Source organism: Micropterus salmoides, unplaced genomic scaffold (genome assembly GCF_014851395.1).
Source record: "Micropterus salmoides isolate LMB-PRFRI ecotype aquatic unplaced genomic scaffold, ASM1485139v1 Ms_hic_scaffold_16, whole genome shotgun sequence".
NCBI lineage: Eukaryota > Metazoa > Chordata > Actinopteri > Centrarchiformes > Centrarchidae > Micropterus > Micropterus salmoides.
The window spans coordinates 7,556,802-7,628,890 of record NW_024040707.1 but is presented as its reverse complement, the minus strand read 5'-3'; the positions used below and the strand labels follow the sequence as shown (position 1 = coordinate 7,628,890).

General features: G+C 39.6%; 3 protein-coding genes and 2 non-coding genes across 8 annotated transcripts; 4 read left to right on the top strand and 1 right to left on the bottom strand.

The window, feature by feature from the left end:
• The first annotated feature begins 38,900 nt into the window (after positions 1 to 38,900).
• klhl21 (kelch-like family member 21) lies at positions 38,901 to 51,087 on the top strand. 2 transcript variants are annotated; one of them, XM_038723467.1, is made up of 5 exons: positions 38,901 to 39,057; positions 45,893 to 46,977; positions 48,466 to 48,871; positions 49,771 to 49,843; positions 50,527 to 51,087. In XM_038723467.1, the coding sequence occupies exons 2-5, from the start codon at positions 45,951 to 45,953 to the stop codon at positions 50,854 to 50,856; spliced, it is 1,836 nt and encodes a 611-aa protein (XP_038579395.1). In that variant the 5' UTR covers positions 38,901 to 39,057; positions 45,893 to 45,950; the 3' UTR covers positions 50,857 to 51,087. The 2 variants fall into 2 exon arrangements, with proteins under 2 accessions (XP_038579395.1, XP_038579396.1); XM_038723468.1 differs by lacking the exon at positions 38,901 to 39,057 and adding an exon at positions 44,894 to 45,064.
• A 3,745-nt stretch (positions 51,088 to 54,832) lies between these two features.
• Positions 54,833 to 62,016, bottom strand: zbtb48 (zinc finger and BTB domain containing 48). The gene is made up of 11 exons (XM_038721878.1): positions 61,878 to 62,016; positions 60,344 to 61,063; positions 59,897 to 60,204; positions 59,721 to 59,826; positions 59,498 to 59,590; positions 59,322 to 59,408; positions 59,039 to 59,193; positions 58,749 to 58,885; positions 58,343 to 58,507; positions 58,112 to 58,200; positions 54,833 to 56,739 (listed from the first exon to the last, which is right to left on the bottom strand). Exons 2-11 carry the CDS (start codon positions 61,040 to 61,042, stop codon positions 56,320 to 56,322), a joined length of 2,259 nt encoding a protein of 752 aa, XP_038577806.1. The 5' UTR covers positions 61,043 to 61,063; positions 61,878 to 62,016; the 3' UTR covers positions 54,833 to 56,319.
• trnar-ccu lies at positions 56,869 to 56,941 on the top strand. The gene has a single exon. It is a non-coding gene; the product is annotated as a tRNA-Arg (tRNA).
• Positions 57,660 to 57,732, top strand: trnar-ccu. The gene has a single exon. It is a non-coding gene; the product is annotated as a tRNA-Arg (tRNA).
• On the top strand, positions 61,874 to 71,496 carry nol9 (nucleolar protein 9). 3 transcript variants are annotated; one of them, XM_038721881.1, is made up of 13 exons: positions 61,874 to 61,990; positions 62,849 to 63,352; positions 63,440 to 63,650; positions 63,825 to 63,955; positions 64,104 to 64,239; positions 64,518 to 64,614; positions 64,947 to 65,044; positions 65,462 to 65,629; positions 65,736 to 65,988; positions 66,077 to 66,191; positions 69,301 to 69,475; positions 70,680 to 70,813; positions 70,954 to 71,496. In XM_038721881.1, exons 2-13 carry the CDS (start codon positions 62,882 to 62,884, stop codon positions 71,068 to 71,070), a joined length of 2,106 nt encoding a protein of 701 aa, XP_038577809.1. In that variant the 5' UTR covers positions 61,874 to 61,990; positions 62,849 to 62,881; the 3' UTR covers positions 71,071 to 71,496. The 3 variants fall into 3 exon arrangements, with proteins under 3 accessions (XP_038577809.1, XP_038577808.1, XP_038577807.1); XM_038721880.1 differs by lacking the exon at positions 61,874 to 61,990 and adding an exon at positions 62,139 to 62,304; XM_038721879.1 differs by lacking the exon at positions 61,874 to 61,990 and adding an exon at positions 62,311 to 62,449.
• Positions 71,497 to 72,089: the final 593 nt, after the last annotated feature.

Genomic DNA, 72,089 nt, shown 5'->3' with positions numbered 1-72,089 from the left:
TAATTTAGAAAACACATAATGAAATTTATACACCATACATTATTGTTAAAACCAGTGGTTATTTTTGGGGCGGCGGATCAAGTCCAGCACGAACCAATACCGAACCCCCGGAGCAAGGCCCTGAATCCCGAACTGCTTTCCGGGCGCCGGCCTACTTAGGAGGGGTTAAATGCAGAAAACAAATGTCCCCTTACCCTTCCATTGAAGGGGCGGAAGTAGCTCAGTAAGGACTTGGCTGAAAACCGTAGGGTCGCTGGTTGGAGTCCGGCTCGAACCAGAGATATGGATTGTGGACTGGTAGCTGAACAGGTGCCAGTTCAACTCCTGGGCACTACCGAAGGTGGCCTTAAGCAAGGCCAAGCCCAACTGCTCAGGGCACTGCTCTGTGTGTATAATATTAACATTAATAGAGTGAAAATTTTATTTTTCAGCTGCAGAAAAGATACTACGATTAATTAAGTATGTCTTCTTTTTCCTCTTCTTTTCAGATTATGACCTCTAATAAAAAGCAGTGTCTAGTAGGGCTCCTTTGACATATGTGAGATGTCTGAGTTGTTAGTAGTGGCCTCATTTCAATAGCTGTTTGAGGTCAAAAGACCAATATATATATATATATATATATATATATATATATATATATATATATATATAACCAAACAACATAGATTAGAGAATAGTCCAAAATACAAAAATAGATTTGTACAGAAAAACCTTTTCTTCTGTCCTCACCCATTAATCTACTCACAACCCCTCAGATTTATCTTGTAACCCTTAAGAGGGACCAAAACCCTAGATTGGGTACCCCTGAACTGAACTACCAAACAGTATACCGTTGTTGAAACTATCTCAAACAGCTGCAACAGAAAATAGCTGCTTACACATTGATGCATCTGTGTAAACTGTCTAATAATTAGTATAATAATATATAAGTGGGAATTTGAATGCAGGACATTTATTTTTGAGTATTTTTTCACTACCTACCTGCCTGATGGATTGACTGAAACCGTGTGCAGAAGATTAACAGATTAAACGATTAAAGAGATATCCTGATGATGAGGACACTTGGGGGCATTATGTCGGAATTCAAAAATCTTTGCTGCTAAAATCTCTTGACCTATGCCTGTGCAAATTGATCTTATCCCGTCTTAAACGTTGCCTCAAGCCATCAGTAAGAAAGAAGGTGGTACAATGTATTACTGCAAATGGTTTATTTCACTTCACGATTGCTCTAATTGCAGAAAAGAACAAAGTGCTGCTTACCCAGGGGGGGCGGAGGTAAGCTTATTTCATGGTCATGTCAGACCACCATTTTTGGAGGTAGTACATGAATCAAAGAAAACCTTTGACATGAAGGAGAAACCTGCCTCACAAAGTCTTCACTGCATAGTCAAACTAAAGTCTTCACTGCATGCTGATTGACAGAGTGAATATTTAATGCGTGACAGAAATTCTGAAAGCGGCAGCTGAAAAACATGTAAAAAACAAATGTTACACACATTATTGACAGAATACAAAGTCTGCCCCACTGACCAGATGACATTATATTTTATTTTATAAACTTGAACACTGACTTGATCATTACTGCCATGTCGTTTATCAGGATGTTTCCAGAATTTCCCTTCCCACTCTTTCTATGTCAATCAACCTCAGCTCTGCTCTAACCTCTCCTTGCTAAGAACATATTGTCCACTTCTAGGGGAAAAAAAGTTCAATCTTATGTTTTAACATTTATTTTCAGATTGTTTCGGTTGGAGTCCAGGATGCTTAAAGGAAAAGAAACACTTTTTTGGGTGTGATTTTGATTGGTGCAATTGCCCTGAAGGAGTACATTGCAGCCGCTGGCTAAAGCCATCTACTGGAAGGATTCCAAAACCCACTGATGACTTTGACATGATGTGTGAAAATAGCACTCTGGTTACCCTTTAATGCACAAATCCATTCATCTAATTTTACCGGAAACTTACGCACAGTTGTAGCCACTAACGATCTGAATAACAACAACTGTTTTAGAAAATCTTTTTAAAATCCTGAATCCGCCAGCACAAAATGGTCTGCAATCTCTGGCTAGCTGTTGATAGTAGTTTTTATTTAGGCTCATGCTAGAGCTTTGGTTTAAAGAATACATTATGTGTTACACAACAGTATGGTCTATTAGGCGAGTTGTCTCCATTTACCTGATACCCCTGACTTTTTATTTAACCTTAAAGTAATTTTACTTTTCTAGTGAAGGCAATACATACTGTAGGCAATGGTCTTCCCTGGAAAAGAAGAACAGTTTTCCACTCCCAAGATGGTTTAATTTCAGATTTTCACTCATCACAGTTTCTCAAGGACATACAGTAGCTTAAATATTCTCTTGAGGGAAGCACTTGTGGCTCAAGTGTTTCTTATCTTTCTCTTCATCATGCCATGGCACAGTGGGCTTTTTAAGAGGAGAAAGAAATGATTGGATTGGTTCTAAAATGTATTTCTAAGCCCACTGAGTTGTAGCTTTTTACCCCAAAATGATTTTACAATTATTTCTTTAAGGATGGTTGATTTGGTCCCTTGCTGTCAGTGAATGTGGAGAAAGCAATGGCACGAATACATATATTACTTCAAAAAATACACATCCAACAGGGTCAATCCTCACTGGGGATGCACTCAGCACAATTCACCTTTATAATGAACCATACATCAGGAGCCTCCTGTCCTCTTAGGCCTCAACAACACATTGGATCTGCTTATGGCCGGTGGCCCAGCGAGAAAATCTAAGTAGAGTTGAAAGGGAACTGATCTCATGCTGGAGGACTGTGTTCCCCGGGGACTGATGCTTCGAGAATAAAAATCTAAATCAAAATCCACTCAGGTATTCGCCTGAGGAGATTTAATACAGCCCACTGAAATCCTTCAATGCATCAGCCAGACTGAATTGTAACTGTGCGTTACCTTGGAAAGGATAGGTTAAAGGAAGTAAGGCTTGAATCTGCAGGCATGAGAGCAAGTTCAGGGAATGGAGGGCATCTTCTGCTGCTTTAATGAACAAACAAAAATGGCTTAAGGCTTTATTCTTTTTCTCTCTGGTATCACATCAACTCTATTTTATTTATAACTCTAAAATACACTAATTTCATATGAGTCTGCAAAACATGGAAATAACTGCTAGTTCAGCATTTCTAGGTCTTCTCATGATTGTTCCCTGTGATGTCTTCCAGTTACAAGGCTTCTTGAGAAGAGCTATAAACAAAGTGGCAACCTAAATTTCTCAACAGTGTCATGTATATTCACACATGAGATAATAGATTTGTGTGTGTGTGTGTGTGTGTGTGTGTGTGTGTGTGTGTGTGTGTCTTAAAGAGAAAAGTGGCCTTGCTTACAGGAGTCATTTTCAGTTTCAGCTTGCCAAAGGCAGTCACTTTGTATACGTGCTGAATAAACTGATTTGGTAATGAAAAATAACTTTGTCTTTATCAACTTACCATTCGCTAAACCCCTCCTCCAAATAAGGATTGTCCAGTCATAGCAACCACGGCTGGTATAAGGAATGAGAGTAAACAGTGTGTTTGCAGCCTACATTAGAGCAGACAATCATACTAGCTTACTATCTACTGTTGTAAATAAGAGCTACTTCCAAGACCAAGGAGCATTTCATACTACAGTATTTTACTGATTTTACATTTTTCCTACAATACTGAGATTAACCACTTCTACACTGAAATACATGAACAATGCTTTTTTTATTTTCATATCCTCCACATGGATCATTAACTGGTGAGGTTGCTGACTTTATGGGACTCTCTTTCGGGGGTTCATGTTTTAAAACGCATCAGCTGGGAATATTAACATATCAGCTGAAGACAGCATTTTATACCAACCTGCAGTGGTGGAAGACATACTCACATTCTCTTGTAGCAATACACAGTGTACAAATACTCAAATTTTTTCTTAAGTAAAATTAACTAAGGGGGGTGGGGTTTTCAAATGGTCAGTTAAGTTTAAAACTCAAGGATGGAGAGTGATTGAGTATTTTTTTAGTATTTATCCTGACAATTCTTAAGCACAGAAGCTCTTCGCTGAGCCGCAGAGGGATATATCAGTTCCTGATCAAGTCAGACAGAGGCCGGATATTACAGTTCTTCTCCTTTTAGTAGTTTTGAGCAGTCCAGGGAGAGTGTTTCCATTTGCTCTATCAGACCAACCTGCTCTACTCTGAATGCAGTACAACCCTCCAATGCTGACATATTCTCTTGGCCAAATGCCACATGGGCCATGGCTGTGAGAACACCTTCCTATCAAATGCATTCTAACTTGGATTGTATAGGTTGTAGACAGACTCATTATGTAGAACATATTAATATGCAGAGCCCACTCAACAAAGTGGGTATTTTTAGAGTGCAGTGGGTCCACAGTGGATTTACGTGAAGGGTATCCTTGAAAGGGGACCATGGGAAAACAAAATACTGAAAGGCAACTATTTAAAGCTGCAAATATCTTGCTTGCAAATATGTTACTTGTAGTGACACACTCCTGTGCTCTGTAAAGCATTTAATGTGTTTCATTTCATTCAACTTTACAGTTTTGGTTCCCTCCTACTGCTCTCATCAGGCCACTTTCCAGCAGAAGAAGGCAGCTTCCCAGCACCAAAGGGCATTGCCAGACCAGAAGAAGTAGAAATGAGACGCGATCATTCTTAAACCTGCAATAACTGATTTGGCCACTTGGGGGCAGCAGAAACAAGTTGTGAACACAACATTGACATATCATCACCTTTTAAATTGACGTATCAGACTTGTTAGCAAACAGTATGTAGCAACGTTATTATTCATTTGAAGTAGTGATTCTGGCAGCGAAATTCCACCATGTTCCCCAGGTAACTGTGTCTGTCTGATGTTTGGTGCTGAACAGGTAGTGTACAATGGGTTTTTAGAGCTTTTTCTCTGAAATCAGCTGCGGATCGAACAACTAAACAATGAGCTGAAACTCATTCTAAAGGTCTGTAAAGCCAAGGGGAGATTCAGGTGATAATTCTCTGTAGGTTCATTAGTACGCGCAACCTCTTTCACATTGTCAATAGAGATGTTATAATAAAAATATCAGTTATAGCCGCTTTAATTATAGTGTGCATGTATTTTAGTTATTATACACCTAAACATCAAACAAATAAATGTAGGAAATTAACCAAAACAACATACATACATTGTGTGATCACCTTAATTCTTAGAATACGGCTGTGGTTTAATCTATCAGTCACAGTGAAAAGGTAGATGAGAAGCTATTCATCAAAATATTGTAATGATGCACAGTAAGTAGAGTCTCAGTAATAAATCATATGGTATGTGTGCCATTTCTGCTGAAGTGGTATGCTAATCTTATGCGGACGAAACATTCTGTGCATGGACGTGTTTGTCAGAGGTAAAAATGTTATAATGATGAGCCGTTCATCACTTAGTAATGCATCTCTTCTATGTCTTCATCTGAACCTAGCTTATCAAATGCATTAGTGACTGTATTTGGTCAGTAACAGCAAGTGACTGGTGATTGGTTTCCACACCGATGGCACAGATCGCTGCTTCACTGTCATGTCACATGCATTGCATTCCCAGTATACCCACCCGACTTTGTTCTTAATTACACGCTTGGTTGGGGATTAGCTTGTCAAGGAGGGGGCTATGATCTACCAGGGGATGAATTACCATCTGTAAAATTTATTTACATAGAGAGATTTCCATAAATGACCCCCTAGGTCAGTACTGATAGCTTGTAAATTAGGGTGGCTCATTCCTGTCCCTCTCCCAACACGTTTCACCTGTTGCAATGTTAATGCCACACGGGTATGCCTAATTGTCATGTAAGTGAATCTGATTAATATTAAAATCATAATCTGTTGTGTGCAGATCAGCTACATGGAAAGTCCACAGTATGATGCTGTTCAGTAACACTTTATTTCACAGGTTTGTTATGTTGTGTCGTAATAAATTCTGATAACTTATTATTATTATTATTATTAAGTTTCCTGAACATAACTATGTAGGCTCTAATTTCAGCATGTCCTCACCAAAAAAGCGGCCATATAGGTCAATTGTCCAAGCAGCTTATTATTATGACCCATATTTACGTTTTTGGTCGGCTGCGACCTCTATAGTGGCTGTAGTTAGTATGATGGGAGCAAATTAAGTCAGGTGACATAGTATAGAGAGTGAGACAGTCTGTATAATTCCTGGTGCACATTAGATGATTTTCAAATCAAAACTGATTTTAAAAACTTGCCTGATCAAATGTGACTTCAGACATAAACAAACTTTGAAGCAGACTGCCCTCATCAGCTAGTTGCACTTGTGTGTGCTATGTTTTGCACAGAAAAACAAAAATTAACTGGTGAACTCATGGCTGAGAAGAGGGAATCAGCATGGTTTATACATTTTACAGCATGAGGAAATACACAACACGTTGGTGACGTCTCTCTGTCAACTCGCTGCCATTGGCTGTTGTGGTGTTTCTGATTGGAGTCACCTTGTTTTGAATCAAAAATACAATATTTAGGACTTGAAACTGAGGAGCGTGGAGAGTTTGGTGGTGACTGTAACCATAAAAGTGCTCCAACTGTGAGTCATTGAGTCACATTGTGAGAAAAATTAACTTGGAATGAATGACCTTCAACCTCACAACTGTACAGAATTTGAAAGGGTGCGTTTTATTGCTAATCATTTCTATTTTTCATAAGCAGATTTATTGCCTTAAGGCTTGACTTTGACTTTAACTTTTTACACTAATTTTATACTAATTTATTTTTAAGATTTATTTCAGTTAACTTTCTATACATCCAGCAGAAACTTTAAAAAAAAAAATGTAACTCACCAGTCTGGAACTCACCTGCTTGTGAAGCTGTTGAATCTGAATTATTTATATTGTTCAGAAACGTTCCACTTACTACTATTTGAATTTCCTAGCATTTCTTGTCACACTGTTTTCTGGGGGAAAAACTTCCACCTCTGCCTCAGAATTAATGATGTTTCAAGTAATTTTGTCATGGAACATGATCCATATCTGGATATTTATTACAGCATCTAACAGATAAATGAAATATGCAAATGTGATGGATGCATCTGTTGATGAATAATGGAATATTGCACCCTGAGCATGTGTTTATACGGTGATTATTACTACTTGTTGTCTGTGGTTATGTCAAAAATTCTATTGTATATTTTACAATATTGCACGTAGGAAGCTTTTTTATGTAGGTTTAAGAGTTTTTTCCAAGAACTCTTTACTTGTCTGATCTCCTGTGCCACAGTCTTGTTCCACTGATGTAATATTAGTGATAAAAATGCAACAGGGTTACGTGGCTGTTCATCTCCACTGTTTCACAGTAAAACAATGGAGCAATTTTCTGCTGGTGGACAAGCTGTAAGGTCATTCCATCAATTCTTGTCAGCTTAGGTAACATCATTTCAGATCAGGCAGTGCCTGCTTTGCAGAGGGCACTAATATAATCAGAGGATGAATGTCACAACAAACCTCAAATTGCACCTCTATTTTCCTATCCTGTGCAATGATGGAGAAAAGCAAAAATCTAATTCTGCCTTTAGCTTTAATGAAACATGATCACCACATTGTTAAAAAGCCTTGTGTTCTATCAACTCCATGACCCTACTAATACACAAAATTCGACATGCTCGCAAATGTAGTTCACACACACGTAGACGCACTTTTGTTTGCCTCCTAGTCTTTTGTCACAATGTTGTTATTCAATTTGTCCTTCCCCCCACTTCTTGCGGGTCATGTTTCCTTAGGGGATTGTTAATGGCAGTATAAGTGAAAACACAAAATATAGGAAGCAGCAGAGATTCCAGGAAATGGGAATTATATAGTCGGAGCGGATGGAGGGCCTAAGGCAGCACATGTTCTAGGTGCACTGTGACTAACATATTTTCTGGCAGCTCACGAACATTGGATTTATAGGCAGACACAAAAGAGTACTGTCTACAACCCAAAAAATACAATACACATTGTATAATGGACTAATAAATAAATTGCTGCTCTTCCCCTTTGGCTGAACCTTAAAATAATTGAAGAAAAACATCTTCAATCACTGTCATAATACATGATTGCAGAATTCAGTAGTCTGTTGGCATCATAGAATGAAACAATATAGTGTTGCATACATATTACACCCTTGGTTTGTCCCATTGTTATTTGTATTTAATTTAGCCTTTCATGTGTCTCTATCTAATTAGTGACTAAAGTTTTAATATAGTAGATCGCCTCCTCGTTATCTTGTCGTAGCCTGTGGTTAGTTACAGTTTTAGTAGATAGAAAATCTCACACCCTTCACCCAGAGGCAGCAGATAAAACACCTCACACTCTTGTGTTGACTGGACTTCTTATGGTCAAGTATGACATGTGTGTTATTTTCACACATGCCTGTGTGAGAATAACAACACTATTTCACATCGCTTTACTTATAGGAGATGCATGTACGCATGGTTAAATCAAAACTAATCATTCCTGGAAATTTATGGTAGGATGTTTTGTTGGTATTGAAAAACTGGATTAGATATTTCAGTAATGTGAGTTAAATGAAATAGAAAATGAAAAAGCATTTTTATATTGTTTTATATAATGATCTAATAAAGAAATTGTTAAGTAAAACCAAATAACGATTTTGCTGGATGATGCTCAAATATTGAAAGGGCTTCATGATACTAACACGTTGAGTTTTCGGCATATTGGAAAATGCATGATCATAGCTTTTATATTGTGTTTATAATCTATTGTGTTTCTGTATAACATGTTAACTTTCTTGTCTTTGGTTCAGGAGCCATGTGCAGTCTGTGGTTTGCAGCAAGATGTAGCATTATCATATACCATGGACTGTGTATGACAGGAAAATAAAGAATTCATTCATTCATTCATATTCTTTACAGTTTCAACTATTTTGACACACACTTTTATATTTATTCTTTGAACACCTTGCAACTGCTTTGTTATTTAAACCAGCATTCATTGATTTTTGGCCACTTAGCAGCGCAACAATCTGTGAACACAACATTAACATAACCATTCATTTGGAGTCATGTTTCTGGCCACCTGGTGTATCTAAGACCCATATTCACTTTTCATTTAGCTCACTCCGCAAATTCCTTATCGATCGATCAATTAATCTATCAATCTTTACTTGCGTAGCACTTTTCATACAACAGCCATGTAACACAAAGTGCTTTACACTGTAAAAACAAAGACAATGACTGACGCTAACCCCACCCCCTCCACACACAACACACACACACACACACACAAAGATTTAAAGTAAAAGACAACAAAAACATGAGGTGAGTAAACACTATCATGAATGGCCACTACCAGCATAAAACTCAAATTTGCAATGAGGAAACAATAAAGGCAGAGTAAGGTATTAAAAGAAAAGTAAAATTAAGATATATAATAACAATAAAATGAAAAAATATAATACTAAAAATAAGAGAATAAAAAATAGGGGAACAATAAATAATTAAAAATGTAAGAAAACAGGAGAATAAATTTTAATAAAACAATGTATCAGTAAAACAGACCACAATGTGATTATGTAGATAAATAAACAGATAAATAAATAAATGAATAAACATAAGTTAATAATATAAAATAAATACAATTCAACTAAAAGCCTGGTTAGTTTGTTTTAAAAATGATGAACATTCTTTGCTGCCCTCAGGACCTCAGGAAAGCTGTTCCACAGACGTGGGTCATAATAATATAAGGATGCCTCAGAGTTTCCGGAATTTAGGGATAATTAAAAGGCCTGTACCAGAGGAACTGAGGTTTCTGGAAGGTTCATAAGATAAAAGCAGATATGATAAATAATGTTATGGTAAATGTCTGTCTCATTAGCTGCTAAATGCTCCACTATGTTCACTATGTGAGCAAACCTATGAAGAGCTGCAGAACTGTCAAAACGTGACTAGGGATCATTCTAGGGATAATCGTGTAATTTTCTGACTGTTATGGACTCAAATTAGAGAAGGAATTTGAAAATGTCACAATGGGCTCTGGGAAATTATAATGGACATTTGTCACTATTCACTAAACGAGTGTTAGTTATATATTTACAGAGCTCAGTTCTGATTGTGTTCTTTACTGGAACAATGCAGTATATTTTGTGTACAACCATTTAGTGATATTTCCCTGTACGACTGCATATTAATTTGTGTGATGAAGTGTACAGGCTCCACGTCTCATTCAACACCATCAAGCCCGTGAGCGTGACAGGAGTGTCGGCCCCAGAGGCCTAAAGCTTTCACCGTGACAGACAGCTCAACAGCCATTATGACAAAACAGCAACATGAACTGAACCAGCCAGAGAAACTCTTGAGACAGAAGAGGTACAGGGGGCTTCGTTAGAAAAGAGGAGAAAGAGAAGAACTTGACATCAGTGACATGAGGGAGTCAAATGAGGTAAAACAGGACCACTTTCATTTCTTCTTCTCAGCTGCTACCCAAAATTGGAAAATCCCAAAATACAGCAAAGCAATCTGCAATTGACCATTTACCAAATCCTGCCCATGAACAGAGACTGTTAAATCATAGCTTAGCAACCGTTAAGTAGGCAGGACTGGCCTTTCAAGCTTTGGACTGTGTGTATAGGTAAGATAAGAGCGATTTTAAGGATATATTAAGTTTGGAGAGGTTCTTTTTATTATTTCCAAAGGCAAAAAACACAAGTAACAGTGGAAAAATGGATTAAATTTTGTGTTTGCATCCTCTATATTTAGGCTGAAAATGTTAGCATGTCCGGCTAACTAGCTTGGTATTAACCTAACCCATTGAGGTAAGTGGTGGGAAAGCTGGTTCTGGATTAGGCCTGAACGATTTTGAAAGAATATGTAATTGCGATTACTTTGACTGATATAGAAATGGTGATATGATTTACAATATTAGAGGGATTGATCATTTTTTCATTTTCATTGAAAAAGATATTAAAAATAATTATGGTGTGATTTTTGCAAATAAAGATGTTTTCTTAAATCTGTAGAATATGATGTGTAGACCATCTCTGCAGCACAACAATATTTGATTTGTTTTTTGCCTCAAATTCTCCTGCGATTTGAAAATTGGAGGAGGCCATTTTGTGATTTTGATAACATTTTGATTTGATTCCTATCCTGGATGCTACTAAATCAGAATTAAGGCTAATCTTAGCGGCTCTGTCCTTCTCTTTATTGGATTTGGGTTTAGTTTACTGTCCAACACCCCAGCCAACATGTTGTGTCTTTATTTCCATATCCTCTAAATGAATCATCAGCTAGTGATGATGTTGACTTTTAGCCTTGCAGCTTTTTAGCCTCAGTCATTTAGCACAATATAATGTATGTCGCCATCAGGGCATATTTAAGACACTTTTATAGAACTCTCGTTTGAAAACAAATCAGTCTCAGTTGAGACATTAAACCTGCAGTAACTGATTTTTTTGGCCACTTGGGGGCAGCGGAAACCAATTGTGAAAACAACAATGACATATCGTTACCTTATAAGTTGACACACATCCAGCAGTTACAGAGCAACATTATTTGTGTTTCTGGCTAAGTGGCAAATGAAAGTCATATGTAAGTCCAATATTATGTTTTGGCTCAGTTTTGGTCTCCACCAACCACTGAGGGACATTTCTGGCTCTTTAGCTGCTAAATACTCCACTATGTTTTTCACATTGTCATTTGATACAATGGTATGGTAAAATAAGACTCCTTACAGGTTTCAAGTCTGCTTGAAACGTCCATGAGCTGGTGATGGCATTTTTTACCAACTCATGGAATGATCTTAGTTTAATTAGCGACCTACAGCTGACAAAATCTGCTATCCATCCATCCATCCATCCATCCATCGTCAACCGCTTATCCTGCGTACAGGGTCATTTTTGGAGACACCAATTAACCTAGCCTGCATGTATTTGGATGGTCGGAGGAAGCCGGAGCACCCGGAGAAAACCCACATGGACACGGGGAGAACATGCACACTCCACACAGAAAGGCCGGGGCAAAATCTGCTAGCGACAGTTAAATAAGCTGACTAAATTGACTGTTGCTGGAAAAATTAGATACTTGTTTTTGATCATGGACCCATTGTTGTTTAAAAATTTACTATGAATTTCAAGTGATACATCCCTCCGCTTCTGGTTTCATTGTCAACTGCATATGTGCTGTGCTATACAGAAAGCTTGACATGTGTAGCAGGAGTAACCACGGGGAGTGTGCCATAGCAAATGGTCAATTGTTGCATGTCAGTAACAAATTGTAGTATAATGTCATGCTCCAGTGAAGCAAAGAGAATTATTTTCTCATGCTCTGTTATGTTCCTTTTCATTCTGCATGTGAGGGTCTCACCACTCTGCTTGCTTGGTGCCTGATTCTTTAATCAATAAACCAATGTTACTGCTCAATAGCTCAGCAGAGGCCTTGCCCAGTGCGCTGGCCTCAGTAACACGCAGCAGGATTCTACATTACTCATCCTGCTAACACTTTTGTCATTAATGACACTGATGCATTTTGTAGGAGAAAACCAATGCAGAAGGCACTGTCTCAAGGTACTACAATATAGTGTGGCATCGTCTCTGCCGCTGAGTCCAGTACGATGGATTTTTTTATTATTTATTCATGGAGATGGATTCACAGGTGGAGAAGAGACAACATCACTAGAAATTAGCACCATCGGGGACGTCCCAGTTGCCATTGAGCTTCAAAATTAAAATGTGGGGGAGGAAACACCGGAGAAGCCTTCAGAGAAAGAGAGATGAAGGCGTTCCCCTTTAACGTGCTGTTCACAGGCTTACAGAAGTGCTGATTGGTATTCAAGCCATTGTTTGGCTATTTTCTGAAACACATTCATTTTAATGAAAAATATGTTCCACTTGGGTGGCCATTATTTCCTCCCCCAATGAAATGGCTCACTGACCCTACTCCGTATCTGTTTGATTTTAACCCCTGGTGTCATCAAAACACTCTTACATTTAATAATCTTACACCTCCCTGCTTGTGTTAAGGTGCAGAAAGCATAAAACGCTGGCTTAATAGATACGACCGTATAAACCTTCCTAATGATTTGTTTTGGATCTATTTCCCTGCCAACCTTACTTGAATGACTGCTATAAAAAAGTACAAAAATGTGTTTTATTATTCTAATGATTACACAAATAATGGCACAGGCCTTTGAGGACTGGCGTTTGCTCTTTTCATGACAGCTGAAACAGACATTTTTTCGCACGTTATCGTCCGCAACAGGAGCAGGCAGTGTCTTCAGTGTTCTTTTGTGGTCTACCCTGAAATGTTGTATCAATAAAATACAGAGACAGTAGACAGTGGCTATGAATTATTGAAAAGCACAGTGGTTCGGATGGGGTTCTAATCTCCACAGTGCAGTTAATTTGATGTTCTTGTTTTTCTGTTTTTGGATTCAACCTGCAATGCACCATCTGCAAATACCTCGAACAGAGAGGAGCAGACCAGTGGGAACTAAATGAATGATCCACTGATGCTAATGACCTCTGCCAGCCAAGGTCTTGTTTAATAAACCTCAAGATGAGATGGGCGTGCGAGAAAGAATGTGATCAAAAATAAGCCTTGTCAATTCTAGCCCACACACCTGAAGCTGCAGCTGATAATGAGAGTGGAATGTAAAATGAGGGTGGTGTGTGTGTGTGTGTGTGTGTGTGTGTGTTTGTGTTTGGATGAGTGATTTGTAAGTATATCCCACCATTCAGGAGCTACACAGGCTTTAAGGGGTATGTTTTGTAACCTGTATCAATGCTCTGGAGTGATTATCAATATCTAAAGCAGGCAGTTGATCAGTGGGAAATGTTCGCTCAGCAGAGTTGGAGACGTTGATCCGACTTCTCATTTATCTCACTGAAAATGTCTTGTGTTTCGTTTCACACGCACAGCAGGTGGGTCCGGCGCAGTGACATGCTGAGCCTTGATTGGAATACAATCAGCCAGCTCAAGATTCAACAAATTGGTTGATAAAGACAATGGGTTATTATCTCCCAGCCGCATCAGGACAGGGGAATTAAAGTCCCAGGCTTTCCAATTAGTCGTTCTTATTTTATCATAATCGATTTGAAACTAGCGAGGGGATACTCAGCCAACAGTAGGGAGTTCGGAGGGAAATTTGCACTGGTGAAATTGCACTGCTGCTGTGAGCCTAATAGCTGCAGATATATGCAAACAGCTGTATGTTCGCAAACCTAATGTGCTCTTTTGCACTCTCACAGAGGAGAAAATGGGGCAAAAGATGGAGTTAGTGTTTTTTTTTTGTTTGTTTGTTTTATAGTTTTTCATCAAGCTCATAGCGTCTGCAATCAACTGTTGTGTGTGATTTAAGAGGTATACTCAATTTTTAAACATTTGCTGTTGACTGCCTTTTTTTATATTTCACTCACAAAGCTGAAGTTAGCAAGCTAAGTAAACTAGCTTCCACTCAGAAAGCAGAAGTTTGTAAAGCTATATTTTCCCTCCAGAAAAGCTGTGGGATACCCGCAAATGTTTTGAGTCAATTTGCACAGACATGTTTTCACATAATCGAGTCACAGAGAAGCAAACAAACTAAGTAACGGATAACAATGTCTTCCTTCATATGTTAACTCCATATGCCTATAGACACTATTTACTTTTTTTTTTATCTAATATCATTATTCATTAAATATTTCTGTTTTTAGAGGCCTTTATCAAAAGTCATTTCCCATAAGCCGTAGACCACTGTTTGTTTTTAAACATCACAGCTCATCGCAGATCAGAGAGCGAGCCACAAAGCCTCTGTTAGTTCAGACATGTCTGTAAATAACAGCACACGTTTTTCGACCACAGCTCTAGATTACAGCTAAAAAGTAAAATAAATGACATTAGAAGAGAGTGCTGGTAGATATTATGTTTATAGAGAAAAAAAAGAAACAATGATGACTACCGTGCTTTGCTGTAGTTGTACATTTTATGCTAACAAGTTAATCGTTGCTTAACTTTGTAAAAATCCTGAAGGTTTCAACTTCAGAAATGGAAGTTAAAACAGAAAATAAGAATAAAGTGGATACCAATTTGCCAGTTAATATGGGTTATCTATAGAGGGTATTTCCAGTGACGATGAATGAATGTAAAACTGAATGAGATTGCATTGAGTTACAGAAGCTAGTGGAACAGAGGCTTGCCCAGACGTGACATCATATTACGAACATTTATACCTGCCCTCAGATATTGTTCCAAAGATTAACGCCCCCTGGGGAGTACTATTAGACTGGGTGCTATCACGATAGAAAAATAATATTTTATTTCTTCTGTTCTATTAAAATTTTAAGCAAGTACACAAATCAAAGATTTACTGATTTGTAAGTAAAAGTAATTTTTAATTCAGTTTGACTTTTAACCAGCAAATATAATAATGTATCATCACAAATTTTTGCATTTCACTAGTGTGGATATTTCAACTTTAGGTTAGTGTGATCTTTTAATGCCACATTAAATCATTTCAATCTGAAGAAAATCAGAATTTTTAAATTTCACAGGTTTGTTGCTTGTTATAACCACATATTGCTCTTTGTGGGATCTATGCATTGTACCAAAGAAAATATATGCAAGGAGATATTTCATACAACCCCCGACCTACACATTCTCTAACATTATGGGAAGCAGCTTGTCTTTAGCGTCCATGTGGCAGAAATAATTTCCATCAGTACTAGATAACATGCAATGGCATTTAATATCCCCACAGCTCAGTAGTGGATGCCAGTGGCACTCTGTGATGTACGTTCAATTCCTCCAATGAGAATGATGTGAGGTGACAGCAGATTTGGTCAGGATTGGTGTGACATGCACTCTGTGAAAAGGGACCCATCCTTGAAAAAGCAGCCACAAATAATATTTCCTCTTTCCTGTGCACCTGCGAAAGCTTAGGACCAATTCCTCAGTCAAACTGGGAACCAAAAATCAGTGCTCATTGACTTCAAAGAAACTAATTAGTTGACAGGAGAAATATAACGTTAGATGGATTAGCAAACGATTATAGATTACTGTTATGGATATTTAATAGGCAACAGATCACCTTATTGGTATGAAATGACCTGATGTACTTGAACTGGAATTGGTCATTTAAATCCAGTTTCCAGATTAAAATAAAGGATTTTCAAATTATACTCAAAACATTATCATGTTTAAGCTCAGCTATCTAAAAATCTTTGCACTGTGAGCGCTCAGGGAAGCCTGCTTTTCTGAATCTATAAAGTTGCAATTATTCACAAACCCTTAGGTCGTATCGTGTATAGTGTAATTTATGAGTTTCCTCTGCTTCAAGACAATTCTAGACTAGAATTTCCACAGAATCCACTAGAGCCCAGAGTAGAGCTGCTCCTTTAACAATGCTTTCTAAGAGAAGGATTATTATTCCTTTAAAGAGGGTGAAGTCCGCCTCAAGTGCCAAAGCAACAGCTGGACAAGGCTGCAACAGATGTGTAATTACCTCTCATGAATAAGTCAAAAATCCAATTCAGAACATTGAAACTTTCCTGAGGAGATTAAACACATTTCTGCTTTTGTGCTCACGGTTGTTCATGTATTCATATTTGTTTGTCACCCAGACATAGCGGCATACATTTCTAAAAAAGGTTTCTTATCTCTTTTCTTTGTACGCATGAGTGGTCAGAACAGCATCAGCTGGCATTAGTCAGCCTTAAGCTTTATCTATTAACGGTATAGAAGCTCTGCTCTCTGGAGCAAACTGGGGGAGTCAATGTGAGTTTGTTTTACACACCTATTGCTCCTTGTTGCCCCTGGGTCACAAAAACTCATTAAGGATGTATTAATGGCTCAGTCTGAGTAATCATCTGTGACCATACATGTGGTAAACAAGAGGAAGAAGTAAAACCATATGTTAAATGGCAGAAAAAACAGATTGTAGCTACCTTTGGCATTAACATACAAAATAGCATGGCTATACAAAATCCTTTAAAATTTGCTTTCTTCTGAGGGAAACAAACTGAGCATGGTGACTTACAAATCACATCAGGAAAGCTACTGCCTTATAAACCAGTGTAGATCAGAGTTAATTATAGTCCTTACCCAGTTCCTTGTGGTCAGAGCTCTGGCTGGACAACAGGAAGAGGTAATCCTGACAGGTCTCCCGATCCAACAATGTGCTGTTGTGAAGGCAAAGGTCAACAATTAGGGTCACAGCTTTCTGACAGACCATGTCATACTCCTCTCGGTCAGAACTCATGCTCCCAATAGCATCCTCAGCCGCTGTGTGCTCATCCAAGGGGACTAACACTCCCACACACACACGCAGCAGCCAAGCATGCAGAAGATAAATGCAACTTGTCTCTGTCCTCGGCTGATTCTTCTCTTTCTTCCCCAGTTGTATGTGCGTGTATGTGTTTGTGCTTCAGTTTGTGTGTATGTGTGTGCAAGCAGGGCCGATATTGTTAAGTGTATGCACGCTAGGACATAAATGTGTGTGTGTGAGTGTGTGCATGCAATAATGTGTGAGGACTTAATGAATCACATTTGTCCCCCAGGTGAGGGCAGAATTATTGCATCACATATATGCTAAAGAAGAGCAAGTAAAAAACAGTCACGAGCAATGCTCCATACGGCAGCAAGCACTGGCGCCTAACGACCCCCTCCACCTCCCATCTCTTCATCGCTCCGTTTCCACGCTGCTCTCCCCAACACCCCCACCCTTGATCTGACTATAATGTCACCATCCCTCCTTCTCTTGGGTGTGCTCAAACTGAAAAAGCGTAACGACCACTGGGCTTGTTTTTCTCAGGTTTGACTAACATGGCTGGTCCCTGCAGGTCAGAATGTCTCCTGTGATAAATTTCCCCCGAGCTGAACCACCTGTGACTGCCAGGTCTCACCGCTAACACCAACAATCCCCCCATCGCTCCAATAGTGATCCCTGACCGTTTACAACCTGTAGGATGAGGGTTTAACTATGTGTGTGTGTGAGAAAGAGAGAAACAGGGAGTGGGAGAGACCAATTTGTGAGGCTGCAATGTGAACAAATGGTCACTTAGAAATGTTAATATAGGCTATGTAGCCTATTTATTTTACATACAATGTCGAACTTTGCCGCTGTGTTGAACAGTTTGTAGATGTAAATAAGTGGGAATTGGGATGTGAAATTGCTATTTGTTGGGATACTGTAGCTAATGAAGCAGAATGAAAGTAAACACATCTCAAGCTGATCCTTGTGCTATTTTTCTATAAACCTCTGAGGATACAATTCAAATCAATTTAAATTGAGTAAGTCAACATTTACATTTGTTTATTTTCAAATTAAGGGTGTGAAGGAATAACCCCTACCTACTTAACTTGACTTTTCTGCTATATTATATTGAACTATTTTTAAACTTGCTTGACCTCATCCCCTAATTTTGTTCTTACCAACTTAACCATTAATATAAGTAAACCCTGTGAGGAATGAGGCTTCAGAAAAATGATTTCATGCGTGCCTAATTACAAAGTGATACTGAGTTTAACCAGATCTTGGTTGACTCCCTTCCTTAACTGAGGCGTCAATACGATGCTGTCCATGTTCATGGGTTATTTTTCCAAGATAGCTTAGATAATTGAAGCTTATCTGGTTAACGACCTGTTTCCCTCAAAGGTTGGATCTGGGGTGTACTGTGTTATTTTCCCATAAAACCTCTGAGGATTAAATTCAGATAACTTTATGAATGAGTTAACATTTAAATGTGTTTATTTTCAGTGGAGATCCCAGGAGAGGGGGAAAAAACCCTACCTAATTAACTTGACTTTTCTGCTATATTATATTGAACTATATTTGAACTTGCTTGACCTCATCCCTTAATTATGTTCTTACAAACTTAACCATTAATAAAAGTATTTCAATAAACCCTGTGAGGAATGAGGCTTCAGAAAAATGATTTCATGCCTACCTAATTACAAAGTGATATTGAGTTTAACCAGGACCAGGACGTAAATATGACGCTGTCTATGTTTGTGGGTCATTTTTCAGAGATAGCTTAGATAATTAAAGCTTATCTGGTTCTCCACCTGTTTCCCTCAAAGGTTGGATCTCGGGTGTACTGTGCTTCCTGTTACTGAAGATTGGATCTACTCTTCTTGGGCAACCCTGATTAACGGGCAAATAACAAATTGTTTCTGGCTGCAGGTTTTCAAAGGAGTCAATTACTTCTCTGCGTCTGCTGCAGCTGATACTGATTCGCCCCCATCATTTGCCCCGTGGTCTTGTTATTGCTTATAGGTCCAGTACCTGTATTCGCATTCACAAGCTAGTGCTTAGATGTCAAAACAAAACAACTCAATGTTTCCCCCCAGTGCTGCTTACACTACCAATGTAACAGCTTTTAATGGTGGAAGAAAAAAAAAACCTGGTGAAGCAGTTCTGCCTCATGCCATTACATTATTTAGACAGTGTTGTCCAGTATGTCAGACCAATGATGCTACTGTGTAATGTAATGTAATGGTTCCTTGTTAACTTATATTTCATCTTTTTGACACAACTGGGAAATAGCCTGCCATAATAATGGAGCATTACCAAGATTTCCCTCTTTTCCACACAGTTTAAGGTAAACTTCACGTCACAATACATACAAACGAGTACAAGGTGAGTAATATATACTGCAGAAGTTAGATAAAACACACAGTGGAAGTCTGAAGAATATATAAACAGAAGAAATTCATCTGAGGTAACAGCAGATGGAAATATCACAGTAGCATCAGCCCAAAGAAAAAAATATTATCAACAAATTCCTGCAGGCACAGCTGATAGTTAAATGTGTTCAAATGACCAGCCTCTATAAGTTAAACAGGATACAACATTGATTAAATGGCTCCGATTTAACTGTGCAGTACATTTTACCCTCTTTGTTAATTATTCATGAAGCACAGTTAGAAAGAACACAAAATAGTGTCTCTCGTATAAATATGTTTCCATGTCTAAATAATTTAGACCTCCGCAGCTACAAAAGTGCTTTAAGTGTGTGAATTATAGAGCTCATTTTAGATTTAGCCTAATCTTACACATTTAAAACATTTCTGCCATCTGCTGTCATTAGGGATTCCTCCTATAAGCTACAAATAAAAGGGGAAGGTTGTGATGGTCACAATGATAATTTTGTAGAAGGTGCGGGCATATTTTTCATAGCAAATGAGGGGGTTGTGGCACATGAGGTCCTCAGTTTGATATGCAAATCAGCTTCATCTGTGGCAAATCTTTCTGTGGTGACAGCCCCGTGGCTGCAGATGTTGAACTTGATTCACTGTGGCAAATGCATGACAAAGGGTTGGCTCACTCAAAGCTATGCTAATCAACATCAGCACTTCCAAACCAGGATTTCTACACTATATAGTCAATGTGTATCGGTGTATCCAAGTGTGTATGTGTGTTTCATCATTGTCACGACGTATTAATCAAAGATTCCCTACTCAGCTGTGGGGCAACGAGAAAAATATTTCTATTTTGACTCATAGTTAAGCTCATTAGTAACAGTCTTAAATTGTGTATGCAGGATTTGATGCATGATGCTCTGAAGCAATACAATACAACAGATGAAGCGATGATCTGTGAACAAATAGATCTGCCAATGAATATTACACAAAAGCCTGTATGATTTTCAAAGAAATACAAACATGCTATTTCCGTTAGGCCCCTGGAAGGGGCCCACAATGAAGCTATATCACAATGTTTTTCAATAAGGCTGAGCACACAACACAGTGATGAACAAGAATGACATTATCTGTACTATGGATGGGGATCAGCAAAATTATTCTGTGTCCAGGTGAAATGTGCACAGAGTGGTATCTCATTCAAACATGTCCTAAATGTCACTGAGATGAGGTGTTTAATTGAGCTCCTGTCAGCACGGCCCAGAAGAGTGATAGAGTCCAGAAGAGTCGATTCTCAGCGCCCGCTCTCATGCATATCAATCGCAAGTCATGTAAATGCGATCAGCTTCTTCCTATTAAATATTCTCATGATTGCTTTACAGGTCAACACAATGCAACGCACCCTGAATAAAAAATCCAGAATTAGATGGCTACACCCAGTTTTCATGGACCGCTGAGAAGGCAGGCAACGAATCATCTCAGTCTCTGATAAATAGTCTCTGATAAAGTTTTTTAGTGGCATGCCATCATATTGTTGTGTGTGTTATATGTATTATTTGCCTATATTAAATTATCATTGACCTCAGAAACATGACAAGGAGCCCAAACGGTCACTTTTTTTAAGGGGTCACAAACTGAAAAGGCTGAGAACCACTGGTTTAATCTTTAACAATGTGTTGACGTCTCAGCTTATCAATTCTTTTTAAATGTGATATCTTCAACTGAAAAGTAACTAACTCTCTTATGCTGACAACAGTAACTACAGCAGCACTTTCTCGTGTGCTACTCTTCAGATTTGAAAGAAAATGAAGGCGGAGAAGATCAGTGATGTCTTTGATCTATTGTCTGGGTTTTAGAGTCAGAGAGCTGAATAAAGAGACTGCTTTGAACGTTGGAAACTAAAAGTGAGGTGTACAAGGAACATTTTAATGTTTCATGTTATATTTCCTTTTTAATGTTTTTATTGCATTATGTAAAGCTGCTTGATTTACTTTTCCACCTGCCCTAACTGTACTTAAAGGGCTTCAAGTTACAACATGAATAGTATTTTAGAAAGTATTAACAATTTATTAGCTCCATCACATAGACTTATTGCATACCAGCTTTACCTGTGTAAGTAATAGACAAACCAAAACAAATAAAAATCAGATTAAATAATCCAATACTGTTGGCTCATGCATCCACATAAACTTTATTTACAGTCTAATGTGCATTGCTGAGGAACTTAAGATACCACCAAAAACTTAAAATGTCTATAGCAAAGCATCCTTGTTCTTCACTGACAAGAAGACATTTGAACTGTAGCCAAAGAATTTAAGTGCTTTTTGATGGGAAAAATGTAGAAAAATGTTGATGATGCAGCATGACAGCCACATTCACTGAGATATGAAATAACATTGCTTACAGAATAATACAAATTCAATGGAAATGTTAAACTTTCGAGCCACACTAGCAGCATGGCTGGATTTTGAGTGAACTTTTGGATGGATTGGCATTGAATTTGTACACATACCCATGGTCGCCAGAGGATGAATCCTGATGACTTTGGTGATATCCTGACTTTTCATCTAGACCAGTAGGTGATCAAAGTTTTCACTTACCCAGTGAAATATCCTGACATCATCTAGATGGATTGGCACAACATTTTGGACAATCATTCGTGGTTCCCAGGTGACGTATCCTGATGACTTTGGTAATCTGCTGACTTTTCCTCTAGTTTAAAAATTTGGCAGAGACTGTCATGCTGACCTAAGGATGAATTGTAATATCTTTGGTGATCTTTTAACTTTTCATCTAAAAAAAATATATATAATACTGACATTCCCATCAGTCTCAGCTGTATTTTGTGTTTTGTGCGAATTAGCAAATGTTACCATGCTAACACACTATACTAAGACTGTAAATGGTTATCAGATAGGTGCAAAAAATTGTGTCTGATCTGACACACAAATTTCAGCTTTTATCCTCTGCTAGAAGATTCAGGGTTCCCAAGTGCAAGCTGAACTGACAACATTAATCTCAACATTTATTCCTCTGTCCATTAAGCTTATCAACACTAGCACGTAATGTAAATGTTGGCCATAAGGGTTGTGCAATATGTCATTATGCAACACTTAGGCTATTTAGGTTGTGCAATATGTTAGTTGTGGGCGGCATGGTGATGCAGTGGTTAGCGCTGAAGGTCGTGGGTTCAAACCCCGGTTGCCCCGGCCTTTCTGTGTGGAGTTTGCGTGTTCTCCCCGTGTCCGCGTGGGTTCTCTCCGGGTGCTCCGGCTTCCTCCCACCATCCAAAGACATGCAGGCTAGGTTAATTGGTTTCTCCAAAATTGTCCACAGGTGTGGATGTGAGTGTGAGTGGTTGTCTGTCTATGTGTGGCCCTGCGATGAACTGGCGACCTGTCCAGGGTGTACCCTGCCTTTCCCGATGTAAGCTGGGATTGGCTCCAGCCCCCTGCAGCCCTGTACACAGGATAAGCAGTTCACGATGGATGGATGGAATATGTTAGTTGTGCAATACATAGGCTTCATGGATTGTGCAATATGTAATTTGTGCAATACGTAGGCTAGTTGGGTTGTACAGTACGCTAGTTGTGCAATACGTAGGCTATTTGTGCAATTTCTCATTTGTGCAATGTAGGCTAAATGGGCAGTGCAACAGTTATTGTGGGCAATGCAGGCTGTATGGGTTGAGCAATCAAATGCGGCCATTGTGAGAAGTGGTGAATGTGTATATTTATAGGTTCCTGCCGGAAAGGTGCAGAACAGACAGAGTCCAAAACAGATTTCCCTTCGCGGTCAATAAGTATCCTATCTAATCTTATAAACGTGGCAAAACATTACACCTGCTAATATCAGCATGTTCAGATTGTCCACTAGCAGATAGATAGACTGCAGACTGTTAGTCTTGTTTTACAGTTGTAATGTGATTAACCTATTGCTGTATTTACATTTTAAAAAGACATTTTGGCTATGTATCATCTTGTCACTCATGCTTGTTCAGGTTTACCCTGCTGCTGTTGTTTGTGTTCTGTCCTGGCAACTGCAGTGACAAGTCACAGTCAGCCAAAAACTTCTCAGTATGGGTGAAATGACTGAATCCTTTTTGTGAATCATTCCTGCTTGCAGGTGAGTGTCTGGTCAGCTGTTTACCATCGGGTGGTTTGATGATTCAGATGGTGAGGCTGCCAAGCTGCTTCTGTGGGGAAATGTGGCTGATGAGTTCTTGTTAGGCTCTGTTTGGAATTATTCAAACTCTTAAATGGATGCAATATTGCCTGAGTGGAAGGGTAGATGAATGGATCAATGTATTGTTGGTCTGTTGACCAACTTGATCCAGACTGAAATATCTCAACAACTATTTGATGGATTGTCATGGAATTTTGTACAGACATTCGTGGTCCCCAGAAGATGAAGATTACTGACTTTGGTTATCCACTGACCTTTACTATAGTGCAATCATGAGCTTGAGATTTTTGAATCGATTGCCATGAAATTTTGTATGGATGTCCATGGTGCAGAGAAGATGAATCCTAATTACTTTGGTAATCCCTTGAGTTTTCCTCTAGTGCCTCCAGCAGGCCAAACATTTCACTTACCCAGTGAAATATCTCAATATCTATTGATTGCCACAATGTTTTTTTACAGATTTTCATGGATTCTACATGATGTATGCTACTGATTTTGGTGATCCCCTGACTTTCCTCTAGCACCACTATGAGGTTCACATTTATGGTTTTCAGGGAAATGTCTGGACAGCTTTTGGATGATTTATTTGTATAATATTTAGCCTCCGTACTTTGTGGTTAATGCTAATTAGCAACTGTTAGCATGCTAGCACGCTAGACTAAGATCGTAAACATTATCCCTGCTAGACATTGTGAGCATTTTAGTATGCATTCATCTTAAAGCACGGGGAAATGTTTTCAGTTTTTTATGGCATTTTTCACCAAAAATCTGGCTTCTAGAAACTTTTCCATAAGCTAAATTTGATGTTCCGGTAAATCCTGTCATGTTCTACTATATGCTAGGTATTAGCATAGTTTCATTATATAAATAGTCTACTTACTTTATCTGTCTGAAGTACAAAATGACTCTACTAATCTCTGAAATCTTCCCATAAAAGCCTCCATAGTATACTAACTGTTGATTCGGAGGCTTCTTCTTCACAAGCCCCAAAAGCCCACCCCAATGATCTATAGACCCAGGCTACTTATTTATGGTTTGATAGGTGTGTTAGTAATTTAAGCCATGTATAGCCATGTATTGAGCTGGTAGAGAAACACAGAGCCCGGAGATGAGAGTGTAAATGAGCTTGTTTTCATTCCACAGGAGGAAATGTGATCCAGTCACCACGGCAACTGAACCCAGGCATTGATCACTATAAGCAGATGATTATTATAACCAATTTATTTTTTCTGTTTCTCATGCAGATTACCAAGTAATTGACATTTGTTTATTTATTACATGAATATAAAGTAAAAAAAATGGACAGCTTAACTATTTATTGAACTTTATTGACTGTTTCAAAATATAGCAGAGCTGTTTCAAACACTTACTGTACACATTACTGTATAATTAAAATACACTATACAGTAATACAGTATAGTATAGTATATAGTAATTCAAATTATAACTAGCTTTAGGTTAAAACAATATTGTGCTGTTTACAAATACTGTAACGTCAGAAGTGCAAATGGGCTACTAAGCCACAGCTTGGCTGTGGTTTCAATGCTTTTCAAAGTTTTAAATTTTCTGAAAATAAACTGAAGGCTATCAATAACAAACTGGTAGCAGAATTTGAAAACAAACATATTCAGAATATAAGAAGAAAATACAGAGGAGATTTTAGTGAAATTCTCTCCTACCAAATGTCTGATTCATCCAACAAAGTGGGTAAGTGAGTGAATCGTGGATCCTTTCAAGCATATACTCAAGTGTTATAAGAATTCTTTAAACATCTAGCAGCCCTCAGAGCTAGAAAAAGACAATATAGGCTACCTGTGCTAAATGTGGGCAAAGCAAATCAGTTTAGTTTAGAAGCTGCTCCCACACCAGAGTTCTTACAATCCCTTCCTACCTGATATATTCTCCCTTACCTCAGCTTCTCCAAGCATGAAATCATTCGGGCAGAATGATAGGATGTTTGGCTGTGGAGCAGTAGCGTGAGATTTGTTTCTGTGCAGATAAACACAGCTTTGACTGTTGTCTCAGCAATTGAGGACACTTTCTAATTCAATTTCAAAGTGTGCAAAGCAGAAAATAATCTCACAAGAAGGTTGAGCAATTTGTTTAACTGCCTTGGTTATCTTAGTTGTTAGTCCTAAATATATGGAAAAAGATTTGAAACCGCTCTGCAATCCCAAACAAAAGCATACCTCCGGCTCATTAATTGAAATAACCAAAATAATCAATAATCAAGGCAGGGACAGTAGCTGCTGGGAATATATATATATACTCTCAGGTGCAATACAGCAATCCTCACACCAAATATCACACCTTTACTAGCAAACTGGGACACTTAAAACACATTCCATTGTTATTCAGTTGCAGGGCTAATTCATTAAATACACAATAATAATAATAATATAAACAACAATATTAATAAATAACACTTTTTTAAAAAGCCCACCCACAGTGTTTTATTTTATATAAATTTAAGTTTAAAAAAGAGCAACCTTCATGAACATTTCTTACAGGCTAATTCATTTCACACAGGCTGAATTTCATTACACACTTTTTTTAATACAATGCAATTAGCATTGTAAGTACACCTTTGTTGAAATATCTAGCTGGCTAGTTAAATTTATGAGGGACGCATAAAAAGGGAATTCAATTCCCCTCATAGAGCTGACTTGTTCGTGACCGACACTACTGCCCATCACACTGTCATGTCTTTGTTTACGTCTAGGCTATCATTTAAAAAGTTGAATGCTTTTAATCAGTATTGCCAAAAACACCTAATTTAAAAATGTTGAGTAATTAGTAAAAAGAGGGACAACACATAGGCTGTTTCTCAATCTGCGTTCTTTACTTGTGTTCTTGTGGAAACATCATAAATGCAGCCAAAGTACTGTTACAATTCAAAAGTTAGCATCTAGCCAAGTACAGTCAAATACCCGGCTGTGTTCTCGCTCCGCCCGTTTTACCCAGTCTGCATCTGTGGTGACTTGTGTGGACTTTGGATAGCCAGATATCCCAGAATGCATTTCACCACCAAAAAGCGGAAATGTCGGAGGAAGTAACTCACAACATTATCTTTCTTGGAATAAATTCTCTTTTAGAAAAACAAGAGCCGTTTCTACTAGAGCCCGACCGATTTATTGTTTTGCAGAAATTATCGGCCGATATAAGCTACTTGCAGATATATCTGCATCTGCGTTTATAACAGCCGATTTGACTATTAAAACGAGAAACAGAGTGTCGGATCCTTCCCTCATGTCATGAGTGTTGCATAGTTTGCCCACCAGAGGGCACATCACTGCAGCACCACAGAACAAAACATCAGCAGCCCGCAGTCTACTAGAGCTCAGAGCTCTTGGTTGCTCCTATGGGTAGCTCCCACGCTCAGTGTTCATGGTGCTAGCGTTAATGAGCAGTTAAACTATAGTGTTTGACGTTTTCTAAATATATCTGTGAGCTGGTTGTCTCTAGTTACAGTCGGCGTGTCAGAAATTATTAAACCAGAGTGGACTTGTGAATAAACGTGAGCTGTACAAGTACTGTATCTAACTCGGCTTCCTGCCTAACAAATGTTACCTCTTCTTGTGAATGTTAAACATTAGTATGAAATCTCAAAGTTGCAGGTCCTCATTGTAGACAGTCATGTAGTATTAGATTAATCAAACAGCACCATTTCCTCTGTGTCACTATCATAGATGGCATGATTTAGAAAGTTGTGGCAGATTATATGTAAGGTAGGCCTAATAACTATTGCATGACAAAATATTTATATACATATATATATATATATATATATATATATATATATTGCCTATGTAGGAGAGCCGTGTTTGTCATTATATTATATATATATATATTTATTATAGCAATGACATTAGATATGATATATGGTATTATTCGTAGTAGTAGTAGTATATGGGTAATTTTAGTCATTTTTAGTTTCTGTTTTGCCCCCACAATACACTATTTACTTTAATGTTCTGTACTTTTTATACTGTATTATGTCAGGGTATCTTGGTCTCAACATAACAACATTTTAGGGATAACCTTTGTTTATGTCATGCGTTTCCTAAAATAAGGGGAAAAAACAATATCGGTCGATATTAAAAAATCATAAAAAATCTCAAAATCGGTATCGGGTTTAAAAATCCCATATCGGTCGTGCTCTAACATCTACATTATACAGATCTTAATATTTTGAATTGACAGTTAGAAGGTTAACAAACTGGCTAGCAGTTAGACATTTGATATGTTAGAGTGGGGACAAGTCACTATGTTCCCTGGGTCCTGTGTTACTGGGGCTATCTTTGCAGTTCAAAACTGTTTCATTGCAATACCACGTGTGGCTACTGGGAAAAAATAGAGGCAAGGCTGAGCAGCAGCGCCTTATCCACTTCTAACAATCAAAGACTATATTAAAGAAGTTGGCGTTCCCCATTGGTTTGTGGAATACTGTTTTAAAACCTTGAGTTTGGCATTTTGACCATCACCATCTTGATTTTTTGCGACCAGGAACTGGACGTGATGATATTTGGACATGAAGGTGGCACTAGCTAGCTTGGTTAGCAAATTTTATCTGTAATTCATGTTACTGTAATTTTAAATGGGATGCTAATTTTTGCTAGCGTAAAAAGGCGTAAAAAATTAACAGCCAACCCATAAGTTGAAACTAACTAATCTAATGGAATCATACTTCTTTTTGCAACCAATGATGTCGCCTCTTCTGGCGGTTAGAAAGAATGCAGGTTTAAGGCACTTTCCCATTGGTTTCACTTTTCAGAACCGGAGGTTGTTAATAATGCAACCATGACAAGTACGTCTGCCCCCATCTTATTCCTCCTGAGTTTTATGGTAGTTGGCATCCATAAGTGTTTCATTACCGCCATCTGGTGGACTGTCCCTTGCCCCATCCATTCCAGCAAAGCCATGGCATGTGTTAAAAGGCACAAGACTGAAATGTTCCTGAATGAAGCTGCATGTGTGAATAGTGATTTAATTTACTGAGAACTATGTGTGATGAAGGCTTACTATTGCTTCTCTCAGTTGCATGCTGGCAGTGAATACTGCAGACTGTCCAGACTGCTGACAGCTGCTACTGCTACTGTATGAATATGATGGAGGATGGGGGTGTGCAGTGAACGTTACCTTAAAATTCAGGGGTACTGAGTGACTTGGGGTACGTCATAGTCTTTTCAGAGATTTTTCTGGGGTGAAGTAGACGGACCTACAGGAATTTGTGGAAAAAGGTAAACAAACATCTGTTGTAATGAACAATAATAAAGTGGGACCAGGATCAATCGATAACTGAGTAGATAATATAGTGACAGTACATGTAACCTACTAACTCAAAAAAGTGGATTTAGTGTTAAGTACTCTTTAAAGCTACAGCCCCTTGACTCATGGACTCGCTCTTGTAAAGATATGATTTTCAGATATTTGCCATATTACAAATGTCCGTGGGATTTTAACAAGATTTTCTCATACCTGGAATACTTACACGTGGACTCTAAAATGGGCCACAACAGACTGCCTCAGCACATTGCTGAAGCTATACTTCTCTCTTCAGTAACCAGCAAATTCAAGATCCCCTTAAACATATAAGGTTCTATTATCTGTACATATCTACTATTGATTGTTTGATTTGGGGGATTGAACCATGGAGCTCCTTATTGAAGTGAATTGAAAGAGTGCACAATTATTGTGTTCAAGCAGCAATCCAGCAAGCCACTCTTAGCAGGCAGTGCTCTTTGTTCCCTAATAATCAGTTGAGGTCGTCTTCTGCCCACCAACACTCAGTAATCTCCATCCATAATAACACAGCTGCCTCAGAAATGTGGGCAGTAGGCAGGAGCCCCCAAATCTAAGCGCATTTGGTGAGAAGGAGGCAAAGCCGCTCTTCGAAGACAGGCAGCAAGGAACATAAGGCTCTCTAGCCCTCCCAGGGTTTAATGTCTTATTATTTTCCACATACAGTACCAAAATGAACAGTTTTGTCAGCAGGGACGCTGTTGTGTTGGTGTCACTTCCTCTGTACCCACAGCGACAGAGGTAGCAGGCTGAGAAATGAGGGGAAGGTGGGTGTGTTTGGTATTAGCTGTTCATTTAGTTGGCATTTTACATCTGAAAATTATTTGAAGGGTGCTGGTGAGGGATCAGTCATATACTGTAAAATTAAAACAGGCTGAGGATTGGAATACACAAACATAAAGCCAAATATAGAATTATCCAATTATTTCTTTCTGTCAGTCCTGAAGTGTCACCACATCTGTGGCTTCGTTCCAGTTATAGCACCTTGACTTATTGAATTTCTGTTTAACACGTTGTTGAATTAGGGCAGCTTGTTCATTTTAACTAGATGAATCATATGAGTCCTGGAGACCAGATTTAATGCATGTAATGAGCACAGTTAAAATGAGTTTTTAGGATGAACTAATCATTTATGGTTCATTTTTGTTACTTTTTTCTCCCTTTCTTTTCACTTTCCACTGACATCTTTGAGGACAGCTGACTGATTAAAGTGTTCTTTCAGTATACAAAATTACATAAGGCACGATGACTAATACATACTCCAACACTCTTGCATGGTCGCACTGATAGTGAAAGCCAGTTTTTGTACATAAGAGAGTAGTTAACATCCTCTGCTATTTTGTTTGACTATGTCACTCTGTGCCTTCTAGCCCTGAGCCATCTAGCACTCATGCATAGATTGTGTGACAGCATGATTAATTGTGTTGTGTTCGGGGGCAAACTAAACTAGCAGATGGATATGTGAGGAGTCCTTCGCAGTGGGGGAGAAGTAACTGTAAATTCCTTGTGTGAAAAAGAGGACTGGTATAATGATATATGAAACCACAAAAACATTTTGCTGTTGTCTTGGAAAAACGCTGTCTAGGAATCTCAAAACAATATATTTTTCAGAAGGATAAATTACTTGTAATCTTCCATTTAGGCACTTTGATGGCCTCTGTAATGGCAGTATAAACTATCATGGTCACATTCAATTTGAAAGATGTCAGGCAATTTTACTGCAAATGCAGAGAGAATAGAGAAGATTGTGCAAATTCCAACTATATTTCCCTTAGTGTGCACTCAGCAAATCCAGTTTTGCCAACAGAGGTAATATCCACAAGTAGTGTCCCACACCGTAGCATCTGTAGCATATGATTGGATTAGACTGCAGATTATCGTGTAGGCTGTGAGAGCTAGGCAAGCAGATAACCATGCCTTCAGAAATTATTAATCACAAAAAACAAATCAAAAGTTTTTTCCCCCCACTGAATGGATCAGCAATAGAAAAAACATATATATCTTACATATAAGGAAAGCTATAATATGCAACTGCAACCACAGCACAACCAAGACTGATGGGTGCAGGAAATGTGCATGTTCTTTACATACAGTGAAATGTAAGGTAACACAAAAAGAAACACATTCCTGTTTTTCAATCTGCATTTCAATCTCTTCACTGAAAACTGACAGGGTTTTATTATTATGCTGTGCAATTTTGTTTTCTTCTGCAATTCACTGGTCAGCTCAGCAACCAGAGAGATGATATACAATTATGATCAAGACTCACAGATGACTGACCATGAATGTGATGTTATACTTTTCCACTTTTTGTTGTAATCTCACCAGGGCCTGTAAACACAGCTGCATAAAAAGAGAGAACACTTCAATGAGTAATCTGGCATTAACCATATATTACATAACTTATAACATGTGAATCATGGAAATAATAGTGAACACCAAATGTTTTCAGTCTGTGCTTTGATTGTAAAACACACACACACACACACTCGATTGAAAGATGCTCTTTGTTGACATTGTTGTCAGCACTTTGTACAGCGTAGCTGTAGCTCTTGCAACATGGAACAACAAATAAAACGTGGATTACCTTTGAGCCCATTACACTGCTCCACCATGTCTCCATCACAACATGATAAACATTATGTCCGCTGCAGGACATTAAATCATAAACATAAACTCTGTGGCGTTGGAGAAATGTGTAAAATGCACATTGAATTGAGTTAGTACATGTTGGAGGTTGCAATGGAGGGAGTCATCAAGCAACATTTAAACAATTAATTAATGTTTTACCTTAGGGAAGTCCAAGGAAAGTAATTTAGCTGTTGTTCGAAGACACACCTCTTTCTCCGTGTGAAACAACCTAATTATTGTGGATAAATAAAAGGATGGTGGGGTCTCAGTGAAACAGCATCTAAAACTACCAGTGAAAAAATATCCGAGCAGGTAAAAATAATAAATATTAATACAATTTGGAATGCATGAATAAAAATGACTTTTTTAAACCTTTATTTATCCAGGGAAGGCATTGCTAACCAAGCCTTAGCAACAGCCCTCCTCTCAGTGTAATATAGTTGAGCACAATAAAGATGACTTTGTTCAATATTTTATGCCTCTACCTACTTTTGCTTTTTCACGACATCCAGACAAACAAATAATGACATATACTTATTCAACAAGCCCAGGGTGCCTTATTACTGAGCCCTTCAAAGCCGTCACCTCATGGAGAGGCACCGCTGTGCAACAATAAATATGGAATTCAATTAACCAAAGCACATCTTGACCTTTGATTTCACAACACAACATAAGACGGTAGTTATTATCATGCATTATATAACTGTGTCCAGGTCTAACATGCAAAGCTGTATATGCAAATCACAGCCTTATTTTCAAAAAGACTCAAGGACTCCCTTAATCAGCAACCCTGTGTGTTCATAACTTGTCTACCTCTTCTTGCTTTCTCTGTGTTATTCTACTTTACTCCTCTCAAGCCGCCCCTCCGTCTCTATTGATCAAACTTCTTTATAAGGGGTTTCATTCACTTTCTGTCTCCAGGGGGGTGTATTGACATTCAAAGCTGCAGTCTGCCGTATCAATAATTTACACAGAGACTGTGCTGTGCCCTTAAATATATAACAGAGCATGGCTACAACAAATGTTCATAAAGCATCATTGTTATGGATGTAAACACTGTTCAGTTGATTTACTGCTGTGCCATCAGAGTGTTTTATAAACTGAATGTCTTATTTTATGCCCATGGCAAGAAATAATGGAAATGCGTAGATTGATTAAGTGATCTGATAAATTATGCTCTTTAAAATCTATTTCATACAGTGCAGTGCTTGAAGGTGACTACAGTTATTGTTCCATTTGAATTATTTAAATTGATAATTTTTTTCAACAGATTCATATTAATAAAAAGACCAAATATTTGTCAGGACAAATGTGCATGTGTTTGGCCTGGCCAGGAGGCACTAAGTGGCTAATTTACATATCACTAAATCAAAATACAAATCATATAATAAGGTTCTACTGTAGATATTAGTTGTTACTACATAAGTACAGGAGCATATCTGTTCCCAAAGGGTGCAGACCCTTAACATTAGAGCTGGAGAACATAGGAAACTTTGTCATGTTCCTAATATGTGCCATATGAATCTGGGAACATAGGACCCTGGGAACCCATTAATGTGTTTCCATGCTTACACCTACTAACTGTCTGGTTTTGCGTAGCTAAAAAAACTAAGGTTAGCATGCTAACATTAAGACCCAGATTGAAGAGTAAAAGAAGTAATATGAAATACGGTTGACACATCTGACCTGTGTAATAATGATGTAAACTTGGGAGATTTTAACTATTTTTCATAAAAATAATCACAAACCAATCTCACGCATAACCAACACCGCTGCCACAGAACTAAACAATAAGGCCATTGCACGCATTACAGCCTCAGTTGCACAGGACATCACACACACACACTCAATCACCATCTTAACTTACTGCCTTCTGGGGGCAGGTAAAAAGAACTGAGGTGCAGAAGGGCTCACTTTGGGAAAAGCCTAATCCCTGCAGCATTAATTAATAGGTCTCACTGAACTGGCCTAAGTGTGTACTGTTGTTGTCTGATGTGTACAGCGCTATAGACTAAACTTTAAACTGCATGAAAACTAACTACCTATGTACATATAAAGAAAACAAAGCCATATCTACATTTACAAAGGTTTGTCATTTAGGAACATGTTGTGCTACAACTTACATTAGTAAAGTCTTTTTAATGGCACAACCCAGTTTGAAACTAGCTAGTAATTCTGTCTACAACAAGCGCAATATAGTCAGGGATATCCAGAAGTATTATAAATCACGTATTTTTCCATTATTATTCCATAATTAATTAAGAAGTAAATGGGGAAATATTATTTTTGTGCTATTGGTCAGCAGATGTAAGTGTGGCTATAAAAACTATAAAATGTCTCCATCTAGTGACTGAACAGGTGTAAAAATCCATTTTGTTTCCTAATATGCCTTGTATTCATCTTTCACTTGGGTGTTCTTGGAGCACTGAGGCAACATGGAAAACTCACAGGAGTGGTAAATCTTTGCCTGACAGTGGTTCATTTTTCCGAGATTTTTACAATATTTGTAGAGTAATATGAGCAGAATTGCTCTGTTATGACTGCAGGATCCTGCATAAGTATGTTGGTGATCATGTTTGACTATATCACTGCTCTGGGGAATTAATGATTTTGATTTGTTTTTACCTTAAAGCTGCTATAATCAACATTTTTATCATAACAAACGGACAATGCGTGTATGAAAAGTGTCAACCCCATATGTGTCTTCACCTCTATTTTCCAAAAATCAACAGCTACTTGGTTTGACGTTTAACTGACGAGCAGTATGTTGTTATCTGTGCACCACTCAGCAAGATTATTGAATTCCTCCCAAAATAAAGTGTCATTGTTGTTTGAAATCCAACCGATGATGGTGGTGTGTCGTCCACAAACTTCACAACAGAGTTCTCTCCATGTCGGGTGTTGCATTAGTGGATGTACAGCGTGAACAAGAAGGGGCTGAGTTGTTTCCATGTTGGAGGTAAGTATTTTTGGCTGCAAGTCTTCCATGAATGCACACAGCTGTTTCTTTTTCACTTAATTATTGTGTTTCAACCTACATATTGGTTATGAGTAGCACTTGCTCGGTATAATTGTTTAATCACACACCTGATGATCTGGCAGTATGTTGTTATCTGTGCACCACTCAGCAAGATTATTGAATTCCTCCCAAAATAAAGTGTCATTGTTGTTTGAAATCCAACCGATGATGGTGGTGTGTCGTCCACAAACTTCACAACAGAGTTCTCTCCATGTCGGGTGTTGCATTAGTGGATGTACAGCGTGAACAAGAAGGGGCTGAGTTGTTTCCATGTTGGAGGTAAGTATTTTTGGCTGCAAGTCTTCCATGAATGCACACAGCTGTTTCTTTTTCACTTAATTATTGTGTTTCAACCTACATATTGGTTATGAGTAGCACTTGCTCGGTATAATTGTTTAATCACACACCTGATGATCTGCCTACAAAATCCCTGACTTTGATGCTGTTTTTAAGGCAAAGGATTGTCACACCAAATATTGATTTATATTTTTCTTCTGCTCATTCACTTTGTATGTCTGTTTTTGAAAGCATTTTTACTTTACAGCATTTATCCACACCTTTCTAGGTGATGTTCTTCTCAAGGTGTGTGAAGACTGAGTAAAGGGCAGCCCTTCATCAGAATGGCGGTGAGAGTGGTATTGATCCTCTAATCTGACTGTTAGCATAAAAGCAAACATGTATTTCCAAAAATGTATGTGAATATATGTCTGTTTGGGCTAAATCCGCATCCCTTTTCCTTATGAGGAAGATAACCAAGCCTCAGTTAACATTGAATAACTGAATAAATTGTTAGCATCAACTGTTAGAAGACCCTCTGTGAGTACCTAATTTGGCAGCATTTGCACAATGTCACTGTGACCTCTATGAAAGATGTCCGTCAGCAGTTCATCTACACTGCCTGAGGGACACCATATCAACTTTAATTGCACTGCAAAGAGTGTTTTACTCTTTATTTTACATTCCAAGCTATCATCCCTTTCTTGCCTTGTCATTATCTGCCTCTGAGGGATGAGCAGCAGAGGTGGATCAATATACATGGGTCCTCCCTTTACTGAATTTTAAGCAGTTTATTGAATTAAACATGATGGTCTTAGAGGATATTCCATGTCAGTGTTCCGCTGGTTGAAATCAGTGCACAGTGGCTGAGAACATCTAATGGAGGAATTCATTCATTCATACGGGAATTGTATTAAAGGTCAATTTCATATCTGTAGTTTGTGACAGTTTTGTTTGTTTAGGCAATCTATACATTATTATATACATACATATTTTAATGATTATTATAGCGCAATATAACAGATGTGCATGGTTTATTTGCACAATAAATAGGTTGTGAATTCTCCTTCAAGCAAATATTTATTTTCCAAATGTGGACAGTGGGAGACTAGTTTTAGTTTTAATTAGAAGATTAGACTGGCCAACGCTCGAAGGCATGAAGGAGGACTTGTGGGATTTCATAATTTCAAGCTCAGAGTTTTGAAATATGAGCTTGTCTCACTGATCATACAACCCTGTTTGCAGCACCCCGAATTTACTTTTAAAGCCCCAAAGCAATAGACATTAATGAGAGTCTAAGAAGATATAAATTTATAAGGCTTGGTATAACTTTTACTACTTAGGTTGAGTAGCCTGCAACTCTCAATCAGTTTTACTGGATACTTCATCACATATATACATATACATAACATATGTCTGTTGATTAGTAAAATCCTTTTAATGGCGCAACCCAGTTTGAAACTAGCTAGTTGTTACTCAGAACATGTGACTTCACACACAAACGTAATTAATTAATGAGTACGATCCTGAAGTATAGCATAGAAACTTTAAATGAACAGCTTTTAAATACAGAAATACACAGTCATAGCTAGCCTGATGTAAACAGACAGGCTGTGTCATAGCCTTGTCTCTAAAAATAATCTCAGTCCATATAAATTTGTCATTTTACAACCAGCACAATACAGTCAGGGATATCCAGAAATCAGAATCAGAAATACTTTATTGATCCTTGAAGGAAAATTCTTTTGTCACAGTTGCACACTTATCAAAGCATAAGGAATAGAAATAATAATAGAAAGTAGGTATAATAAAGAAATATATAAATGTAAGAGTATAAAGGAAAGGAAAAATATAAAGGAGTGTGGGTATGTACAATATTTACATTATTAAAGAATTGTTATGGTGAACAATACTAATGAATAAATAGCAGCAGAATAACAGCAGAGTTGCACATTAATTATTAAATAGATACTATTGCACAAAAACAGATAATAAGGTCCAGTTTAATAACTAATTAAATCCCCTGTGTCAGACACTTAGAGGGAGGAGTTATAGAGTTTGATGGCCACAGGCAGGAATGACTTCCTGTGGCGCTCTGAGGTGCATTTTGGGGGAATGAGTCTTGCACTGAAAGAGCTCCTGTGTTTGATTAGCCCATCATGGAGTGGGTGGGAGACATTGTCCAAGATGACATGTGGCTTAGACAGCATCTTCCTCTCTGACACCACCAACAGAAAGTCCAGCTCCACCTCCAACAACGTCACTGGCCTTGCGGATCAGTTTGTTGAGTCTGTTAGTATCTGCTAACCTCAACCTGCTGCCCCAGCATGCAACACTTGTACTTTTAGCAGGCTATTTACGGTTTACATTTATTCATTTAGCTGACGCTTTTATCCAAAGAGACTTACAATTGCTATATATGTCAGAGGTTGCACACATCTGGAGCAACTAGGGGTTAAGTGTCTTGCTCAGGGGCACATTGGTAGATGTTGCAGTGGAAATCGAACCCAGGCCTCCCACACCAGAGGCATGTGTCTTATCCACTTCTCTATCCCCACCCCGCCCTATATTTTGATTTTTACTGTGAGGTGTTGCCATTGGTGTCATTTACACTGCAGCTGGGGATATGTCCCCACCACTTTTGGAAATGGCTGATTTAGTCCCCATCACTTTTTAAAAATCATAATTTGTTAAAAAAAAGTTCTAAAATATAGCTTGCAGATAAATAACAAATGAAAATGCCTTTAGAAAGTTTTATTTGCACACTATTAAAATATAGAAGAAACAAATGTGCATTGTCCAAAAAAAAAAGTAAGCTAAAAAACAAAACAAACAAACTACTGATTATAAAATGATCTGAAAACGTGCATGCACCAATCAGTAACTTTAACAACTTCTTGACGCAGTTTCTTTTTGGACAACTTTTTCTGTCCTTCCCCTGTGAACAAGACAAAAGAGGAGGTAAAACTAAATCATGCCTAAATATGTGTTGCCTCAGGAGGAATGATATTACATGAGAAAAGATGATCTACAGGAGAAACAGATCTGAAAGCAGCACAGAATGCACCGACTTAGATTATACCTGAATTTCTGCTACCTGAATTTTGTTTCCTTTTACATAAATAAAAACATTTCCACCATAACTCGGTGCAGAAACTTTTACCAGATTGCAGCAAACGAAGTGTTTAATGGTCAAATTTCCTGGGAATATCTGGGCATTGAGGATATCTTTAAAACACTGTTTAAGGATCTTTTCGTCTCATTCTCGTGAACCTAATACCGCATATCGTAATTTCTCCTGAAATAAGTGTCTCTTCACAACCGTAATCTGATCCCCTATGTCCCCACCACTTCCCAACATAAAGTGACACTCTTGGCTATTGCTACAGAGTTGTACCATCTCTGTCCTCTCTTAAGTAAAACCGTCACTAGAGTCTTACAAGTTAGTTTGTAACTGAATCAGATGCTTAAATTCGTTGCACGACGATCACTTGCGCCGAGCTGCCTGCCTAGAATTGCATGCACATCCAAAAACTGCTTTTAGACGCTATAATATCCTTCGTGGGGTTCATCAATGGTGATAAATGATTCGAAGTATATATATATTTTATGAACGTTTACACTCTTTAATAATTTATTAATTTATTACACTTAGTAGAAGTAGCATTCCTTATGATTCAGCACAAATATGGGGTGATAGCCGCGTTTCATCAATGAGCACAGCAAAGTGTCTGAAAATGAAAAGGACCTTAAGAGGTGGATGCATAATTCGCCAGAACAGATGTTCTTTTTCAGCGTGAATTATTGTTACCACCCGCGAGGTGCACGCAATTCTCGGCAGGCATGCAGAATTCGCCCCAACACCTGATTGTCTGCGTGTTCGGTGATATTTACGACAGCACGTGAAGGCAACATTCCGTACAGCACAGGGTATCATGGCGCAGAGGAGGCCGAAGAGAGTCGAGGCATCAAACTTTAATTTCAGCTCGATTTGTAAAGCGTTAACGCGTTGTACTCTATGAAACAGCCGGTGAAGACATAGTGGTAAGTTGACTTAAACAGAATTGGACTGCTTTTTAAGGTCGTTATTTTCTCCCAGCGTAGGAAAGATAGACAGTAGCAGGAACGTAGACGAGAAGTCCGTTAGGAAAATAACGATACGAGCTTCGTATTAAACATGGCAATACTTTTATGTTATTATGCAGCGAAAGGGAGCGCTTAAAAATCATATTATGTAATATAATATATAATGTTCTACTATACAATATATGTGATAATGAATGGCCCTACAGCACTTAAATGGGAATTTTGAATCGTGACGTTATGGGGAAAGTTGATGAAGCTAGCTAGACAGAAGTTGCTAAATCATTTTCACTATTTTATTACCGTAATAAGTAACGTTATGCTTTAGCTTTTAGTGACTCTGTGTGTTGCCTTGGGCCTAGCATTGTACGTTGTCTGATCTATGATCTAGCATTAGCTAATATTACTGCATTTGACTTGTTATCATTGGCCAAATATGGATTTGGAAAGACAAGAGAGACATTTCTCCCCCAAAGCTATTTCGCACTGAGGCCTCTCTGTGCTCTGCAGGTATGCAAACGTTACATGGCCTGAATTATGCAAATGTTTATTATAACTTCTAACTGTAACTTTTGTTACATGGGCTGGAACTACAGGAATGCGGGGGGAGATGTAGGAGCAATTTCCTCGGTATTGGAAACTGTCCCTGGAGACATAACATGAAACAAGCCTGCTGGGTGGCACTAAATTGTATTCAGCCCTGCATTCCTAATTACCGGTAATAATTTGCTGCTATAATCACTTGGCAGTACCCAGACTGTAAGGTCAGTCACGAAAAGTTTTACTTGACCTGGTAGGGGTTCACGGCCTTGGACACTAAAGCAGGGCACAGTAGTGGAAGAAGTAAAAGGGGAGATCTTTAAGTGGAACAACAGTAGTGCAACAACATAAAAATACTTAATCACCAGTAAAAGTAATGCAGAATGTAGTTAAAATTTCAAAAGTGAAGGTACTCATGCAAAGTGCACCACTCATGTTGTTATATTTACAATACACAGTATTATTTGGAATACTGTTATTTTGTACAGTATGATATTACTGATGAATTATCGTGTAAGCAGAATTTCAATTATGTCAAGTTAGAGCTCAATTTTAACAACTTTAAATAAGCTTTGGGAAGTTTAATAAATAAGTAACTAATGCTGTGAAATAAATGGAGTAAAAAAAGTACTTTTACTCTCAAATGAACTGGAGTAGAAGTACCACCACTAGCAGGGCAGATGCTTGCTGAGACCCCACTTGAATATGGGTTGTTGATTTTAAAGGACAGTGATTTTATCATTATACAATTAGGCCCCCTCAGATAGTGTCTTGCTGTGTGTGTTTGCATAATAAGTTTATTTTAATCTGAGTGTTGTTGCTGCTAATAGCCTTGTGTTGGCCCTCCTCCATGGGGAATGATATGAGTGTGGCGTGACTGCCTTTTTATGGCCAAGCAAGGCTCAGCTTTGGAAGACCAGGGTTTTCCGCTCTGGTGGTTGTGTTGGCCCCAGCAGCCTTGAGCGACAGCAGAGAAAGCAGCTGTCTTAGTGTGGTTATTAGCCTGCCAGGTGCAGCGCTGGACAACACGAATCTGAGCACCGTTATGTTGCAGAATGGGTCGACATGTTGATGATTTGACGTCTGTATTACTGCAGAATAAAAGCCTTGTAGTCATGCCATGTAGTCATTACTTCGATATTCAAAGTAGAATAAGCTTGACACTTGCAAACTAAATTTCCAAATATGAACAACCAAGCTTCAACAAGACTGTACACAGTAGAGCTATTCTGCTGGTATGGCGACTGATACTGAGATGACAAAAATGCAAAACAGTGTTGACGCCTGAATGTAAATTGTCTTTGGTGGTAATTGCAAGCTCGCACCAGCAAGGGGCAACGCTAGATTTAAAACCAAGAGATAGAAAACACATTGTAAGCATCTGCATGTAAACTGAGCCTGTTTTTGATTTACCCTGTTAACATAAACAGAACTGCTCCCACATAAACCCCCCTTCACTGAATACTTAGACTCTTTGTTGTTGTACATTGTTTTGATTTTCCTTAGAATCTTCTGCCTTTGAATTTCTTTCCTTTGTATTGTCTTTCGGTTGGTCGGCCCACCAGTGTCAAGTATCTCAGCAGTTATTTGATGAATAGCCACGAACTTCTGGACGGTTATTAATGTTCCCCAGAGGATCCTACTGACCTTTCCTCTAGCGCCACCAAGTTCACATTTATGGTTTTCATGAAATGTCTCAACAACTATTGGATGGATTGGCATGGAATTTAGTTCATACATTTATGTCCCCCTCAGGATTATTTGCAATAATTGTGTTGATCCCTCGAGTTTTCATGGAGCACCATCATCAGGTTAAATTGTAGTTTGTCCAATTATTTGGTTAAATTACTGAATACCTGCAAAACTAATGACATTCCCACCAACCTCAGCTGTGTGTACTTAGTGTTTGGTAAAGCTGCAATGATTAGTCAACTTATCACTTAGTTGTCAACTGTTAAATTTATCGCCAACTATTTTCATAATCAATTAATCGTTTTTAGTATTATAGTAAAATACTCTGATTTCAGCCTCTTAAATGTGAATAATTTCTGGTTTCTTTACTCTTCTATGATAGTAAACTGAATATCTACGTTCGAGTGAATTATAAATTATAAATAATCGATTTATTGTGAAAATGATCGACAGATTAATTAATAATGAAAGGAATCGTTAGTTGCTAATTAGCACATGTAATTAAGATGGTAACAGTGGTAAACATTTTACCTGCTAAACATCAGCATGTTAACATTGTCATTGTGAGCCTGTTTGCATGCTGACATTAGCATTTAGCTTAAATCACCACTGTGCCCAAGTACAGTCTCACAGTCTCACTCTTCTTCCTGGATGTTTGAACTCTGAATCAGAAGGTTTATTTAATCACTGCCTTAAAGTCAAAGTAATTGCAGAGTTTATATTTACAGTAATTGTGATAGACCGCCTGTCTTCAAATACAAGAATAGACGCCCTTATCATCCATTTTTAAGGAATAGAAAATAACATACGCCACTCATCGTCTAGAGTTTTGGCCACTGCGCTACTAAAGTCCTCTGACTAACAGCATTGTACCTCTCTGAATGTTTTTGTCCTGAATATAACTGCAGGTCATGAGTTCAGTTCCCGGGGCAGACAGGCTAATGCTGTTAGGGTACATGATGAAAGGGGGCATAGGGTCCCTTTCACCCATATATCTGTATAGGTCATATGCTGGCTGTTACACTGGTGCCTCTGTACTCCTCTCTCATAGCAGTGAGTTTGTTTCCACTACCTCTACTGTTTCCCTCCCTCTGACTTCCCCGCTCTCCTTTGTGAATATAAATTTCTCTCTTGATCTTGAGAAAGCATTGCTTTGTGATGCTCTTTGTAATAATGTGTAGAAAAAATAAAACAGCTCAAGAACAGATGTAATAGTTAAAATGACTCACATTTTCAGTCTTCGTAACCTTGGGCTGTGGAAGTAAGAAATAACTTACACAGTGAGTGAAAGGATAGCTCTTCAGGCGAGAGTCTGTGTAAGGAAATGCCATTTTCTCTAACATAATCACTTACACAGAAGTTAGGCAAGTGTGTTTTTCAGTCCAGGTCCTGGTTTGGAGGTCCTGTCTGCCCTTTAGGAGAACAGTTTGATCCCTTACAGAGCTATGTATACTGCTGCATTGTTGAACCCTTGTGTGGAATGTGTGCTAAGTCCTTAGGCCAGAGGACTGGGGGCTTTATTACAACCTTTAAACAAATCTCTGTAAGGAGATACTGTGTATTTTGAGAAGGAATGATCAGCTCCAAATATTATATACAAGAATCCTAGACGGGCCTTTAATACAGGTTTCTAACTAAATTGTTTAGTTAATATAAAGTGTTTTACAGGTTTTTACCATCTGTTGTTTTTGTCCAGATGATTTAATTTGAGTGAACAACTGAAATGTAATCCCCAACACAATGTCAAAATCAGCTATTCTAATGATTAAACAGTTGTGAATTACTTACAAGATTATAATGTACATGTCAGAATTTCAAGCAGTCTTTAACAAACCTTTTGTAATGTCAAGATTTTATCAATTATTATGTGGTGGTTGACTAAACAAATCTGAATATGAATAAAATAAATCCACATTCTGTGACATTTGGAGTCTCAAGAGTTATTCCATATGTACTATCCTGGTATATTTAATCCTGTAGGCAACTGTAAGTGGAAATATATCATTTATTTCAATGTTTATAATGAGGGCTCCAACTAATAATTGATTAATGTCCACAGTGTCCAATGTAACATTTATCCCCAACTGGCCCTTTTACAGGCCGTTTGCATATTTTTACTGGCCCGGGGAGGGAAAAAAACCATCTTTCCATTAATCGTATATACATTGTAATGATTCTTTCAAATAACAGATGTTTTTTCTTCTAATTTAAAACGTTTTAATATACATTTTTTTATTTGATTTTCCCATGAAATGGAAAGCAGAGTCTTGTTTGCTTCTGCATACTTAAAAACACAATGATTAGCAGTTTAGCAAAAAGTAAAGCTATCTGTCTATGAAGAAACTCTGTAAATCACTTCGGTACTGTGTTTCCTGCTGGTCTTTGAGGCTGTGTTCGGTCCTGCTCAGGCAGCGTTCACTGGGAAGGCTGCTGAGCACGGTTTTGTTGCCCAATCCAGCGCCGCTCCGCCCCCCATGCTGGGTTCCCGCGCCTGAAAACCTCCAGTGCCTGAGTAGAGGTATGAATGTCTGCGCAGTGGTGATTTGTTGTTGCGAATAGTACATTAGTGTTTCTGGTTGGAACCACGATATCAAAGTTCTTCCCCTACACCCGGCCGACTCAATTGTGAGCTGCTAAGCTGTCAATCATGATGTGAAACCTCCTTTTTAGAGCATCAAATAAGAAATTGAAGCCAAACATGTCAGAAAAATTAACCCCTGAACATACATCAACGTAATGAGACCCACCTAGAATAACAGAAACCATCTCTGATCTCTTTTTTGTTTGGCCCACATCCAATCCACCAACATGGAGGGGTTGGGGTTTATGACCTATGTTTGCAGTCATCCACCAGAGGGTGATCGAGTAGTTATGGCTCCACATTGGGGAGCTTTCATGTCGTCCATCTTTACATACAGTCTATAGTTTACGCTAATATAAAACAGAGAAAAGCAGCAAATCCTCACTTTAGAAAAGCCCTAGTCTCCAAAGTTACAGTTCATCCTGAGGGGATCATGAATGTGTGTACCATATTTTCTTAGCAATTAGGTGTCAAGACACTTAAGACCATAAATGTCAACCTCTTGGTGGCGCTAGAGGTAAAGTCAGGGCATCACCAAAGCTAGTAAGATTCGTCCTCTGGGGACCATGAATGTCAAAATTGCATCGACTAGTAACTGGATTTGTTCTTTATGCACTGTCCCAGTACAAGAACCAGAATCTGAAGCCAACTGTACATGTAAATAAATCATTAATTTTAACGTGTTTATTAGGAGTATGTTTTTGACAGCTGAGCCGTCCCTGTTTGTCTGCTGTGATCAGAGTAGGTCTGTGCTACTGTGTTACTCTGCAGAATATTATGACAGGAAGCTCTGTGTTTTGGTCTGTTGCTGTGCCGATGGGGGTAAGGAGGCCCGGGCTCAGCTGGCTCCTCTCTCAAAGACCACTTACTTATACTGACTGACCACAGAGACATACTAAGGGGGGGGGGTTATGCTCTACCCACAGCATCAGCCCACGGCATGTTAGGTGTTCACACTAACCCCCCAACCCCACCACCACCACCACCCTTGCCTGGAAATGGACACTGCTGGTGTATTTATAGCCCCTGAGCACAAGCGAACTCTCTTTCTTAAACACGGATAAGGAGCTGGTCATATTCACCGGAGAGACCTTTGCTGTCGTATATTCTTTTAGACTGCTTTGCTTGTGAAACGTACCTGGAGGGGCTCTTCAGGTAGGGGAAAGAACCGAATGCGTTTATTTATTTAAACATTCTTAACTTATTTGAGTCACTGTCCTGTTACACTGCTTACATGTATGGTTGTATAGTTTTTAAATTATCCACTACTTGCAAGTGAAATTAACTGATGGAAACTGATGGATGGAAATTAATTTGGTTGTTTGCGTTCATCTTGGACTGAGTATGTAGAAGTGAAATTCATACGTGTCTTTTGTAAAATTTCACCATTGCCATTGTTCAATTATTTCACCATTATAGACCATTGTGCGTAGATTCATGTTTGACAATGGCCGACATGCTAGAGCTGCCACAATTAGTCGGATAATTGATTTGTGAAGCGAAAGTACAAAAAAGTACTTTTATTACATTTTCAAGCAAAAATACCCTTGATCCAGCTTATCAACTGATTTTCTTGGTCCTAACGGAATATAGACTGAATATCTTTGTTTTGGATTGTTGTTCGTTCAAAACAAGCAATTTGAAGAGGTCAACTTCGGCTTTAGGAAACAGTTTGATTATTGTTTCACATTTTATTGACCAAACAATTACTTGATCAATCAAAATAAACCAGCACATTAATCGATAATGAAAACTGTTGCAGCACTACATGCTATGTAACATATACTTAGATAAAATTCAACTTTATTGTCATTATGCAGAATTGGTACAGAGCTTATGAAATGCAGTTAGCATCTAACCAGAAGTGCTGAAATAGTGTTTTATACAGATGCAGATATGCAGTTAGGCTCATCTTATGCTGATGGTAGGTAAAAAGTGTTGTGTTATTATTTCATGTATGTTTCTGGTGTTTATCTGTTTTAGCTGACAACAGCATTCTGACCACAATCACCGGAAACTGAGACACCCAGCGAGAGGAGAGATGGAAAAGCCAGTCTTGCAGACACAACCGTCCACCCTGCCTTTTTTTGACACGGCCCATGCCTTCAACCTGCTGCGGGGAATCCATGAACTCCGTGCCGAACGAAAGTTTTTCGATGTTACTTTGTGTGCGGAGGGCCGAGAGTTTCACTGTCACCGCACAGTGTTGGCAGCTGCCAGCACCTACTTCCGGGCTATGTTCACAGGAACTTTGAGGGAGAGTGTTATGGACCGAGTGGTTCTACACGAGGTGTCAGCTGAGCTTTTAGGTCTGCTGGTGGACTTCTGCTACACGGGACGGGTCACCGTCACTCAGGATAATGTGGACGTCCTACTGAAGACGGCTGATCTCTTTCAGTTCCCCTCTGTCAAAGAGGCCTGCTGTGCTTTTCTGGAGCAGCGGCTGGATGTTTCCAACTGCTTAGAGATCCAGGACTTTGCAGAGGCCTACGCTTGCCGAGAGCTGGCGACCAGTGCTCGCCGCTTCGTCCTAAAAAACATAATGGAGCTGGCCAAAGGGACTGACTTTGAGCGGTTGCCTTGGAAGCGCCTCCTTGAATTTGTGTCAGACGATGAACTTTGCGTGGACAAGGAGGAGACAGTTTATTTAATTGCAGTGCGCTGGGTGAAGGCTGATCTCCAGCGGAGACTGCACTACTGGCCCGAGCTCCTCCAGCAGGTCCGACTCCCCTTCGTCAGGAGGTTCTTTCTGTTGGCGCATGTGGAGAGCGATCCACTCGTCTACCTTTCACCCACCTGCCTCCGCATGGTAAACGAAGCTCGTAGCTTCCAGTCCTGTGAGTATGACCGCCATGACAGGCCCTGCCACCGTATGAGGCCACGGCCATCAACAGGATTGGCAGAAATCCTGGTGGTGGTAGGAGGCTGCGACCAGGACTGTGATGAGCTGGTCACTGTGGACTGTTACAACCCCCAGACTGGACAGTGGCGCTACCTGGCTGAGTTCCCTGACCACCTTGGAGGAGGCTACAGCATAGCTGCCCTTGGAAATGATATGTATGTCTCAGGTAAGTTACTTTTTGGATTTTTAATAAATATTTTGTGCCAGAGGGCAGTGGTTGCATCGAAACTCACTCATTCATTATTGGTCATTAAAAATTGCACTGAGAAAATCAGTGAGAATAGAAAATGTATATGTATAAATGTAGGATGACGCATGAAGTTCAGTTTTATCTGGTGTTCGGCTTACTGAAGGACAAGCCACAGACAGTGTGCAGTGGTTACAGTTGCTGTGTATACTAGATTCACTGTAGTGTGAAAGCCCCACTGAGTAGATTTCCATTCCCGCACCTTCATCTTATGAAATGGCCGTCAGGCTGTGCTTATAAATAAACTCTAGGCTCTTTGGCTAGAGGCTCTATGTCCGAACCAGGCAAGGTGAGGGACATGGTGTGCTGCCAGGACAGCAGTGGTGTTATCATCATCATCATCTTCATTACCAGCGGACTGGCTTATCCTGAAAAGAGGGAGTTTCCCTTCATCCCAGATCTTCAGTTAGAGCTTGTGTTTCCTGTAACACCCTGGTGCTGAGCTATAAATTTAGCCGTGTTAGCTAATTTCTTCGAGGACATAAATAACAGCATAATGTTGAAAGGCAGATTTATTTTTTATAGCCTTTGATACAACTTCTATTAAAATAACATTTGAGATATTATTACTTATATATTTGGGGTCAGGGCTACTGATAAAAATATAAGTCACTGAAACTTTCAGAAGGTACATTGGGGCTTTTAAGGACAAATTAGCTAGTATTAAAGTATAAGTATTAAATCTTTGTAGTTGGACAGATTGAGAAGGACTGCAAATATCTTCATCACAGTTTTGCGCTCATACTGAGCCAGTGTAAAGATGGGGAATGAATAGGGTGTCTGCAGATCCCTCGAAATTTAGGTCCATATTTCCATAACTTGGATTTGTAGGAAGATGACCAGACTTCGTATGCAAGTAATTCAATTAAACCAAAAAAAGTGATTCCTGAGGTTATTTCAGTGTAAGGTTGATTTCTGTTCTTTGTCTGTATTGCATATTGGTGTACCATCCTACAACTTCCTGTTAAAAGCTACCATAATTAGTTATTTACGGTTTTGTTTTAGACATGTGAAGGATTGTTTTGTTTCATTTAATGCATACTAGTGGTACACAGCTCATTGCATTGACCATTTTGTTATATTTTGATTATTTTATGTGATTTTTCATTCGTTTGTTATACGGAGATACATACAAATATTGGAAAAATATCCATATTGATATAGTGATTATGTTCATTCATTTTGCTGTGGAAAAGGTATTACATTTCCCGTCAAGGGCTTAAAAAGCATTACATTTGATTTCAAAATTGTCTTATTACATGGAGGATTAAAATTAATCCAAACAGACAAACCAAAACTGTTATTTTGCTTTGTAGTATATATCATACTGTGCACTCTGACGCTAAGCAGCAACAAATGGGAATCCTTGATGCACATTAACCGTTGAGACATGTCTGTGTCCTCTAGGTGGCTCCGACGGCTCTCGCCTCTATGACGGTGTGTGGCGGTACAAGTCCAGTGTCAATGAGTGGACAGAGGTGTCCCCCATGCTGAAGGCCCGCGAGTACCACAGCTCTTGTGTGATGAAAGGTCAGCTGTATGTGGTGGCGTCGGACAGCACCGAACGCTATGATCACGCTCTGGACTGCTGGGAGGCCTTACCGCCCATGTTGCACCCTATGGACAACTGCTCCACCACCACATGCAATGGCCGCCTGTATGCCATTGGCTCTCTGACTGGGGAGGACACCATGACCATCCAGAGCTACGATGCAGACACCAACCGCTGGGTCGTGGTCAGCTGTGGACAGCTGCCCCCATGGTCCTTCACACCAAAAACTGTGACCCTCAAAGGCCTCATCTACTTTGTCAGGTGAGTTTCTTCTCTAAAATAAATCTTTATACTTTCATTTATCAATATTTAGAATTTAGTTAGTTGGGGAATCTGCTGCCGTCTTAGTTAGAGACACTGATTAGTTTCCTTTTAGAACAGTTGTCCAGATACTAATTGTAAACACCAGTGGTGGAGAGTAACTAAGTACATTTACTCCAACACTGTACTTTTGTACAATTATGTACAATATTATAAAGTAGCTTCACCACAGCCAGGTAGAAAGTAAAATGTTTATACATTGATGCATCAGTATTAATGTAATTAATAATAACATATGAGGGCAGGTTTTCTGTAGAACAAGTTGTTCCACTTGTGACACTTCATGATAAATGCATCTAGCCTATATCATCTACTCATTCTGTTGTTCTGCCACATGAGTGCGCCAAAGTATTAATGGATTAATGTTCGTCTTCATTTCTGCCCAGTTCTCTGCTGTAAGAAATGACAAAACAAGGCAGCACTAATAGAGGATGATGAGGATAATGACAAATTTAGTGCTTTTGTAAAATACAAAATCAGTGTACATAATATCTTTAAGTCTACGATGCAAAGGTGAGAGGGGTTAAGGATTTAAATACAGTTCAATTCAATGTCTATATGTTCTGTAAAGCTGTATACCTTTGGTCTTTGTGCCTTTTGTTGATAGATTATTCTTCATGTTTCAACAATAATGTGTTACATTAAATGTTAATATAGTTGTCTATATATGCACTTATATAATACTTGAATATTAAGGATACCGTTGATTATTTAAAACACCAGAAAAAAAATTGTTCATAATACATTGGTGTTGCAATAGGCAGAAAAGTTAGCATGTAAACATTTGAAGCAATGATTGTTTTGGCAGCAGCTTGACTTTGCTGCATTTCTATTTGTAGGGATGACTCAGCTGAGGTTGATGCTTACAACCCTCAAAAGAACGAGTGGTACAAAATTAGTCCGATGACCCAGGTTTGTATTTCACATCTGACACTTGTCTGCTAGCATGATTATGTAATTTCTAATAGTTCTGACCTGGCACCATAAACAGAGGCGTCAACAACACTGTAGTAAATCCAAAGGTGATAATAAAAACATACAAATTGCTGAGACTGCGTTTGTCACTTGTTGATTTTACTTCTCTGAATACAAGGTGATGGATAAATGAATGTGGCCATTGGAATTATTATTTTTAAGTGTTGTTGACATGAAATGTGACATTACCAAAATATAGCTAAATAAATCAATAAATAAATACCATACATTGAATAATCAAAATGTAGTGTTAAAGGAAATGTAAAGCTTTAGAATTTTCCTTTAATGTCCAATCAGAGCAAAACTATTATTATTATCTTTTACTTGCTCATTTTACACATTTAACACATTTTATTATTATTGTATTTCATGTTTCTCAAAAACAGAAGATTACCACTTATTTCATGTCCAGGATGATTGGCTGTGTGTGTGGTTAAAGCAAAAGTATAAATATTTATATTATTTTTTGTACTTTTTACCTGTATTACGTATTAGCTTATTTGTTTACTTAATAAATACAGGATATTCTTAGCTTTCACCACTGTTTATAATTTTTAGGGTATATTGGGTACATATTACAACATGAACTAGATTTTGGTAATCTCTTTTCTTTTATCCAGGTCCACGTTGGAGGCAGTGTTGCAGTCCTGGGCGGTAAATTATACGTGTCTGGTGGTTACGACAATACGTTTGAACTGTCAGATGTGGTAGAGGCCTACGACCCGACCACCCGAACGTGGACTCTTGCGGGACGACTTCCACAGCCGACCTTCTGGCATGGCAGCGTCAGCATATTCCGCCAGTTCATGCCCCTGGTGTCCACTGCATTTGCACCTACTGACATACCTGAGTCACACGCCATTCGCTTGCACCGTCACCAGCGTCACCAAGCCCTCCACAATCTCAACAACAATCTTAACCAAAACCAGGATGTGAACCCAGCACACTGAGTTTGGACCTAGAGATCCCTGTCAGATTTTCAGTTTCAGTTCTCTTTGTGCCCTAAGTAGTTTACCTCATCACAGTGCTGAACTTGTTAGAGGCAGAAGAGAAGACTGAGCATTTGAACGAACCGTTGGAGTGGAAATGAAGCTTGTGCATGTGTGCTCAGTTCTACAATTATTGAGATTTATGGAACAGAATCAGGTGTACGTACAGCTTTATAAATCTGACAAAAAGAATGCGTATGCATGTTTCTGTGTTTGTGCGTTCATAGAGTTTTAGTTATGAATGTAGTCGTGAGTTTTATGCATCAAGCTCCTGGTGTTTCTTAGCCCCTGTTTGAGAGACAATTTCCATAAGGATTGTTTAGGGAAGTGGCTTCCTTTTATACTCTCAATCTAAGGTGGGAAAGTTAATCAAACCAAACAGTCAATCAAAAGTGGGTTCACTTACAGTGGGGAGAACAAGTATTTGATACACTGCTGATTTTGCAGGTTTTCCTACTTACAAAGCATGTAGAGGTCTGTAAATTTTATCATACGTACAATTAATTAGCATTTTATTGCATGACATAAGTATTTGATACATCAGAAAAGCATAACTTTTGCTACAGAAACCTTTGTTTGCAATTACAGAGATCATACGTTTCCTGTAGTTCTTGACCAGGTTTGCACACACTGCAGCAGGGATTTTGGCCCACTCCTCCATACAGACCTTCTCCAGATCCTTCAGGGTTTGGGGCTGTTGCTGGGTAATACAGACTTTCAGCTCCCTCCAAAGATTTTCTATTGGGTTCAGGCCTGGAGACTGGCTAGGCCACTCCAGGACCTTGAGATGCTTCTTACGGAACCACTCCTTAGTTGCCCTGGCTGTGTGTTTCGGGTCGTTGTCATGCTGGAAGACCCAGCCACAACCCATCTTCAATGCTCTTACTGAGGGAAGGAGGTTGTTGGCGAGGATCTCGCAATACATGGCCCCATCCATCCTGCCCTCAATAAGGTGCAGTCGACCTGTCCCCTTTGCAGAAAAGCATCCCCAAAGAATAATGTTTCCACCTCCATGCTTCACAGTTGTGATGGTGTTCTTGGGGTTGTACTTATCCCTTCTTCTTCCTCCAAACACGGCAAGTGGAGTTCAGACCATAAAGGTCTATCTTTGTCTCATCACACCACATGACCTTCTCCTTTTCCTCCTCTGGATCATCCAGATGGTCATTGGCAAACTTCAGACGGGCCTGGACATGCGCTGGCCTGAGCAGGGGGACCTTGTGTGCGCTGCAGGATTTAAAATCCATGACGGCGTAGTGTGTTACTAATGGTTTTCTTTGAGACTGTGGTCCCAGCTCTCTTCAGGTCATTGACCAAGTCCTGACATGTAGTTCTGGGCTGATTCCTCACCGTCCTCATGATCATTGAGGCCCCACGAGGTGAGATCTTGCATGGAGCCCCAGACCGAGGACGATTGACCATCATCTTGAACTTGTTCCATTTTCTAATAATTGTGCCAACAGTTGTTGCCTTCGCACGAAGCTGTTTGCCTATTGTCCTGTAGCCCATCCCAGCCTTGTGCAGGTCTACAAATTTATCCCTGATGTCCTTACACAGTTCTCTGGTCTTGGCCATTGTGGTGAGGTTGGAGTCTGTTTGATTGAGTGTGTGGACAGGTGTCTTTTATACAGGTAATGAGTGGAGAACAGGAGGGTTTCTTAAAGAAGACCTAACAGGTCTGTGAGAGCCAGAATTCTTACTGGTTGGTAGGTGATCAAATACTTATGTCATGGAATAAAATGCAAATTAATTATTTAAAAATCATACAATGTGATTTTCTGGATTTTTGTTTTAGATTCCGTCTCTCATATTTGAAGTGTACCTATGATAAAAAAATTACAGACCTCTACATGCTTTGTAAGTAGGAAAACCTGCAAAATCAGCAGTGTATCAAATACTTGTTCTCCCCACTGTATTCTCGGCTGTACTCGCAGCTGGACAGTTTCTCCTGGAAGGCATTCCTAGAGTTGCGCTTGGTTGTCCACGTGAAAAGTAAGAGAAATACTTGTGTGAAGAAAAACAAAAGGAAAGCTAGAGAGAGACACTGATGTCCTCTGCACCAGTTTGGATTTAGAACCAATCATAGCACTATTTCAGCTACTACATTAAGTATCCGCTTTAGACAATAAGAAACATTGTGCTGCCCTTTTTATAGATTCAAAAGCATTTGTTACTGTTGACCATCCTTTGCTCTTACAAGGGTTATGCAGTATTGGCGTTGATGGAAAGGCTCCAGAAATATTTGTTTGAGACACTTCAGTGTGTAAAGTCGGGGTGCGTCCAGTCTGGTATTTTTCCACAAGGCTCCATTTTGGCTCCTGTCCTCTTTAGCGTTTATATTAATGATTTTGTCTCTTCCTTGAGTGGCTGTCAAGTCTGATGACACTATTTTGTACTGTATTGCTGATTCTGTACAACTAGCAATTGAGTACCTACAACTTTCCTTTAATGTTCTACAAGATGCTCTATTATTCACAAGCTGGTACTTAATGCAAATGAAACAAGATTCATGCTCTTCACCAGAGTTTACAGAGAGAGATATCGGTTATGCATATATCCACAGCGAATGGATCTAACATTGAATGAGATACTGAATATAAATATCTTGGCATTTGGCTTGATGAGAAAAATACATTTAAACAATCTTGTCAGAAAATGTTGTAAAAAAAATGGCTTCTTACACAAAAACAGCTTAACCTATGATTTGTAGAAACAGGATTGTTAAGGCCGTTCTTATCAGTTTTAGATTTTGGAAAACTATAAAATTGGTGCCTTTTTCCACTCTTAAACGCCTAGACATGGTCTAGCATTGTGCACTTAGATTTATTACTGGTGATAGCTACAGTACTGATACAGTGGGTATGTCTTCTCTGGCAGAAAAGCCTTATAAACATTGCTTGAGGTCCCATGAACATGAACGGAATTTAGAAAGTAAGCCCTTTCTTTTTGTGCGCCAGATTCCTGGAATGATCAATTCAATATTCTACCAACCTATGGACAATTTAAAACCATGATCACCTGCCTCAGTGAGTTACTGTTTAAACTATTTCTTCTTTATTGTCTATTCCTCTTTATTTATCTGTGTTTGTCCTATTTATTTGAACTTTTATGTAATTCGACATCATTGCAAATGAGGGCAACCTAAGTGGTTCTCTGAGTTTAAATATAGGTTTGAATGAATGAATGAATGAATGAATGGAAGATATGAGCTTACCAGACCTCTGTAGCCTACAATTTGTAGCTCAGATCAAAAGCAAAATATTTGGTCAGAAACAGCAGTAATGTGTTTACATTCCTAAAATAATGACAATCACAAGTTATATCTAGCATTAAACAGACATATGGTGGAATAGGATGGGTTGACCGTAACCAGGAGAAACATCTTTTAATAGAAGATGTGTCTGTCATTAGATTAGAATTTCAGGTTGGTTGCAGGTGATGTTAACTTGTACCAGGTTGATCTTCTATTGCTAGTGATAATTAGGCTGCACAGCATCTCCTTGTATAACTCCTGACCCTTAACCAGGGCTACATCAGTCTTTATAACCAGTCGAATGTGCATGAAGAATTTTCTTTAAAAATTGTATTTACGGATGTTTTAATGTTTTGTAATTTTACTTATGGATATATTTGTGCTGTGGTTGCTTGAGGTGCCCCTGCTTATCAGTTGCAACAAGAAAAGTACCACTTGGTGATGGGTCGCCAATCACAACTGGAAGTGCAAAACAATCTCAATTTGTTGTCATGTAAAATGATTTTTGCTTTAATCGAAAAAATTATTTGTGAGTGTTTTTATGGTGATGTTAATGCATCAGTTTTCTTAGTTTTCATACAAGTTTGTGATGTTGAATTAGTTTTGTAAATACAGTATATTCTTAACCTTATGTACTGTGTTTGTAAAGTGTTTACAGTGTGGTTCCTATAAATGAAACTGCAGGCAGGTCTAAGAGTTTATTCTGTTGAGTCACATTTGATGAGCTGTTAGCAGGTTGCTAATATATTTCTTATAAACAATAGACAGTAGTTGCGACTGAGTGTGAGAAAACAAATTCATCAAGTTTTTTATAAAAGGATAGAGAAAGCTAATGCGGTCACATATAAAGCTGTATATTTTAACATAAAATCATTCACTTGTGTAGCGTCCTAATTCCAAATAAGGATGTTCTGATGTCTGTAAACAAACATTAAAGCTGCCCTGTGGAATTTTCTTGTCAACAAACAAAACCTACATTTACATAATTCTGACTGTGTGCATCCTTTAGGTCTAACAAACACGTTGATTGCATTTCCCTCTGCATTAAATATTTGTAAAGCAAATTTTTTAACATATTTTTATTCCTGCATTCACATACATCCATGTTTGTGTACTAGAAGTTTTCTTCACCGCCTTTGCGGTATCACTGGTGCAGTTCTTTGCGCATTATCGCCACCAAATAGCGTGAAATTCATTCAGTGTCCCTACTTTAGTTCTCTGTAGATTTGGGAACATCCATTTCAAAGCAAAAGTTTGACATTTTGGGAAATATTCTTAATTGCTTTCTTGTCGAAAGAGACCATTATCACTGTCTGACCTTCATCTGTTTGTTAAAGATAAGTCTACAACCAGCAGTCAGTTAACTTAGCTTAGCTCAAAAACTGGCCCGGCTCTGTCAAAAAATCTAAATCAAAATCTGCCCACCTGCACCTCTAAAACTCACCAATTAGCCATTTAATCTAAACAAAAACAAACAGCGGAAACTCTGGGAAGTTACTGACCATGGTCAAGAAATTGTCCAGCATGTCCATTAAATTGTCAGTTGTGTTTCTTTACACTTTTTACGGTTTTTGTATGGATTTAATGAGATGTAAAATGTTCATTTGTGATCTTTAGAAGTACTGGGAGGTGGATTTTTGTTTGTAACCCTTGCCCCCCTGCCCCCTCCTGTTCTAAGCTAAGCTAAGCGGCATCTGGCTGTAGCCTTATTTTTAACAGACAGATATGAGAGTGGTAGTGATCTTCTTGTCTAACTCGTCTACTTCCCAAAATGCTGAACTATTCCTTTAATACCTTCAATGACAAAACTGAACACCACTGAGAATCATGTATTACTGATTTTTGCTGTAGACATTTGTGCAGTAGGCACACTGATAAAAGGAGGCTTAATAAAACAAGCTAAAAAGATATATTTCACATTCAAGCAGCCATAACAAGCATGCAGTTCACTGAGTTGACTACTAAAAGCATGAGAATCTTTTGTATGTCCAGAAACTTCACAGTGGCTGACCTTGCTGCATTTTTTTTATCATAGGATTTGGCAGGCCAAACGTTTTAGGCTGTGCCTTATCATCCCTTAGGTCACATTTATCTGCTTCTTATTTAGGAAGAGGTCTTCACAGTAACCCTAATTCTAAGTGGGTGGCACAAAGTCTCTGGTCTTTCAGTCATCATGTCTTACTCTCTGATATATTCTCAACGATTCCCTCCATATCCATTGTGGACTCCTCGTACGCCTCGGTGACCAGCTGAGTTTGCTGCAAGCCTTCTGGCACAGCGGCGTCAGCGTGTCCCAGGTTCTGGTTGGACACAACCTCCTCCATCACTGCATCACTCGACTCGATCACCACCCTCACTATGCAGCTGGAACTGAGACCTCTCGCGGAGTCAGGCTCTGGGTTTGTGGATGCTTCAACGTCAGCAGTCTCTGGGGCGTAATCTGTTTCCTCAGGGATCAGTGAGGCTTCAGTTGCTTCGTTTTCACCAGGACTTTTGTCCACATCCTGCACTATCACGTTCCTCAATTTTCTCTGCCGGGGGTTGTAGTTCTCAGTGCGCTTGTGGATTTGAATGTGTCGTCGCAAGTGTGCCTGTAAGAGAAATACAGAGATGTCAGGTGGGTAATTTTACTTTTACTTCACACAAAGGCTAACATCCCTGTCCTGAAAATTGAACACCGTTGAACACTGCTTGCGCACAGTGGCCTCAGCTCTGTGTCTGCCTCAGTGGCCTAATGGATAAGGCACTGGCCTCCTAAGCCAGGGATTGTGGGTTCGAGTCCCATCTGAGGTGTGTAGCAGAGCGGCGCAGCAGAAGTGTGCTGGGCCCATAACCCAGCGGTCGATGGATTGAAACCATCCTCTGCTGTGTCTGCACTTTTACAAAGAAACTGTACGACTTTGGACTGTTTGATCTGGCAAAAGAAGGTACTACCTTATGCACACAAATCATTACATACACAAAAAGTGAGTTACACGTCCACTGAAGCCTCTGCCAAACTGAAGAGACAGCAAAATAGCAGCAGACAAAAACATCAGATTTCTGTGCAGAGATGAGGACACTAACTTTCCTCAATGAATATATGAAAAAACAAAAGGCTATATTTCCATAATCTTCTCCACATTGTTTTTCCACCATTTTAAGTTGGACTGGCGTTGGTTTAAATACGTCATCTTGTTGTGTCCGTTTGATCTGTAATGTCTTAATGGCACCTGACTGGGAAATCTGTGGCACCAGCTGTTTATCTCCACAAACCAACTCCTAATAATTAGTCAACAGTAGTGGATGGAAACATGTATTAATTCACATTTTCATTTGCAGACCAAATGAACAACAATTTGTCTGCAGCAACACAATGTATAACATCACACTGACGCTAAACCCATGCAGGCACATTCCCTTATTTTACTTCACACAAAGGCTACCTGTCCATAGAAAATTGACTCACAAAGGATTACAGTGTGAACACCGCTGAACACTGCTTGTGCACAGTGGCCTCAGCTCTGTGTCTGCCTCAGTGGCCTAATGGATAAGGCACTGGCCTCCTAAGCCAGGGATTGTGGGTTCGAGTCCCATCTGAGGTGTGTAGCAGAGTGGCGCAGCGGAAGCGTGCTGGGCCCATAACCCAGAGGTCGATGGATCGAAACCATCCTCTGCTATATTAGTAGTATTATAAAGGAACAGATTGGCTCGTTCTGCTGCATCCCTTTTTTTTTTTTAAAACTGTCCAATGTTTTAAGGGAACAATGCAAATTTGTGGAGTTATCTTAAATCTTGTATTTATAAACCCTTGTTGAGCAATTACCTTCTACAAAATAAACAATTTAAAGACATCACCTTGGACTTTAGGTAACAAGCGATATTTCATGATGATATTTCATAGAGCAAACAATTAATCAATGAAATCAGAAAATAACAGGCAGATTAAATAATTGTTAGTTGTAGCACTACTAGTGAGCCTACCTGTCGAGTGAACTTGTAGCCGCAGTCTATACACTCAAACTTCCTCATGCCCTTATGTCGACGCAGATGAACACGAAGTTGCTCCCTCGCTGGTGAAGGATAAAACCACAAGGATAATCACATTAGCAAGTCTTTAACTCTGTGCTTATTAGGGCACAAAACATTAATTGTTTATTCATAATGAAAGTAAACTGGGCCCATATAGTGTTTAATCAGCATGGCAGGTCTTACCTTTGAAGGTTTTGCCACATATATGACAACAGTGAGGACGGCCTTCCTCATGCTTGCTGGCCTTGTGGCGGACGAGGGCGCCTTTCTCTGTGAAGCGCTGCTCACAAACATCACAGCTGAAAGGACGCTCACCTGTGTGCGTCCGGTTGTGTTTATCTAGACTGGCTGGTATTAAAAAGACAGTGATTAATACAATAAACAATATGTTCTTGAGTGAAAGTTAGTAGTGTGTTCAAGGATTTATCTCGGAGTGTTTGGATTAATCCATTAATTAATCTAATCCAGGGGTTTTCAAACGGAGTAGTGCAGATGGGGCCTCAGTTTCAAATCCTCTGATCTAAGCTATTCAATACAGTTATGTTCACAGTGATGGATATGACAGCTGACCAGCGAGGATTGCCATTACCTTGTGTCCTGAAGGTTTTGCCACAGAGATGGCACTGGTATGGCCTTTCACCACTGTGTATACGCAGATGCATGTTTAGGTTGTTCTTCTGGGAGAATGCATGGCCACATAAGTTACATACAAAAGGGCGCTCATTTCTGTAAAGCGGAACAACAAGAAAAAGATTCAAACAAATAATGTCAGTTTTTATCTAAACTGATACTAAAACTCTATTTTGTTTGTATTACTTTACGGGCACATTTCCCAGAGTTGTTGGGCCCTCTTGTCTCATCAAACCAGTAAAACACTACCTGTGAATGGCTTTGATATGCATCTGCAGGCCATTTCGACTAGAGGCTCGATGGCCACACTCCTCACACACAAATGGCTTTTCGCCTCGATGTTTGGCTGCTTCATGTACACGCAGCTCTGTCCGAGTTAAGAAGGTTTTGGGGCACTGGGGACACTAAAAAAGAAAACGTTGTAACAGACTGACAACTACAGGTGAATACCTTGGATGAAAAATTGACTTGTCACAACTTAGTGAAACCTTAAGTTTAAACCATGAAATCACTATTATTTATTTACACTTACTGCATGTGGTTTGGGATAACCATGGACCTTCATCATGTGGATTGTCAAGTTTTTCTTGTACATAAACTGTTCCGGACATGTTGAACACTGAAAAATTAACCATGTCAATGAAGATATTCTTCAAAAACAAATTTTAGATTTGGTATAATTTATTGTATGGTATGTACAGTCTCTACCTTGTGGGGCATATCTCCTGTGTGGGAGATAACATGCAAACGTAGCTCTTCTTTTCCCTTGAATGTTGAGGAGCATGTCAGGCAGGTGTATGTCTGTAATTTTAACACAGCATAAACAGTGATGTTAAACTTTCTTTTTCTTACTTGATATTGAAGACAGCTAACTGAATTGAACATAAATGTTGCTTTCTCATCAGTACTGTTTTGTTTGTTTTTCCCTCACCTGTAGTCTTGCACAGTCTCTGATCTCATGTATCAAAAGATTCTCCTTCCTGAAGTACCTCTTTCCACATTTAAGGCAACCAAATGGCCTCTCCCCTGTATGCCGCCTATAAAAAGAACATATTAGTGGCTGTTCTTTCAACAGCAATTTGAAAGACAAATAATAAATTCATATACCTATTGTGGACTTTGAGGTAGTATTTGCTCTTGAAGGATTTGTCACAGATGGGACACTGCACAGAGTCCTTCTTGGAGTCTCCTTCCACAGCCTCACCATTCTCATTTTCATCTGTTTTATTCTGGGCCTTGCGCCTTCGTGCTGTTGACGTCGATGGGGCTAAGGAACTGGGCTCTGCAATGGGCATGTACTCCTCATCTGTGTCTTCAGTTATCCCCTCAAAATCCCCCACATCATCGTCGTCGTCTACTTCCTCAGTTACCCGGCTAATACCATTGTCATTTACGTCCACCTGGAGGTCAGTTATCTGCAAAAAGCATAAGACAAGTTTAATAACAACCACCATTTTCATTTTTTTAAATCACCATTATCATTATTTGCACTTGCAGTTGCATGTGTAAGCAAATGCCCAATTACTGTGATACTTTTTCATTCATATACTCTACCTCGGGTTCACCAGTTGGCTGATCTGGGTTTTGCTTTTCCGCAACATTATCACTTCTTTCTCGCTCCATGTGAATAAGTAGAGCCCCCTTGCTGGCTTTTTCAGTAAAATCAGTGTGGGGGCTCTCATCAGTCACCAGTCGCCTGGGGCCCTTTACTACACGACCAGAGCGGGTGGTGGTCGTGCTGGCGATGCTAAAATTGGCTGGGGCGCTATCAAAGCTGGAGTCATCTTTTGTGATCGTAAGCAAGTTCTCTTCTTTGACCGACCCAGGAGGAGTTGTATCTGATGTAGACTTTTTGGGTCTACCTCTTTTACGCTTGAAAGGCACAGGATCCACAGAGGTGTCCTTGAATTGCTGACAGAGTGTAAGTGCCTCTGCTACACCCAGGCTGGTTGCTGCATGCTGCACCTTGTCCAGGTTGTCATGATCCAACTTCAGCTCTCCAGTGTAGACAAAGTTCAGGAGCAGCTCCAGGCCATCGTTGGGGCACTCCTGAAGGCAGAATTCCCTGCATGGTGCAGAGGTCATATTGGACTGTTGGAACAGTTCACTGAAACAGGCAAGGATGTTGCGATGGACCAGGTAGACCACCCCACCTCCCACATTCAGGGTTGCATCACAAAACCTCCCTACTGCCCTCTGCTGGTTCAGGGAGGACAGGACACGCTGAGCATGGTTGCTCTGTACTGCAGGCATCCCTCTGGTTTCACTGTAGAGCTGCATGAGACACAGGGACACAAAACTGTAGTTTAATGTAGTATTTATGTATATAAAGTGTTTATCCCTGAAGCCCTTGTACTCCCATGCACCGTGGCACTATTTGTAACCTTGAATACATAGTTTACAGTAACATTTTGACAATGTATGTAGATATGTTCCAATTAACTATTATAATTATTATCAGATGATTATTCTTTCAATTAAACAATTAAGTATTTTGTCTTTAAATGTCCAATAATAGTTTAAAAATTCTGAAATGTGAGCATTTACAGCCTTAATTTTTCTTATGTTACAGTCAAATAAAACAAGAAATTTGATGACGCCACATCAGAGCTTTAGGAGATTGTGATGAGCATATTTCACCATTTTATGGACAAAACGATTACTGAAAAAAAAACTGAATGTAAGTACATTGAGAGCCAGTAGGCACATTCCTTATGCAGTAACGTGATAAAACGGATGCTTATAAGTTGACAGCTATGAGGCTGCAAATACTTACACATAAAGTTAATTTGAAATTAATAAACCAACATTAAGTATCTGAAAAATCAACATTTTGAATAGTGTTAAATATTTAGAAGAGCTGTATATTAACTTGCATCGGCTACCTTTGTGTCAATAAAAGCTACCACATTAAACAGATAAAATATGTTGATTATTAAAATAAACTCTAAACACTGTGCAGTATATTTTCCTTGAATTATCATATTTCTTCTATTGAGACTGCTTTTCTGAACCCCTAGCTACCTACGCACCTCGACGTTTACTTCCTAGCACATATTTTAAGACGCTCCCTTAGCATGGTACTCACCGGACAGCTGCATTTTGAGACTCACATCTGCAGGATCGACGAAAGCTGAATATTTACTCTCATTTGTCGCGGAGCTGCACCCGCTTCAAATGTACTTTAAACAGTTTGAAAAGGTAGCAAAGCCGCTACATGCACCTTCTTTTCGTTTCTTGTAGGCCCCTAAAAACTGCGAGAGGATGTGACGCCGTTTACGCGACCGAACTCCGGGAAAAACATGTGTTGTCCATTATTAAACATCAACATGCACAACACTGACAATCCATCTGCTACAAGTAAAACTATAAGTGTTGGCCACATTGCGTTCTCTTAATTTTAACATTCGTGTGAATACGCTAAAACAGCGTAATAACGTCGTCGTAAATAAAAACACTCCGGGTAAAACCATAGTCGGCCATCCAGAAGCGGCGTCTGTTTGCGGATCACACATGTAAGCTAGCCTGTTAACACTGTTGTAGTTGGCCATCTCTTTCAAGTTTGCAAATTTTAAACGGTTTCCGTTTAATAAAAGGCAAGGCAAAACATATATCATATACCATATCTGTAGTTCTGCATTGTTAGTTCAACAGCTGGGGGTAAGTTTTCTCCATCTGAATGCAACATTAGCTAGCAGCTAGCTGTTAACGTTAGTTCTTTAAGAGCTGTGATAAGTGACTGTAGCCCTTGCCAAGTTTAAAATTATTGTCTTGATAGCTGGTTCCCCTTTCTGTTGTATGTATATATGTATTTATGTAGTACTTAGCCTCACATGTTGGGAAACTACCATAAAGTAAATATATAGCCAGTTTTACGCCGTAGCATGATTAGCTTGGCTTTCAACTGCTGTTGAATTGTCTTGCTGTTAATTCATGGCAGCTATGGCTGATATGTTTTGTAAATAAATACTGTTGTCGTCGAATTACATATTAGTAATTTAGTGCCATTCTTTGTTTGTTCAACTCTATGATAACTACCTAATGTTCATTTCTCTGCAGGCACCCACGTGAGTACTTATTGATTACAGAAACATGAAGGTGAACAAACCCACACAGGTTAGGGGCCACGCTAAATCTCAGAAGTGGAAGGATGTGAGGGGTAAACGGTCCAGGCCGCCTATCAGTTCCTCAGAGCTCAAGTCTAGTCCTGTCATGGCCAGAGCGATCAGGGAGCACCAGGCGTCTGTGAAGAAAAAGCCCACCCTAAAGAGATTGCAGAGTAAACCAAAGTCTGTCTCTGACTCCAAGAAAAAGACTGCTCAGTCTGGAGTGAAGAAATCTCACACTCAGGCTAATGGGAGTTCAGCGTTTACAATTGACAACGAGTCAGAGGACTCACAGGACTGGAAGGAGTATTCCCAGTCCATTCATAGGAACGGTGTGGAGACTTCAGGTTACATGGAAGATGTAAAGCCAAGTAGACTGGAGGGAGACGCTCTCCATCATTGTGCACAGAGAGATGATCGGCAAAACCATGCAGTACTTGTCATGCAGAAGAATCAGGTATGCCTCAGGATATTTTGGTAAAGATCTACCAACAACATATTTTTATGTATTTTTTATGACTGAGCATTACCTTCTCTTCTGCAGACCCTGTGTTTCCGTGGGAAGTGCTCTTTGACTTGTCTGTACGGCCGTGTAGAAGTGATGGGGTTCACCATTGAAGAAGGCCAGCAGTCATACCCACTCTTCTCCCCAGCCACACATTGTCCTCTGACCATTAGAGCACTGGAAAGCTCTGATCACACCAGAGATGACAGAACGGAGGCTTCACCCATCCTTCGAAAGTATTTGCCATCAGGTAAATAATAAGCAGCTAACCTGTTATGTTACAAGGGCGTGATGTAATTACTGTTATATTCCTTTTTGCACATTTAAGGTTAGAGGTTGTTATTTGGTGACACTATACTGAGCTGCATGTTAGGAAAAGATTGCACTGAGTGTCCCCAAACCCCTTTGAATGTGTGTTTTGCAGCATCGCGGAAGAAGTTGCTAAAAAGGATTATGCCAAGCTCGTCCATCATTCTGCTGGAGCCAATGGAGACGCCTCTGACTCGTTTTCTGTCAAGCTTCACAGATCTTACTGAATTATTCAGCCCCCCAATGGTAAGCTGACTGAGAGACTACTGTTAGTATTCATCTAATGGATTACAACTGGAATCAGGAGATGATTATTTGTAGTTTAATGTTTAGGTAATTTTGAGAGGTCAGTCTTGCACATGTCTAACAGAAGCTTCTTACCGCTTGTTTGTAGAGTGAACTCATGTCAGCTGTTCTTGACACTCCACTCAATGGTTTGGGTATGATTCCCCTGGTCAGCGCCATTGAGGGTCTGAAAATGCCAAAAAGCTACAGCGATGCTCTTAACACAGTGGTCAGTGCCTGCAGAGGTATGCTCCTTTTAGACAATCACCTTGTTAAATAAATGTAAAGGCAATTTTACATATCAGCAAAAGGCACAGGGAGACATTAAACACGTTTTCTTTTGCCTGATTATTATCACTGTGATACACTCCTCAGAAAGTATGTGAGCAATTAGAAATGAATTGAGAGTCCTAATTTAACATTTTAGACATTATAAAAAAGTCAGAATTCAGTATCTAATTTTGTAAGACTCACAATTGGTCTTGCCCTGGCAAATTATTGGACACATGTCTTTCATTCATAGGGGACATGGATGGTTGTGCAGTTATCCTTGTATGCGGTACCAAGAATGTGGGCAAGTCAACATTTATCCGCATCCTCATCAATACCTTACTAAATCAGTAAGTTCCGCATCTGGATATGTTAAATATATATTGATATTTTGTACTACTATTGGATTTGAATTTGTAGTGCATCCCATTTTAGTGGTGAAGTTGGTACTTTCATATTATGATCACTGTGTGCTATAGCATTAGTTATACTCTCTTAGTCTGTATCTTTGTTTGTGACTGTATTTCAGTTTGCTTCATCCATTGATGTAACATTTCTCTAGAGGATGTAACAGTTCATCTAGAGATGTAAAAGTAGTCAGTATGACATACAGGAAGATAGTATGTTCTAATGTATTTTGGTAGAAAACTAAGTGTGTGTGTGTGTGTGTGTGTGTCTATAGTACTAGTAGTGTCGATTATTTGGAAGGCGACCTCGGTCAAACAGAGTTCACACCTGCTGGATGCCTGTCTTTGTCGACTGTCAGAGAACCACTTCTGGGTATGTTTTCATCCTTTTATTTAATTTATTTTTTTATCTCCCCTTAAACATCTTAGTATTTAATCGTGGATCAATCTTTACTTGACTGCATAGATTTTTAGTTGTGATGTGATATGGGGTTTGTATTTATTGCATTTTAATGCACTATATTGTGTCCCAGCATTTAAAGAACCTATATCACTCTTTCAAATACAGTTTTAAACACAGTTCATGGCATCCTTTTAGTAGATATTTTAAGTGTATTCAGTGTGCCTTCCAGTACCTGTAACGATCACTAATTAATATTTTATCTATTTGTTTAATCTGTACAAATGTAACTATAACTTATAACTACTATACAACAGTTTTAGACATGTGTTATTCCTGTACTATTTGTGTAAAATGGGATTAGAAGACTTATGTTGAGTTATTTTTCAGGTCCTCCTTTCACACACCAGTTCACACCGGACCACATGATCTACTATGGTCATTCGTCATGCGAGTCTGACTTAGACCGCTACCTGGAATCCCTTAAGTCCTTGTGGCGCAGACGCTCCAAGAGCCGAGAGACTCCTGTTATTATCAACACCATGGGCTGGGTCAAAGGTCAGCTCAGGCTACCCTCTGTGACAGTAGAAAAAGATTATAAAGAACTTTCATTACACTAATTGTAAACAGTGTCTGAACATGTGCTTGTCTGGGCTGTCCACAGGATTCGGATTTCAGATGCTAGTGGACATGGTCCGCTTCTTCCCAGTCTCACATGTCGTGCAGCTCAGTCATAGTGGTATCATGCAGTGTCCCGCCCTCACTCCAGAGTTTCTGAGGACAGCACACGGCTACCAGACACACCCACCTGCCCAGACCGCCCTGGACGAGTTTACGGAGAGCCACAGTCCCCCCAGAAGTTACACTCACCTTATTGTACAATCAGAGTTTCAAGGAGTGGGGCGCCAAGGAACAGCGTAAGTACACCACCACCACTATGTTGGCATAAACATATACAAACTTTCAGTATTAAATCATTATTTGTGGGTGCATTGTATTCGACAGGAAACACCAGCGCACTAATGAGCTCAGAGAGCTGTCATTGCTGGCCTATTTGAGTCAGCTGCAGTCTTCTGACCCTGGACCAGTTAGACCTCTACACAGCCTCACCCCATACCAGGTATATGGAAATCATGATGTTGCTATTCTTGACAGGACCTCTAGTTTTTTTTATTACCTTGGAAAATTGTGGCCAAAGTTTAAACTTATTTATTATGACTCAGACTTTACAAGGTTATAGTGATTTGTGGCCCAGTAAAAAGAAGAAAAGAACACATCACATGTTCGGTATCTGCTTGTCCCAGCATTTTAAAGTAGTCATTTTAGGTAATATGCATGTTTGCTTACATGCTGAGAGTTAAATGAGAAGCGGGAAGATGACTGTACAGATTAGGGGTGGAAGAAATAATCGATTCTTAGATGCATCGCGATGCGAACGTGGCAGATTATGAATTGATTAACAAATGTCCAAAAATCAATTATTTAAATGTTAATTGATAACGTAATGTTGACGGAACGCAAAAGGCGGAGCTCGCGAAAGTGCAGCGCCAGTGGCGCGCACATAACAGAGACAAGTGTTCCTCCTGTATTCGACACACCACCGCAGTGTGTGAGCCCAAGCGAGCGAGTGAGAGAGAGCGAGCGGCAGAACGTGACGCTGAACGTTAGTGGAAAAATATATTAGCGGTAAGTTTCAGTCTGGTAGTAAAGATCGCACCCCCTGCTGAGAGAGAGCATCCCCCCTCCAGGGGAGTTTCCACGGCTGCCCCGCCAGCAACAGCTAGAGACAGGGAAACCAGTATGCACTGGTGTGCTCCGGGGCCACCAGAGTCACCGCCAAGGTTGAAAACTGCAGGCGATCCAGAAGGCGTGGGATTAGCCGCACCGGTAGAAAAGCATATAGCAGCTGGGGAGGCCAAAGGGGGTGCGCTAAGACGTCCACTCCCAGTGGGGGGACGTCCCGTGGGCTCAGTGAAAACCAAAGGGCGCACTGAGCGTTCTCCTTGATGGCCTAACCGGAGCCAGATCTGGTCACCAGATCGGGATGGAGGTGCCACTGGTCTGGCCAAGGGCCCTCCCTCGACATGGTGTCCGCCCCTCCGTACAGCACGCCAGGGATGTGTTCTGCTCTGATGGAGAGCTAGTGAGTGTGCGCCCACAGGAGCAGCCGCCTGGCCAGACCCAACGGCTGCACCGATCGCACCCCACCCTGGCGGTTTATGTAGGCCCACGCGGTCCTGTAGTCGGTGCGGAACAGCAGGTGCTGATCCCACAGCAGAGGGAAGAATGTCGGATCCCCTTCCACACCGTGAGGAGCTCCAGCACGTTTATGTGGAGAGGCCTGCGGCCCTGCCACAGACCGCCCACCCCCTGAGAAAGGCAGGTCCTGCCCCAGCCCATCAGGGAGGCGTCTGTGAAGACAGAGATATGGGATGTGACCCTGCCCAGGGGAACCCTGACCGAAGAGAAAGGGGGTCCCGCCAGTAGGCCAGATCAGGGGCCTCTGTCTCACCGGGTCGACACGCAGGTGGATGAACCAGCGCTGCGGCCTCCTCATATGGAGGAGGCCCAGGGGGACCACCACGTGAGCCGCCAACATGAGGCCCAGAAGCCTCATGACCGATAGAGCTGCTGTGGCAAAACAAGCACACAAAAAATTATTATGTAATTACTTACTAATAGCGAACCCATGGAGTCAAATGACACCTCCATGGCTCTGTGTAAATCTGTACCAGCTGTTGGTCGGCCTTCACCAAAAGTCTCCTGGTGTTTTGTTTCTTGGTGTTGTTTAATACCAAGAAAAGGGGTTTATAAGGTGTAATATTTACAAAATATAAGCCTACAGCTTGCAATAAATTAAGTGTTTTCAACATAGGCCTATACTGGCAGGCCGGACAGGTACAGTTCCACGTGCCAAAGCATATTTGGCAACCCACTTTAGCATTTTGTAGAGAAACGGTGAGGGAGAGGTTATCTGGTATTATGTCAACGGACACGCAGGTAATGTTACATTATGGAGCAACAGTGAACGCACCACTGCAGATGTCACTCACTAACGTTAAGTTTCAGTTTCGATCCACATACGGCGCACTTGAAAACTGAATCTCGGGTGACTTTATAAAACGTACTGCTGATCAGCAGAGACACATAAAGGGTGAGAAAGAGGCAGAAAGAGGCGGAGCCAGCCTGCGTGTTTGCCGTGAGAGACCAGAGGTGCAGGCTAGGTCTGTGTGAGTGTGGGGAGAAGAGCAGAGGAGCAGATTCAAGTAAATAAACACTAAACTATATAGTGGAAAATTACCTACTGTTAATACAAACAGCCTACAATATACACCGCTACCGAGCCCACCGGCCGCCGCCGCCACAGGTGTACTGTCTTAATGAGCGGGTGTGTCGCGGTTCTGTCTTTCGGATCCGCGACACGAGATCATGGACTTTTGTGTCAGGATTTTGGTCTCTGTTTAAAAACCATTACAGCCCTACTACTAAGTAGTCTGCCTACTGTTTTAAGTGAAGAAAAAAATGTTTATAGACTTTTGTATAAATTATCTATTGTGTTATCACGATTTTTTGAAATGTGCAAATCAAAGTTTTTTTGACAACCTCAAAACAGCTTTGGGCATCCCCTGTGATTTCTGGCGCCCCCCATGTTGGGAACCACTGCTTTAAAAGATCTACTAAAAATCCAGCTCTTTACCAAGGCATTCAGTCCTGAATTACTGGTGTACAGCTCTGTCCTGTATACATACTGTAGGCTATATCCTGATAAGTAACTTTATATTTCGGAGTCTGGATGTTAAAGAAATGAAGGACCACAGAGCTGAGATTAATAAAGTAAATTAGGGATGCAAACTAGTCCTAAAGCTAATAAGGAGATGTTTCTTTTGGATTTTAATGTGCAAATGAAATGCTTAGTAATTATCCAGGGATTCTGTATAGAAAAAATTATGCATCAAGATGCATCGATAATCGTTTTATAACTGAATCGCAGCCCTCTGAATCGTAATCGAATTGTGAGGTGCCCAAAGATTCCCACCCCTAGTACTGATATGAAGCTGGAGCCTGGATGGGATTAGCTGAGCTTAAATATTGGACATTTTTTACTTGTCACTGCTCCCATCTTAGAAATAGCTCCAACATATAACTCCCCAGCTGTTTAAACCACTGGATTAAACATCTGAGAAATGACATGTTGATAAGTACCTAACCATTCTACCTCTGGTCTGTAGGTGCCCCACACAGCAGTTGCTTTAGGTGTGATCCATTGCGAGGTAGTGCCCAGCCACATGTTTTATGCTGCCAATGCCAGTCTGGTGGGACTCTGCTGCCTGGGAGAGAAAGTAACAAGCAGGGGAGGCCCTGTCCTGCTGTCGCAGGCACCCATCTGCCCATGTGTGGGCTTTGGTATGCATCCTGCCTAACCTTTGTACGAATGGTCAAATTAACATGTAGAATGACCATTGAACTGTTTATGTTTATATAGGTATGTATTTATACATACACATGTATATACATTGTGTTTGCCTACATGTAATTCACATAGAAATGTATAGTATGTTGTCCTACATAGTGATGTTTGGGGTAAGTTAAATCTCACAGACTAATTTTTCCATTACCAGCTCAGCTCGACTCTACTCGTTTTGGCCGTGCTCCGTTTTCCATTGCAGATAGTACCCAGAGATAGTATCAATGTAGCTGATTGTCATTGCGACGCCACACAAAACTGCCGCAATGTAATTTTCAATGCGACACACACACCAGCGACCCACACACGTCTGTCTCTTGTTGAAAGTTTTTAACTTAAATCATTACTTAGAATGTAAAGACAGATAAGTGGTATGAAAACCTCACAGCTTCCTCTGCCGTTGTTGCTGCAGCGGTCTGTGTCACAGTGGGACCAGAGGGCTCTGAGCGGGCGGCTGGACAGCCTCGTGAGCTCCTCCCCGCGGGTTTGCGCAGGCTTCCCCTCCCGCCACTTGCGGAGCTCCTCAACTACGAAAACTTTCAAGCACATTTTTGTTCCGCCATCACTTCTCATGAAATTATCAATATTCAAAATCTACACAGCTGATTTCTTACCTCAAAACTTCTCAGAAGTGTATTTAGTGATGAAATAACATATGAAAACTGTAAAATATAAAACTTTCTGTTGCTGGCCTCTGTCAGGCCCACGCAATGATGACGCAGTGAATAGTGACGATTCTCTCTGACCAATCAGTAGTCTGCCGTGTTTTCACGTCACATTTTAGTATCGTCTCAGTTCGCTTGGAACCTTGACGGAGGTGATACAAAAAAAAGGAACCTGGAAGGCAGGTACAGGTGCAACTTTTCCACAATGGAAAACCAAAAAAAGACGAGTCGAGTTGAGTTGAGCTGGTACCGTGCAGTGGAAAAGGGGCTTAAATCTAAATCCCTGTCAGACCTCTGATAAACAAACTTGTTGCTGACATCACTTAAAAATCATGTTTATGTAAGTAATTCTCAAAAACTTTGTATCATGGTAATAAAAACTTTTAACGAGGGCCTAGGGTCTCCAGGAACCTGAAACAGAACATGTGATTGCTGTTAGTTATAAATTGAAGGTTATTTACATGTTAATGTGTTCCAGGTGTGCTTCGAGGTATTGATACGGAGCGAGGGCTGTACTTTCTGCTGACGCCTGTAGATCCCTCGATCCTTCGTAAGGTCAACTGTCTCCTCTTGGGAGCGATATCACTGCCCTCCTGCATCCTCACAACACAGGTCAGAAGACAGTTCTGTTCTTTCATACACAATGCACTTAAAAGGACAGTATTTTCCTCGCTGTAGCACATAGTGATACATAAACATCCGTCCAGAGCTTACTTTCACCATAACTCATGGTGTCTTTGTTTTTGTTTCAGCCTGGCTTTGAAGGAGAGATGCCCTATGTCACAACAGACTACAGTTTTGATCTCTCTGGTGCAGGAAAGATGCGAGTCTTCAAGGGACTGATGAGACCAAGTCACATAGGGATGTAATGACATTTTCTACACAGCATCTGCTTATTGCCCTTTACTCTTTTTGACCTGTGTCTCATGCCAAACCAATCACTTTTGGCCTTTGAATGTACAGAACAGCGTGTGAGGCAGACAGTTTTTTTAAATTTCACGATTCAGTTTTGACAGAGCAGCCAGGCTTACAGACTCTGCAGGAAGACATGGCTGCCTTCCTGTTACTGCACTTCCTGACTGAAAACTGGGTGTTCTCACCATGTCTTACAACCCCCTACTGTACGTACTCTTGATGGCGCTGTAAAGAAGTTTGTGTTTTCTGTCACATGGACAATAAGATCACACTTTGTAGTTGAAGCTCTTGTTTGATGTCTCTTATTTGTAGATTGCATTCCAAAGCTGCAAATCAATACAAAACCCGCCAGATATTAAATGAGAAACAACTTTGGTTCAGATGTTGTGCTTTTCTTGCTTTCAATAGTATTTTTGACCAATCTTGATATTTCTTTCACAATCATAGCCATGCATCCATATAGATTTCAACTAGGCAAGAGCCATTTAACCACATTTTATCACAGTATGCGGTATAGTCCCTGATTCAGACAGTACTTTGTTCATTTGTATTATTGAATAAAATGCACACTGCTAAGACTTTTCATATTTATACTTAAAATCTTACATTCACTAAAAGAACAGGATTTTGTCAGTGTTGTTTTTATGCTGGTCAAAGGTTTTACTGAAATGGCTCTATTTTTTGTTATTGCTGACTAACTCTGCATTAACTGTTGCACATTTAGTATTGTGTTAAAGGGACACAATAGTGTTGCTATACTTTCAAGACGTTTTGTCAATGCAACATGTTTACAATTTTTTATGTAGGCCTATGTGGTATATAAGAAATCAAATAAAAAGATTTCTTTTTTGGTGCTACCTTCTGGACCTCAGGGGGGCAGCAAATGTATGTTAAGATTTTGCTCTGAACAGCAGATGTTCTGTTACAAAAGTCTCAAGGGCAGGAAAACTGCAATAAAAACAGTCAAGACACT

What these genes read in the sequence shown, in the direction of transcription:
- klhl21 (XM_038723467.1), top strand. Translation starts at nt 45,951, where the DNA reads ATGGAAAAGCCAGTCTTGCAGACACAACCGTCCACCCTGCCTTTTTTT. An exon ending in AAATGATATGTATGTCTCAG is followed by an intron (nt 46,978 to 48,465) that starts GTAAGTTACTTT and finishes TGTGTCCTCTAG; the next exon opens with GTGGCTCCGACGGCTCTCGC. An exon ending in AAATTAGTCCGATGACCCAG is followed by an intron (nt 49,844 to 50,526) that starts GTTTGTATTTCA and finishes TCTTTTATCCAG; the next exon opens with GTCCACGTTGGAGGCAGTGT.
- zbtb48 (XM_038721878.1), bottom strand. Translation starts at nt 61,042, where the DNA reads ATGCCTGCAGTACAGAGCAACCATGCTCAGCGTGTCCTGTCCTCCCTG. An exon ending in CATATCAAAGCCATTCACAG is followed by an intron (nt 58,886 to 59,038) that starts GTAGTGTTTTAC and finishes TCCGCTTTACAG; the next exon opens with AAATGAGCGCCCTTTTGTAT. An exon ending in GCTACAAGTTCACTCGACAG is followed by an intron (nt 56,740 to 58,111) that starts GTAGGCTCACTA and finishes TTTCTCTTACAG; the next exon opens with GCACACTTGCGACGACACAT.
- nol9 (XM_038721881.1), top strand. Translation starts at nt 62,882, where the DNA reads ATGAAGGTGAACAAACCCACACAGGTTAGGGGCCACGCTAAATCTCAG. An exon ending in CACCATGGGCTGGGTCAAAG is followed by an intron (nt 65,630 to 65,735) that starts GTCAGCTCAGGC and finishes GGCTGTCCACAG; the next exon opens with GATTCGGATTTCAGATGCTA. An exon ending in CTGCCCATGTGTGGGCTTTG is followed by an intron (nt 69,476 to 70,679) that starts GTATGCATCCTG and finishes AATGTGTTCCAG; the next exon opens with GTGTGCTTCGAGGTATTGAT.